The sequence below is a fragment of the Elaeis guineensis genome, chromosome 9, assembly GCF_000442705.2.
Source record: "Elaeis guineensis isolate ETL-2024a chromosome 9, EG11, whole genome shotgun sequence".
Lineage (NCBI taxonomy): Eukaryota > Viridiplantae > Streptophyta > Magnoliopsida > Arecales > Arecaceae > Elaeis > Elaeis guineensis.
In genome coordinates this window covers 19,457,993-19,530,081 of record NC_026001.2, presented here as the reverse complement: position 1 = coordinate 19,530,081, position 72,089 = coordinate 19,457,993, and the positions used below count along the sequence as shown (strand labels likewise).

At 36.8% G+C, this 72,089-nt stretch overlaps 1 protein-coding gene across 1 annotated transcript; it reads right to left on the bottom strand.

Annotated features, from left to right (window-relative positions):
* Positions 1–29,085: 29,085 nt before the first annotated feature.
* LOC105051362 (M phase phosphoprotein 10) lies at positions 29,086–43,628 on the bottom strand. Its single transcript, XM_010931755.4, has 13 exons — positions 42,908–43,628; positions 41,708–41,763; positions 40,880–41,021; positions 40,669–40,779; positions 40,383–40,520; positions 35,650–35,718; positions 35,506–35,547; positions 35,307–35,375; positions 31,933–32,004; positions 31,794–31,847; positions 31,573–31,714; positions 29,730–29,780; positions 29,086–29,645 (listed from the first exon to the last, which is right to left on the bottom strand). The coding sequence occupies exons 1-13, from the start codon at positions 43,583–43,585 to the stop codon at positions 29,629–29,631; spliced, it is 1,641 nt and encodes a 546-aa protein (XP_010930057.1). The 5' UTR covers positions 43,586–43,628; the 3' UTR covers positions 29,086–29,628.
* Positions 43,629–72,089: the final 28,461 nt, after the last annotated feature.

Below are 72,089 nucleotides of genomic sequence, written 5' to 3'. Positions count from 1 at the left end.
CATCTTTAATCTCAATAGAACTACAAATATCTTAATATGATCCTTGATCAGACAAAGTTAGTTGACCACTGATCCGGACTATAGGATGTGACTACCATTCATCATGCCTCACTTGATTATTCATATTCTTTCTGATTATTAGACTTAATTATATATAAAGGTATAGTTGTTGCAATAAAATGTCCAACAATGGGATTCTATATATGATCTATGAATTGAAGATTCTGAAAAGAAATTTATGAAATTATATGGATTTGTTGGAATGCATGTGAGGTAAGCAATGTTACATCTTTTTTATATTTATCAATAAATTATAAAATATTTTTTATATTATACATGATTTATGAATTCGATGCATTGTATTTTGAATTACTGAATATGTACTTTTTCGATATGTCAAATGATTTATGATTGATCATACTGATTTTAATATGGATTATATTAATTGAATTTGATGTTGCCTAATTTATGACTTTTCAAATTGGAATATAAAAAAGTATTTTAATTTTAGATAGATTTTAACTCACAATCTAACTATGTTTCAAACCCTACCGTGAGGGTTAAATACTGATACTTTGATATCCTGCCAATAGAAGTTGTGTGATGGTACTTTGATATCCTATTAGTGGGAGTTGTGCACTGATTTTTCGATACCCTGTCAATGGAGATTATGCACTGGCATTTTGATATTCTTCCAGTGAGGGTTATACGTTGGTATTTCAATATCTTGCCAGTGAAGATTATGTATTGATATTTTTGATACTCTACCAATGGAGATTGTGCATTGGTACATTGATTTAGTTTATACCTATCGAGGTGAATTGGATATTTTGAAAGAATTTGATTTATGAATGACAATAAATTTGAAAATAAATTTTTAGAAAGATTGAATTTGCATAGATTTTATTTGATTAGTGTTGTATATTTTGAATTGATGTACCTTGTATGTCTAATTTCAGTATATTATTATTACTGAATTTATCTAGCTAAAGTATCATTGCTTATTGAGTTGTCTTGCTTATTACTCTATATTTTACTATTTCTACATATTCAGAAGATCGTTTTCAGATTACAATCTCGAGTTAGGGGTGTGACAACTATTACAGTATCAGAGTAATTAATATAGTATAAGAGTATAAGTGGATAAATTATGATACATAGAATCAGACTTGAGTGTAGGTGATAGGTATTAGGGATATTGGGATGACAACTTATATTGATTATGACATAACTTAGAAACTTAGATCGATTTGACACAAGTGTATTAATAGATTTAAATCAGAGTACGCAGTAGAAGCATAGTGGTCTGAATTATTTTAGGCTAAGTCAAAATAAGAATTTAGTTTCAGGGATATTGTAATGAAAGACTTGATCATGAAATTAGATGATGATTATGACTTGAGATATAAGTAATGTTAATTATTAAAGATTTTGGTAGAAAAAATTTCAAGGATGAAATTTTTTTTTAGGAGGGGAGAATATGATACCCCCAAAAACTGCACAACTCCTAAAGCATGGAAAAAAAAAAGAAAAGAAAGAAACTTTTTGGAAGTGATGGAAAGAAGAGTTGATCCATGTTTCCCCTTCTCTCTCCTCAGTCTCTCTCCCCTCTCCTAAGTTAAATAGATGTTTAGTTCATTGGATAGCTTTTTTTCTAAAAAAAAAAGGAGCGGGTACCACCCACATGCGTGAACACCGGCTGTGCCCTCTCTAATTTCTGGAGACTTCCATAAACCCATAGAACCCAACCTCCACCAAGGTTACCTAAAATTCCAAAAAAAAGCGAAAAAAAAGGGCTCCAGCCCTCTCTTCTCTTCCTTCCCCCAGATGATATATCTATCTAAGATATTCCTTCAAAGGATGGATGTCAGAAGGGTGGCCAGTAGGAATGAGAATCATATCAATCTTATCATAAATGGATCAGATCTACGTGGATTGGATAAAAAAAAAATCAAATCTAAATTTAATTTATTTATTAAATAGAGTAGGATTTGAAATCTAAATCTATACTATTTAATAACTAGATTATCTCATCCGACCGACTTAACCTATTTAAATTAAATGATCTGACCAGATTAGACCAACCAATTAGTTTAACCTATTGGTTTAACCTTAATTAATAAATAGTTTGGAACCAAATTGTTTGATCTTATATCCACAAATAGATTAAACCAACAAAGATCATATCAGCACAACCATATATAGCAAAACAATGGCTTGAAAAGATGTAGCAAATTAGCATTACTTATGACAAAATTAAACATAAGGAACAATAGATTATCAACATTCAAATTAGAAGCATTTTTAACTGCAAATATTCTAAAAACTTGCAATCAAGAGAAAAGAAAAAAGATCTTAAACAGATGAGACTCATCGAAGATGGTGTTGGTGACTTGGTTCTTGGCGGCATCACCGATGAGCTACTCATTGTTGGTGAAGGTGATGTAAGATGGATTGGTGCAGTTCCCTTAGTTGTTAGCAATGATCTCCATCTGATCGTGTTGCCACATGCCAATTAATGCTTGAGCAGGTCATCTTGAGATTGATCCTGCTTGTAGGAACTTCACCCTTGTCTGCCACGGATCTTTTCAAAGAATCAACAAAGAAAGTAAAGAAGGAATGACACACAAAAAACTTTGGAAGAAGAAGTAGCCACTGAGAGAGTGAGAGAAGGGCCACTGGCTTGGAGATGGGAGAGATTTGAAGCTTCTATTGCTGCAAGAGGTGAATGGAGATGGCCATGCAACTCTAGAGAGACCGAGAGGCTAGAGAGGAAGGGACTCGGTCCATCGGTCGGTGTAAGCGGCCAAAATCAAGAGGAAGAAGAAACCCTAAATTGCAAAACCTTAAATCACGATGGGTATCATTGATGTGGAAAAGAGCATGCCAAGGCTATATATCTAATGGTTGATGGAAGGCCATGCCTGGCTTTTGTTTTACTACTTTGTTGCCATCATAAGGTGCCATTCCCTAATCGCGATTCATGATTGTGGATGCTAGATGCTGATTTTAAATTTTAACTCTAATAGGTTTAAACCATTCAAGTAAGAAATGGGTATCTTATCCAATCCTGTTTAATAAACGAATTAAATGATTTAAACAAATCAGAAGGTCGGACCTGATCCAACCTGAATAATTAGATGGGTTAAATGAGTTGATCTATTTATAATTCAAATTTATTCAGCCCAAATCTAAACTTGCTTAAGACGGATCGGACAAGAGTTGAGTTGATGGGTCAGATCTCATTTTACTAGCTTTAGTGGTAAACCTTTTTGTCCTTTACCATGCAAGGGTGGTGCTAAGTGGGATCTTCCTCCGGAATCACCGCCTCAATGACATCCATTTCGGTGAGATCCATTCATCGTGACTTATTTCATCATGTGCTCTCCCAATTTTTTTATTATCTTCTTTTTTTCTTCTCTGATTTATAGTGAAGTGGCCCTTTCTTGATTTTTTTTTCCTCTTCCGATCCATTTCCCCCAATCTTCTTTTTGATTTTTCCTATTGATGTTTCTTGTTTGGTACATTTCCCTTCCTGTTCTACATCTTTATATTTTTTCTCATGAAAAATGGATAGGCTTCAGATCCCTTCACTTTCCTTTTTTTTTCTTTTTATTTTTCACCTTCATACCATTTTTAGAACCTCCATCTATCCCCAAAAAAATGTGTGATCTAAGGCATAGGGAGGAACCAAACTCTAAGGGAAAGAGTTGACCTGAAATTTATTTTGTTTTTTGTTTATTTTCATCATCCAAAATTGCCCTTGAAGACTTTCTCTACTTTCTGTCCTCGGAAAGAAAAAATGCAGTTTAAAATAAAAAAGAAAAAACCTAAATACAGCTAGCAAAATTAGATATCTTGATGTTTAAAACATAACATTGCATTTTTTTGTTTAGAATTCAAAATCATCTTGCTAATCTTCTTTTCTTATCTTCACAGAAGTTGATGACTAAATTACACACACACACACACACAAGATATATATAAAAGATATTAGCCAACAAAATTAGATGTTCTCTAATTCAAAAAGTATATTTTTTTCTGTACAAAAAAAAAAAAAACTTTCATTGTTTTCCCTAACCTTAAACTAGTTTTTCTTGTTTGGACTAATAAATTTTCATTTCTTTAAGTAAAAAAATATATTATTTTATTTTCTCGAGGCACTCGGTAGTGGAAGATGTAGAATGAACAATGTGGGTCCCTTGGAACTGTGTTCCTTATTGGTCTTATTTTTCTTCTTTTCCCTACCCTCATTTTCCATGAAAAAGATGCCGGAATGGAATGTTACAGTTCTTGATATGGCTATATTCAAGAAAGCAACAACATAATATAAAATAAGAGAAGAAAATTAACTAAGATGGAGAATAATTAACTAAAGTTTTTTCTCGACTAAGTCCATGGTGCTTGCTTGAGGCCATAAAGCATCTTCTTAAGCTTGTACACCTTATCTTCCTTCGCTTCAACTTTGTACCCTTGAGGCTGCTTCACATAAACTTCATCATGAAAAATACTATTTAAAAATGTAGATTTAACATCAAACTGAAAAATCTTTCAACCGAACTATGCCACTAAAGCTAAAACTATTCTAATAGTATCAAAACACGCAACTAGAGCAAAAATTTCAGAAAAATCAATACCTTCGTGTTGCAGACAGCCTTTCACTATGATCCGCACCTTTAACTTCTAAGCAGATCCATCAGGTTTGAACTTGGTCTTGTAGATCCATTTTAGGCCAATTGCTTCTTTGTTCGAGGTTAAATATATAAGTTTCCAAGTCTAATTATGCTCCAGTGCAGCCATCTCTTCATCCATTGCTTTGCACCAATCTGACGATTTAGCTGCATCTTCGAATCCTTCAGGCTCAAGTGTTGAGCCAAATTGACATCTTTCCATCCTTTCATAAATCTTTCGAGCGACCTCACTTTTAACGGTGTTGTTTCTGATGAAGTAGTTGCCGAAGAATTGGGTGTGCTTTGTGGGCCGGACCTTCCCCTATTCTTTCTTCTTTACTTTCATCGAACCAACCATTGTCATCAGCCCTGCTCTGATTGTCGAGGGTGAAGCTATTGGGGTCCACAAGCATCATGGATTGTCGTTGAGGGTGATGCTATAAAAAATGGTTGGCCTAAGATCTTTCATCCCCCTATTTTCCACAAAGAAGAATAGAAAATGAGAGAAAGAGAAGAAAAAAAAAAAAAAAAAAGAAGAAAGGAAAGAAAGAAAAAAAGAAAAGAAAAAGAAAGAGATTTTCCCTTTCTTCCCTCTCTCTCTTTCCCTCTCTTCACTTAATTTCTTCCCTTAGTTTCTCACTCCACTTCTCTATCTATAAGTTTCTCTCTCTAATTTCTTTCTCTATAATTTTCTTTCTTCGTAGATTTCTCTCTCTAGATATCTTTTGGACTAGTGGATGGTTCAGATACCTAAGCAAATCTAAATCATGATTGACTTTAGGAGGGGGATCCCAGACTGCGTTGTGTGAGCAAAGGTCTCGAGATAATATCAGGCAACCACTTACCTAAATTTTTGTAATTTTTCACTTGGGACTTTCAATGTTTATAATTGATTTGATGGTATTGACTAGCTTTATAGGTGAGCAATTGTTGGAGCAAGATGGTATTAAGTTGAACACTTTGCCCTAAGTTTGTAGACGGAGGAGGAAGTCGATGTTCATTATACTTGGGTCCATCCTCAATAGAGATAAAGATTCTTTGACACAAACATCTACATGATTATGAAGAATTTTATTTATAATTGTATCTGTATGATTGTGTGTTTTATATATGTAGTAGCTCATTTATCATATGTTCATGGATTGATATTGCATGGTTCATGATTAATTGATGCTTAATTATAAATATTATGTTGAATAAAAAAAATAATAATTTAACATAATTAATAGGGTGTGGGGGCATCTAGGTTAGTCAGTCATGCAAAAAATATAGTATATATGCTAGATTAGCCTCAAGCTGGGGTATGGTATTATGTTTGGCCTGCCACAAGCTGAAGCATGATTATGACTAATCTAATATTAAAAATTAAATTATGACTTTAATAATATAGATGGGGTATGGATGATATTTAGACTGTAACATATATTTCATATCGTATGTGTAAAGATGACCAATAAGGAAAGTGAGATTAAAGTTAAAAGATAAAGAAATTCTTGCATCCTCACTGTGTGGGTTTCTTGAAGCTTAAATTTTAATTTGGCTTATATAGCACCTTTATAACTTTTGATTATACTTTTATGTGATGGATCAATGTTTGCTACTTTAGCATATTTTCGATGGTAATGGAATAATTAACCTTATGGGGCATGTCTAAGAAAGTGGTTGATTTGAAACCAATAAGTATGAGAATGAAAAGAAAGATAATTTAGATTACATTAATCTTATATATTAACCAGTTGACCAGTTATGTCTTTCTTTAAAAAGGTTAGACATAATTGTGAATGCATAAAGAGGCAAGAGGGGTTAACTACAGCTTTCAAGAACACTTAATCTGACATAACTAAATGTGTTTAGGGCACAGTAAGTCATGATATAATTTGAATTTAATCTTTGGTTTCTATAGCCACTATGTTTTCCTAACAGATACATAGTTAGCTTACAGGTGAGCTCACAGGTCACACAACCCATTTGCTAGTATGAAAGTTACCAAGATAATTTTTACCCATCGTGTGTGAGAGTGGAAGATGTTGAAAATTGGATGGGATCCATCGATGATAGGCGGGAAGTGTTTTTTTTTCTTGGGAGTTAAACAAAAATACCCAAAAGTTGCTTGCATGAGATATAAAAGGCCTCTCTCTAACGATAATAAAGCATGTGTGTCTCTCTTAACTCTCTCCCAAAAAAACCATCCAAGAATCTCTCTCAATCTTGATAAATTTAGCATTTGGATTGTGAAAATTGTGTATTTTTTAACTATATAATCACACTCGAGCCCCATGGAAGTATGTGGATTGATCGTGGTTAATTTAGGTCCAAACTTCAATAAAGAGATAATCCTAAAACTTGTTTCATTTTCATCATATAGTATTTATCATATCACTATAATTGTGCCCATAATTATATAATCAATCTCTTATAGAATTTCTATACGATGTATATCTTGCTCTTTTTTTTTTGATGAGGAGGTTCATTCAAACAATTCTTGTATAAATATAAACAAGAGAATCAAAAAACAAAAGATCTCGAAGTAGCCCAGGAATGACCCTCACCCCGATCTAAAGGACTTCTCTTGTATGCTCCGCTACATAGACTGCCACCTAGTTTGCTACAGTATTCATCTTTCGGAATAGATGCCTAATAACCAATACAGTGCATCCCTCTAGCAAAATCGAGACATCATGTAGTAAGAGATGAGTGGCTCCTTCTCGGTCGCAACACTATAACTAGATCACCACTGTAGCAGAGTCACCCTCAACAATGAGCTGGCCAGCCCCCAAGGTCCACTTGGCAAACACAATCCCTACCCAAGCCATGCAAAACCCCACACCAAGTATTGTGGGCTCAAATAAATGACTCCCCCCAATCGCCACTCGCCTAGAATCAGGCCCATCGATCATAAAACCTACCCCACTATACCTGTCTCTGACACTCCTATCGAAATTGACCTTTAAGCATGACAGAGGAGGGGGCTCCTAGGTAATGAATATCTGATGGTCGTTGCATGAGCAGAATGGGAGCTCTAGATCTCTAGGGGTTTAGATGTCACATCAATCAACTCCATTGCTATGGTCAAGCTCTCTCCAGAACAAATCTCATCGAACATCACCTGGATTCAAACATCAGGTTGTTCCTAGCAAGCCAAATGTGGAGGGCCATATAGGCCACATGGGTGCTAGCCACCCTGAGAGGGTCACCTCCAGTACTGTAGTCCCAAAACTCCAGAAAGGTCTAGGTCAGGTCTTCTGCCTAAATTATTTGCAGGTGCATCCTTGCCATGGACCAAACATATCTCGTCTTCAGACATCGGAATAGAATATGCTCTAGGGTCTCCTCATCCAAGTCGCAACAAGGGCAAGCCGACTGAATATCTATGCGTCGAGCTCATAGAAGAGATCTGATCGGAAGCCAGTCCTAAGCCACCTTCTAGAGGAGTAGGCTCACCTTTGGATGCATCCCGATCCTCCAGACTGATCCAACATCTCTATGCCTAGACTCCCTTTCGTAAAATTGGTAGAGATCAACCGTCATAACCCTCAGAGTATAGGAATGTCTCCCAATCTTGATATCCAGTCTGCTGTGAATGGAAATCGCAAGCGACGATACCCACTCCTCTAGCTTCTCCCCAAATAGATAGGACACAGCTGCCCGATTCTACCCCCTACCATCCACAAGAAGAAGATCAGCAATTCTTATGGAGTCAATCATCTTAAAACTGATAAAGGTCAGCAATTGGCTCAAGGATAGATTTTCAATTCATAGATCATGTAGGATGCTCATAGAGTGACCCTCCCTCACTAGCCATCTCATCTGGTGGATCACATCAAGGGCATGGGCATAGTTCTCCTTTCATAGAAAAAAGGCACTACGGTTGGACGGGATCTCTCCACTAGTAGGCCATGTTCTATACGTAGTTGTCATGATCATACTCTATAAGAAATTAGGGCTAAGCAAAATCTAGGCAATATGCCTCACAATCAGGGCCTCCTTCTTTATAGCTAAGGATTGGATGCCCAGACCACCATCCCTCAGAGGCTGACATACCATGTCTCATACTAATAAATGGACACTACCCCCACCTCCTGAGCAAGACCCCCATAAAAAATTCTGAAAGAGCTACTCCAGCTTCACCACTAGAGATTTGGAGAGTATCATATTCGAGAGTAGGTAAATAGGCATGAAACTAAGAACAAACTCACTAGGATGACCCACCCCATCATATGGATAGTGCACGAGCCTACCAACCCTTCAATCACTCTCAGATCATCCGATCCATATCCACACACTTAGCTCTCCTCAGCCTATGTCTGGTGGCAAGAACTCCTGAGTATTGCAGAGTCCCAATATTCTCTCCAATCTTGAGTGTGTCCATGACTGCAAGCTACAACTTAGTTGGCGCCCTCAGACTGAACACAATTCCAGACTTAAGGAGATTCATCTTCTGACATGAACTGCACAGTAATCCTCCAAAATCCTTCAAAAGCTAGCTACATTCGAGGCAAAAGCCTAGCCCATCAGTAGATAGTCATCTGCAAAGAGAAGATGCGAGATCAGCTGGGCACTTGAGACCAATACATAAGGATCTAAGGTCAATCTGTGGGCCACAGCATAAATGGCTCACGAGAGAGCATCAGCACAAATAATGAAGATAGGGACAGGAGACAATCTTACTGCAACCTGATTCTGGAGCAGAAGAAGTCTGACAGCATCCTATTGATCAGAATGGCAAAAGAAGGATCGTGCACACAAGCCATAATCCAGCTAATCCATCTAGGGTAAAAGTCGAAGTCTGATAAGGCCCTCTCGAGAAAAATCCAAGTCATGTGATCATAGGTTTGCTCCATATCGAGCTTGATCACCATGAGATTGCAATAGGGAGTAGTTTGTCGAAGATCATACATGAACTTCTGAGCAATGAGAATATTATCAAAGATGTTATGCCCACCAACAAACACCCCCTACTTCAGATAGATCAGTCGAGGAAGAATGGACTTTATCCTGCACACCATCAGTTTAACACAGATCTTATGTAGGGTGGTGCATAAACTGATCGATCCGAAGTGTCCAGACTCTGATGCATCCTATCTCTTTGGAACAAAGACAGTGAAGATCTGCTTTCACACCCCAGGCATCTGGTCGGTAGCAAAAAACTCTTGTACCATCATGACAACCTTGGACCAAATAAGGGGCTAGTATCTCCTATAGAAAAGTGGGGAAAAGTCATTAGATCCTAGGGCTTTGTCCTCAGACATAGTCTAGAGGGCTCTCCACACCTCCTCCTCAGACATTGTCTCCACCAGACCCCTATTCTCCTCCTTCATGACCACCTCATCGGGAAGGAGGGGAGTAGTCCAGTCCCCTCCCAGTGGCATCATCTAGTAAGATCTGAAAAACTGCACGACCTCTTGTCTGATCTTCTCATCCATGGTCAACCACTATCCCATAGTACCCTTGATCATCTTGATTCAATTTCTGTGTTGTCAGATGATGGTAGACTGGTAGAAAAATCTCATATTCCAATCCCCCTCCTTGATCCATTGCACTCTAGACTTCTGCCTCCATAAAGTCTCCTACTAGCGTAAGAGAGAGTGATGTGTGGATAATAAATCTAGAAGGTCAACTAGCTCCACCTCCAAAAGCCTACCCTCGCGATCCTCATGCTCCTGGAGCTTTGAGATAGAGGCCTCTACAATCTCAAACCTCCTAAAGATGTCGCCCACCTCAACCCTATTCCACCTCAGCAAATGCCTCCTCGTCAACCCCAGTCTCCTGGTCATCCAATACCTGGCATCATTCCAAACCAGCAATCTCTAAATCTCTCTAATAATTTGTCAGGATTTGGGTTAAGAGAGCCAAAACTTCTCAAACTAGAATGGGCTTTGGTGAGAGGAGAGATTGAAGACCACCAACAATGAATAATGATCAGAGACAATCCTTGAAAGATGATGCACAAGATAGATAGGATGATGCTAGATCCAACTAGTCATGGAGAGAATCTTATTAATCCTCTCCCACACCCTAGCAGCACCCAGACAGTTGTTGCATCAAGTAAATCTCGATCCCACAAAATTGAGATTCATAAGATCGATAGATAGGATAAAGTTTCGAAACTCTCTAGATCCCACAACCTCCACAAAGGCCCTGCCTCTCCTTTTATCCTTAAGACTGATGGTACAGTTGAAGTCACTAACCATAACTGCAAGAATCCTTGATCAATTAGGCTAGCTACCTCCTACCACAATATCTTCCTTTCTCTATACTTAGTAATGGCATATACATTAGATAAGAGCTAAATAAAACTATTCATTTTAGTAATAACAATAACCACTTATTGAGTACAGTGGTGGAACACATCCACTGAAGCAACCCCAACCCACCAAACAACAATGATTCCTCCCAACAGACCCTAGGACTGGACTACATAAAACCCTAGTAGGCCAGGAAGTGATGACGAGCATGGGCCAAATTGGGCCCCGACAATCTGATATCCATCAAAATACTAAGTTCTGGGTTGTTGGAGTACGATCTCGGCTCCTCCCATGGATCTTGGGTGTAGCGGAACCAGCAACGAATAAATCTGGAGACTTCTGGACTCGATCTAAGGCCCTTGACGAAATCAGTCTGGTTGCTGTCTTCTTTATCAGCCTTTCATTCTAGATGAAGAACGCCTCTAAGATCACCTTTAAAAAATTCAAGATCTGGTACCCAACCAGACCAGGCCTGGATCGAGGTCTTCCAATTTGTAGATCTTGAATCGGGGTATTCTAGATAGGGAAGAAGATAGATAGAACCAGACCTTGCAGATCTGTCCTGCTGCAGCCTTTCCTGTAGATCTGTTGATGGAGATCTCATCCGCACCTCAAACGACCTCAGATCAACTCCAGATCTGAGAGAAACTTGTACCAATCTCTTCGCAAGAGATTTCAGATCCTGGACCTAATATTTGGGCAGCTGCAAGAGAGGGAGAAGAGAGAGAGTTGGCGGCACAAAGGGGGAGGGGTTAGCGCCTCCCCTTGTTTCCTGCCTTTTTGGGACCTGGCGCAAGAAACCCTAGGGTTTCTTGCTCCTGGGGCATGGAGAATAGTTGGAGAAGGGAGAGAGAGACTTGGGAGAAAGAGTTTTGTATTTCTTGGCTTAATCAAACCTATACAATGCATGTATATATAAACACAAGGTCAAGTGACCCAAACCCAAAACTCCCTTGACCAACTCTATGAGAGATTAGGTTAACCCAAGCCCATGTACACCCTTGACTCGACCTAATCTCACCTATCCTGGGCCCAGACCTGGCCCATAAAGAGTTGGTCCCTTGAGGCCCACATAATCTAGACCTCAAGAACCCGAAAGGCCCACAGTATTTCAACCTAGGGCCTAACTAGCCCTAGAGCCTCCATGAAGCCCTCATGAATGATGGATCTTGGCCTTAGCCTTGGTCTCCTGGGCCTTGGGCACACCACCTGGATCACAACAATCTCCACCTTGGTGTCCCAAGGCCTCAACCAGCTCCACTCTGTCCATTAGTCGAATCAGCTCAACACATCTCTGAAAGCTTCCCGTGAAAGTACCTTCGTAAGTGCATCAGCTGGGTTCTCCTTGGTGTGTACCTTTACCAGCTCCACCTCGCCATCCTCCACAAGCTCCCTGATCTGATGATACCGAATGTCGATGTGCTTTATCCTTGCATGATAGACTGAGTTCTGTGCTAGTAGAAGTGCAATCTGACTGTCACAGTGCACTCTAATGGCCTCCTGAGTAAGGCCCATCTCCGTCAACAAATCCTTCAGCCAAATTGCCTCCTTAGCTGCTTTTGTCAGCCCGATATATTCCGCCTCTGTAGTGGATAGGGTCGTGATAGGCTGCAGACTCGATCTTCAAGAAATAGGACCTCCATACAGGCTAAAGATGAAGCCTGTCGTAGACCTCTGGGTATCCACATCTCCACCGAAGTCTGCATCTACATAACTGCCAATCAGCCCCTGAGCCTCTCTGGACATGTCAGAGTATCCCACTGCACCTCCTCGCTGTCCATAGCAGATGCCAACTCCAACTGAACCTATCAGGTATCTGAATATCCACTTCAGAGCTCTCCAGTGCTCTCTGTCAGGCTGCACCATGAACCTGCTAACCTGACTCACTGCATGAGCGATGTCTGGCCTACAACAGACCATCGCATACATCAAGCTCCCAACTCCTAAAGCATAAGGGACCGTCTCCATCTCCTGAGCCTCCACCTCAGTCTGTGGTGCCATGGTCTTCGAGAGTCTGAAGTGACCGGCAAGTGGCAGCTTCGTCGGCTTTGCTCCCTTCATTCCGAACCTCTCTAAGACCTTCTGTATGTAGCCTCCCTGAGATAGATGCAACACCCTTCGGGCTCGGTCTCTGAAAATCTCCATGCCTAGGATCTTCCTTGCAGGGCCCAAATCTTTCATCTCAAACTTTTGAGATAAGGATGTCTTCAGATCCTGCACAACCTTCCTACTCTTGCATGCTATAAGCATGTCATCCACATACAAGAGTAGGAACACCTTAGAACCATCCTCAAGAGACTGAACATAAACACAGGGATCAAACTCGCACCTGAAAGTCCAATGCTGCGCACATAGGAGTCGAACCGCTTATACCATTGCCTCGACGACTGCTTCAGCCCGTACAGTGACTTCTGCAACAAACAAACCTTTCCCTCTGATCTTGGATCCCTGAAACTGGATGGCTGCTCTCTGTAAATCCTCTCCTCCAAATGCCCATGGAGGAATGCCATCTTGACATCCATCTGCTCCAGCTCTAAATCCTGAGCTGCTATAATGCTCAGCAACACTCTGATGGAAGTATGTCTGACGACGGGAGAGAAGACCTCGCTGAAGTCGATGCCTTCCTTCTGGGAGTATCCCTTGACCACTAACCTCACCTTGAATCTAATACCTCCCTGCTCTGAAGACCCTTCCTTGCAACTATAGATCCATTTGCAGCCAATGGGCCTCTTCCCCTGTGGCAACTGCACCAATCGCCATGTCTGATTCTGGTGGAGAGACTGCATCTCCTCGGACATCGCCTGGACCCACCGCTCTCTGTCCTGGCTCTCAATAGCCTCCTGATATGTATATGGGTCTCCATTTGCTATCACCAGGACATATGACAGTGTCTCCTCGAAGCCATATCGGTCTGGTTGCCTGATGGTCCTCTTGGGCTTGTGTAGGGCAACACCGATATCAGTCCTCGGTCTAGCTCGCTCCTGCTGGACCTCTTCGCCTCGATCATCTATTCGAGTTCTCTCCACCTGTGGAGACACCTTAGGTAGGTTCTCCACCTGAATGTCATGTCCTCTAGTAGTACCTGCAAGAGGCAAAATCAAAGAGGTTAGCTATCCAGCAGCGTCCTGCTGGACCTCCTCCTGCTCCTGCTGCTCACCTCCGTAGGACTGACTCCTCATCAGAAGTCACATCCCGACTAATGATGACCTTCTTTTCTAAGGGATCCCACAGCCTATATCCCTTAACTCCTCGCGGATAGCCTAGAAACACCGTCTTGCATGATCTGACGTCTAGCTTGCTCCGCTCACCAGCTCCAATGTGCACATAGGCCGTGCACCCAAATACCCGTAGATGGCCCAGCCCAACTATCCTCCCAGACCACACCTCCTCTGGAAGCCTGCCATCCAACCTGGTGTGAGGTGATCGATTGACCAAATAACCCACTGCGTCAACTGTGTCAACCCAGAACTCCTTTGGAAGCCCTGCCTGCAGCCTCATGTATCGTGCCTTTTCCAGAAGTATTCTGTTCATCCTTTCGGCCACCCCATTCTGCTATGGAGTCCCCTTAACTGAGAAGTGTCTCCTGATCCCACACTCCTCACAGTAATTCTGAAACTCTCTGCTGGTGTACTCCCCATCATTGTCTGACCTCAGACACTTCACGCTCCTCCCCTGCTCCTTCTCCACCTCAGCTCTCCAGATTTTGAACTTGGTGAAGACCTCAGACTTCTCTCTCATGAAGTAAATCCAGAGTTTTCTTGAGAAATCATCAATCAGGATCATGAAGTATCTGGCCCCATTCCTAGCTGAAATTGGGGCTGGTCCCCACACATCCATGTGTACTAACTCCAGAGGGGCTGCACTGCGGGTTGTACTGATATTGAACTGAACTCTCCTCTGCTTTTCCATCTGGCAAGGCTCACAGATCTCCCCTGTAGCACCATCCTCCAGATCAGAGATGAGTCCTCTCCTGCTCAACTCCCTCAGCCCCTTGTCACCCATGTGGCCTAGGCGGTAGTGCCACATCCTGTAAGCCTCCTGTTGGTCCTGTGCTGCAACTGCTGCATCAGACTCTCCGGTCACCACAAATCCCTCCATGCGATAGAGATTATTGTCCAACCTCCTGCCTCTCATCACCACCATAGCTCCATTGGAGATGTTTAATACTTCGCTTCTAGCCCTACTGCTGAAGCTGTATCCACTACGCTCCAAGTAGCCTAGTGACACCAGATTCTTTTCCAGCTCCGAGACGTGCTTTACATTTGTCAATGTCCTCACAATCTCATCAAACATCCTCATCCTGACTGTCCCTATCCCAGTCATCTTGCAAGGATGATTGTCGCCTAAAGTCACTGATCCCTCATCTGTCTTGGTGTATGTCGCAAACCAAGACCTGTGTGGTGTGTAGTGATGTGAGCACGCAGAGTCTAGTATCCACTCCTCTGTATAATGCCTGTGACCATCTGATACCATAAGTAGATCATCCTCCACCTGCTGCCCAGCAACTGCACTCACTGATTCTGAGCCACTTTTTTCTCCCTTCTTGCTCTTCCATAGTGGACATTCTCGCTTGAAGTGCCCGAACTCGTTGCACTTGAAGCATTTCATCTCTTTCTTTTTCTTCCTGGACTTGGACCGCCCCCTGGACTTGCTTCTGCCTCTGCCTCTACCTGTCCGCTCCCCTACTGCCAAACCCTCTTGGGAAGCCCGATCTCTGGTCAACTTTTTTCTTTGCTCATTAGACCTCAGCACCGAGACCATGTCCTCATATTTCAGAGTCTCCTTGCCGTAGAGCAGTGTAGTCACCAAAGAGTCATATGATCCTGGCAGCGAACACAAAAGCAACAGGAATTTGTCCTCCTCATCTAGCTTCACCCCGATATTCATCAACTCCGTGCACAACTGGTCGAACCTCTGAATGTGGCCAATCACATCAGATCCCTCCTGCATCTAAAGACTGTACAACCTCTTCTTCAGCATTAGCTTGTTGCACATATTCTTTCCCATATACATGGTGTGCAACTTCGACCAAAGGCCCTTCGGGGTCTTTTCTTCCAGCATTGAATACAATGCCGCATCCACCAAACATCCTTTGATCACCGAGCATGCTTTCTTCTCCAACGATGCCCACTGTCTATATGTCATTCCCTCAGGCTTCTCATCCAAAGCCTGATCCAGATCTGCTTGCACCAGAAGATCCTCCACCCAGATTTTTCACATGAAAAAAATTTTGTTGCCATCAAACTTCTCGAAATTGACCTTCATATTGCTGCCCATGACTGGATCCAAGCCAAACAAGCAATATAAAATCAAGAAGTGTAGAATATACCTTGATGGTACCTTGCTGAAAATTTTCAGCACTTGGGATCTTCAACTTCTCGTGCTTGGAACCGCTTCCTCACCACCGTGGCTCTGATACCAACTATTGGAGCATGATCTCGGCTCCTCCCATGAACCTTGGGTGTAGCAGAACCAGCAACGAACAAATCTGGAGACTTCTGGACTCAATCTAAGGCCCTTGACGAAATCAGCCTGGTTGCTGTCTTCTTCGTCAGCCTTTCGTTCCAGATGAAGAACGCCTCTAAGATCACCTCTAAAAAATTCAAGATCTGGTACCTGACCAGATCAGGCCTGGATCGAGGTCTTTCAATTTGTAGATCTTGAATCGGGATATTCTAGGTAGAGAAAAAGGTAGATAGAATCTGACATTGTAGATCTGTCCTACTGCAGCCTTTTCTGTAGATCTGTTGATGGAGATCTCACCCGTGCCTCAAACGACCTCAGATCAACTCCAGATCTGAGAGAAACTTGTATCAATCTTTTCGCAAGAGATTTCATGTCTTGGACCTGATATTTGGGTGGCTGCAAGAGAGGGAGAAGAGAGAGAGTTGGCGGCACAAAGGGGGAGGGGCTAGCACCTCCCCTGTTTCCTACCTTTTTGGGACCTGGCGGCAAGAAACCCTAGGGTTTCTTGCTCCTGGGGCATGGAGAATAGCTGGAGAGAGAGGGAGAAGAGAGAGAGAGACTTGAAAGAAAGAGTTTTTATTCCTTGGCTTAATCAAACTTATACAATGCATGTATATATAAACACAGGGTCAAGTGATCCAAACCCAAAACTCCCTTGACCAACTCTATGGGAGATTAGGTTAACCTAAGCCCATGTATACCCATGACTCGATCTAATCTCACCTATCCTAGACCCAGACCTGGCCCATAAAGAGTTGGTCCCTTGAGGCCCACATAACCTAGACCTCAAGAACCCGAAAGGCCCACAGCCTTTCAACCTAGGGCCCAACTAGTCCTAGAGCCTCCATGAAGCCCTCATGAATGATGGACCTTGGCCTTAGTCTTGGTCCCCTGGGCCTTGGGCACACCACTTGGATCACAACATGGGTTGTATTGCTGCATAAGTCTTCTAAAAGTGGAGTGAAAGGATAGCTTCCCGACTTCTCGAACATTCTAGATAAGCATCATCATGGATGCAAGTGATGGGAAGTAGGTAAGCCTAGGGTAGAGCCCTCCGAAGTAGCACCATGATCTCCAACATTTCTACAATCTCCATTCCTGCCCTCTTAGGCCCCCACAGCCAACAAGGCCATTTTAAGACGGCCTATAACCTCCTTGTGGCCCATGTGAGCTCCTTCCACTGAAGCCCTTGCTTCACCCAAACCAACGTTCCCATCTGCTCACTTCGTTGCCATCAAGAAGAGAGCATTGATAGTCGAAGGTGGCTCTGGCTCCCTGACCACTCCATCCTATGCCTCATTCCCCCTCCTTGATGTCCACCTGCCTGTCGATAGTGTCCCCTCCATGCATGATGGGGGAGGATGGCCGGCCATCATCTTGCTTCCCATCCCAAGGTCATCGATGAAACCATTCCTAGTTAGCAAGGGCCACTCGTGGTGAAGGCTGGACCGATCACCATCCATCAAACGTGCTCGGAGACAACGTGGGCATTGTGGCTGTGCCCTCCCCCTAGCCTTGGGTTCTTCGAGCGGGCTTACCTCTAGCTCATCTGCCAAGCCCACGTCACCAACCCAAGTTAGGGTGGGGTTAGTGGCCTGAGTTGGGCTCCTAGCCCATTTCAGGGAGAGCCTAGCCGCCTCCAACATTTATTGATCCTTTGGGCCTAGGCTCTCCACTTGGCCCACTTCTATGGCATCCTAACCTAGAACCAACTATCTAAGTTTATCTGCATCAACTTGGCTAGCACTTGACTCCTTGATTTCTCCAACGAGCATCATTGGGCTACCTTGGTCAGCTTTTGCCAACCATCGGAGTCCGATGGTGACCCCATATTGACCCCGACAATGATTTTGATGATCATAAAATATTAAAGTATAAAATTAGATTAAAATCTTTCAAGTATCTTAAAGGATGTTTTTATAGAGAGAAAGCACTAATGAAAAAGATTGAAATAATTTGAGCCAAGAAAATTTAGGTTTGGAGTCAAGACACTCAAGAAAAATCATCTTAAAAAAATCGAGTTGACTCATTTTGGATCCGAGCCGACTCCAGCACAAACTAGCCTTTGGCACATGGGACTGGCACACATTCGAGCTGACTCTGATTTGATCCGAGCCGGTTCTCTCAGTGAGATAGAAAGCTATTTTTATAATTTTCAGATCCAAGCCAGCTTGAACACAATCCAAGCTGACTCTCTCAGAGTGACAGAAAGCCAGATTTTTGAAATCCAAAATTGAGTCACCTTGAAACACAATGGAGCTGACTCGAATAGAAACCGAGCCAACTCGAAATTATTTTGAGCTAGTTCAAATGCTTCTGATAGGCATAATGGCTATTTCTCATCTCTAATGATAAAAAATAGCTAGTTTTGGCTTCAAATCACTTAAAACTTGAAGAAAATTAAGTGGAAATATAAGAGAAGCAAGAGAACAAAAAGAAGAATATTATTCAAGTGAGAAAGTTAGCTTTTGAGCATTCATTATCCTTCAAGAGAGTTCAACCACTTCCAACCAATTTCTCTTGACCTTTTTGAGAGGTACATTCAAGAAAAAGTAAAAGTATTCAATGCAAGCAATTAAAGCTTCTTCAAGAAAGCTCCAATGATAACAAATCAATCGGATAAAGGGTTTTTATTATTGTACAAATTTTTATTTTTGAAATTTCTGTAACAAGTTTCAAAAGGACTAAAATTTGAAGAAAAGGTTGATCCAAACTTTGAATTGGATTGGAAGTCTTGGGATAAGGTTTGTAAAGATTTTGGTTGGTTGATCTGAAAAAAATTAATTGGATTGTTTGTGATCCCGGTGAAAACAAACCTACTGTATTCTGCTGGAATATAGTGAAATTCTCAAGGGATCACTTGGAGAATAGATGCAGATACTTGAAGTGCACTGAACCACTATAAAACTTATTGTATTTGTATGTGCTTTAAATTTATCTCTCTTATATTTAGTTTCACTTGAATTCATTGCACATACTTGTTTAAAATTTTAATAACCTAATTTAACCACCCCTCTTGGGTTGTCTAACTGGACAACAAGTAGTATCAAAGCTTGATTCTCAGTTAGAATTTGATCTAATGATTAGGAGTAAAGATCATGGCAACTCAACTAGGAGGTTCACTTGCCGAGGGGCAATCGACTAATAGGTCACCCCTTTCAATGGTTCCAAATATACTTATTGGAAGGCTCACATGCAAATCTTTATTCAAGCTCTTGATTATGATATATGGAGTATCATAATTAATGGGCCACATACACCCACTATTGTAGTCGATAGCATTGCTTCACCTAAACCTGAAAAGGTTTGGATGAAGTAGACAAAAGGCTAGTCAGATTAAATGCCAAGGTTATGAATGTGTTGTATTATGTCTTGGATGCAAATAAGTTTAACCAAATTTTCATATGCAATTCAGCAAAAAAAATTTGGGATAGACTTGAAGTGATGCATGAAGGCATAAATCAAGTAAAGAAATCAAAAATTAATATGCTTATACATCAATATAAATCTTTCAAAATAGAACCTAATGAATCTATCACTGAAATGTTCAAACGATTCAGTGATATTATTAAGGGACTTAAAAGCTTTGGTAGGGCTTATTCTAACAGTAATTTGATGAAAAAAATTTTAGATTTTTGCCAAAATCTTGAGAAGCAAAGATAACTGCCATTCAAGAGGTAAAGGACTTGAACAAGTTGCCAGAAAAAGAGTTGATTAGGACCCTAATGACTCATGAACTTGCCATGAAGTAGCATAATGAGGAGGAAGACCGTAAGAAGAAGACAATCGCTCTCAAATTTGCTGCAGGTGATGAAGATGATGAAGAGTCATTTGAAGATGATGAAGATATAGCCTTAATCACTAAAAAATTCAAGAAGTTCGTGAGAAGAAGAAGACAATAGTTCAAAAACTGACCAATGGCTAAAGGAAAATCAAGCAAGGACAAATACAAGGAAAAGGAGGAGCCAGTTTGCTACGAGTACAAAAAGTCGGGATATTTTAGAGCTGAATGTCCAACATTGAAGAAAACCTTCAAAAGAATCAAGAAAAAGACAATGTCACTACTTGGAGTGATAGTGATGATTCTATCTCAGAAGGAGAGGATCAAGATGTTGTGAACTTATGCTCAATGGCACAAGATAAAGAGATAACCCCTGAACTGTCCTTAGATTTTACTTTTGAGAAACTCCAAGATGCATTTCATGAGTTAATTGATGAACTCAGAAAAAATGGTATAAAGAACAAAGATCTGAAAAATAAAAACACTTCATTAACCAAAGAGAAAGAAGAAGCATTACAAAACAACAAAATATTATTAGAAAAAAATCAAGTTCTGAAAAAATGAAGTAAAAAGATGAAAACCTTTAGTTGACAAATTCATATGTAGTTCTAAAAACTTATAAATGATCTTGAATAGTCAAAAAAGAGTTTATGGTAAAGTCGGAATTGACTACAAAATAAAGAATAAACAAAAGATGTTAAAAAACTTTTTTACTAAGCCTTCATTCTCACACACTAGCTCTCACATTACTTGTTCAGCTATGGTAACAGAGGACACAAAGCATATTCTTATAACTCTAAAAAATTTGATAGAAAAATAGTCAAGAAGATTTGGATTCCAAAAAGAACCATGATTAGCAATCCTAAACGATCCAAGAAAATTTGGATACCTAAAATAGCTATATAATTATTTTATAGGAATGTCTTACAGCCAATGGAGCTAAAAGAATATGATATTTGGATAGTGACTGTTCAAGACATATGATGAATGATAAGAATCAATTCATGATCCTAGAAAGAAAAGAAGGAAGAGTGGTAACCTATGGCAACAATGACAAAGGAAAGAACATTGGAATTGATAAAATCTGTATCACTCTTTCTATCTTTATTGAAAATATATTGTTAGTAGATAGTTTAAAACATAACTTATTTAGCATAAGCCAATTGCGTGATAAAAAATTTAAAGTAATTTTTGAATCATCCTTGTGCATAGTCTCTAGTCCCTTTGTTGAAAGTATCAAGTTCATTAAACATAGGTGTGGCAATGTCTACATGATTAATCTTGATAAGATAGCCATGCAGAATGATCAATGCCTTATTACTATGGATGCTAAAATTAAAGAGACCAACTGACTATGATATCGTAGATTAGGACATACAAGCATGAATACTTTATCAAAATTAATTGCAAGAGACTTAGTTAAAGGTTTATTCCAATTAAATTTTGAAAAAGATTGTATTTGTGATGTATGCCAATATGAAAAATAAACTAGGAGGAGTTTTAAATTCAAACATAGTTTCAACTACTAGACCACTTGAATTGATTTACATGGACTTATTTGAACCCACTAGGACCACAAGCCTAGGAAGAAAGAAATATGGACTTATGATCATAGATGATTTCTCATGTTTTACTTGGATTTTATTTTTGGCATATAAAGATGAAATCTTTGTTGCTTTTTTAAAATTTTATTGTAAAATTTTAAATGAAAAGAATTTAAGTATAGTTTGCATTTATAGTGATTATAGCACTGAATTTGAAAATCAAAATTTTAAAAATTTTTGCAACACACATAGCATTGAACATAATTTTTCGGTACCAAGAACATCCCAATAAAATGGAGTAGTTGAAAAAAAAAAAGGATCCTAGAAGAAATGGCATGAACTATGTTATGTAAAGGATATTTTTCAAAATATTTCTAAGCTAAAGCCATTAATACTGCTTGCTACATTTTGAATGGAGTTTTAATTTATCCAATTTTAAAAAAAATCTTATGAGCTTTGAAAAGATAGAAAATCAAATATTAGCTACTTTTATATCTTTGGATGTCATTGTTTTGTATTAAATAATAGGAAAGATAACTTAGATAAATTTGATACCAAATCGAATGAGGATATCTTTTTAGGATACTCCACATCCAGCAAGGTATATGAAATCTTTAACAAATGGATATTGGTTGTTGAAAAATCTATACATATTATGTTTGATGAAGCTAACAATTCTTCCTCGAGAAAAGAAGATACTGATGATGATATAGATTTCTTAGATAATGGAATAAAGAAACTCAACTTGAAGGAGAAACTAAGTCAAGATGGAGGAGAAGAATCAAAAGATGATGAAATAAGTACTGAATCTTGAGAAAAGTATGAACAAAGAGCATGAAGATCTACTTAAGGAGTGGAGGTATGCTCACAACCATCCAAAAGATCTCATAATTGATGAACCTTCACAAGGGACAAAGACTAGAGCCTCTCTTAGAAACGCTGATGATTATTTGTCTTTTATCTCTTAAATTGAATCAAAATACATAAAAGAAGTTGAAAATGATTCAAATTGGATGCTTGCTATGCAAGAAAAATTGAATCAATTTAAGAGAAATAATGTTTGGACTTTAGTGAGTAGACCATGAGATCATCCAATAATTAGCACCAAATAGGTATTTAGAAATAAATTAGATGGATATGGTAATGTAATCAGAAATAAAGCTAGATTAGTTGCTAAAGGTACATCTAAAAAAAAATAGATTTTGATGAAATATATGCACTAGTTGCTAGATTAGAAGCTATTAGATTGTTACTTGCATTTACTTATTATATAAATTTAAATTATATCAAATAGATATTAAAAATATATTTTTAAATTATTATATTGCTGAAAAAAATTTTATAGAGCAACCCCGTGGATTTAAAAATCATGCTTTTTTGAATTATATTTTTAAACTCAATAAGGCATTGTATGGACTAAAACAAGCACCTAAGGTATGGTATGATAGGTTAAGTAAATTTTTGCTTGGGAATAAATTTACTAGATGTAGTGTAGACACAACTTTATTTTTGAAAAGAAAAGAAAAAGATTTATTCATAGTTCAAATTTATGTAGATGACATTATTTTTGGAGCTACTAATGAGAATCTTTAATAAGAGTTTGCTGAGCTAATATAGGATGAATTTGAAATGAGTATGATGGGAGAGTTAATCTTCTTCTTTGGACTTCAAATTAAACAAACAAAGGAAAAAATTTTCATTAACCAAACCAAATACATCCATGAAATATTAAAAAAATTTGAGAAAGAGAATGCAAAGAAAATTGGTACTCCCATAAGCCCATCATGCAGATTGGATAAAGATGAAAATGATAAAAGCATAGATCAAAAGCTCTATCGAGGTATGATCAGAACTCTACTTTACCTTACTACATATAGACCTGATATATTATTCAGTGTTTGCATATGTGCTAGATTTCAGATAAATTCTAAAGAATCTCACTTGCTATTAGTTAAAAGAATAATAAGATGCATAGTTGATACACACAATTTAGGACTTTGATATTCAAAACATTCATCAATCAACTTAATTGGGTATACAGATGCTGATTATGGAGATGTAGAATTAATAAAAAAAGTACCAGTGAAATATGTCAATTTTTTGGATCGAATTTAATCTCTTAGTTTAGCAAAAAGCAAAACTCAATTGTACTGTCCATGGTCAAGGCCAAGCATGTTGCAACAGAGAGTTGCTATGCTCAAATTTTTTGGATTAAGCAGCAACTTAAGGACTATGGTATTGAACATATCAAAATTTCAATCAAATATGACAACACCAGTGCAATAACTTAACTAAAAATCTAATTCAGCACTCTAGGATAAAATATATTGAAATAAGATATTATTTTATTAGAGATCATATTCAAAATAATGATATTATGCTTGAATTTGTTAGTACTGAAAATTAATTAACTGATATCTTTATCAAACTCTTAGTGAGGATAGATTTAGCATGATTAGAGGAGAACTAGGTGTATGTAATCCTTTCTAATTGAAATTTTTGCCCCTAAACCCTTTAATCTTCTTGAACATTCCTTTCTTCTATTAAGAATCTTCATTGCAATCAATAACTCAAATTATCACAAGGTTAAATTTGGTGAAAATCAATTTTTTTTATTTTGGTATAGGGCCCGAGTCGACTTAGATGAAACCCCCGAGCCAGCTCGACGATCGGGTCCATGCCTTTTAAGTCAATTTTTGAAACTTCTATTCATTCTTAGTCTCATTTCTTTCGAGCCTGCTTGCCCTAAAACTCCCATAACTCATCTCCTAACCCCATTCAACCCCTCCTATTACTAATCTGCCTTGATTTCTTGAGAGATTTGAGCATTATGGCCCCAAAAACTCGATCTGTCATTGCTAGGAGTAGAGGGTCAGAATCTTCTCAGAAACAGGAAAAACTCCGAGAAGGCCTAGTGCATTAGTATCCCTAGCAATCTATCTTTTTAATATATTTAGCCCTCATGCATTTTGAATATAATCAATTCTTGAAATCACATTTTGACAAATCAATAAAAATCTAATCCTTTTTAGAAATTGAATACATTTGATGATGTTATTTGTTTGATTTCTATGCTTATTTATTTGATTCAATATGTGCTTGATTTATAAAATTAAGAGGAAGAAAAATGTAAAGCTTATTTTTTTGAAATTAATTAAATGTGCATAATTTGGAAGAAAATGAAGGAGTATCAAGATAAATGAATCAATAGAGGGAGATAACGTTATGAAAACTTAAAGAAAAAATTACTTTGGAACTTAATGAAAATAAAAATTATTGATGATTATTTGCACACTCTTGTTGCTTTGATTATTTTTGAAAAATTATTATTACTTGATTTCGTTATTCATACTTTACATGATTTGATTATATCAACCTTTTGATAATTAATTAGCATCTAAAAAAATTTATTTTGCATCAATTGATCATCTCTTGAAAAATAAACATGAAAAATATTTTTCATAATTTATATCAAGCTAAATTTGAAATATGAATTCTTATTTTATTCGAGTAATGAATCTGAAAATTGATCTTCTTTGATCTTTAAGTGATATCAAACTTTTAAGAAAATCATGATTTGGTCCGAATTTCAGTTGAATTGGTATTAAGCAAACCTTTCAAAAGAGTTATTATTTAGATTGGTTTTTAAGATAATTAGTATAAAGAAGATTATTTTCACAATTGGTATCAAGAATGATTTCTCTTAAAAAACTTTTCACACTTGGTATCAATGATTTCACTCTTGCCTTATGCCTTATTTGTTCATCTTTTGGTAAAAGAATTGAATACTTGATCTCAAATCTATTTTATATTGACGTATTCTTAATATGATATTATTTGAGACAACTTATACCATTTCTGAACTTAATGGAGTAATGCCTCTTAAAGTGAAGAACGAGAGTTTTTAAAAAAGTAAAACATATCTTAAGTATGTATTTGATGCTCAAAATCTTTAATATTGAAAATCTTTATCTCTATTAGACTCTTGAAACTCAAAGTAATTTTTAGCTAAATTTTAGAATTTATTTTAATGCATCCATATAATTCAAAAAAGGAGAGATGTATTTCAAAACTGAATTTACAAAAGGAAGAAATATGTTTTGAAATACATATATTAAATCTGAATTTTCTGCAAGATTTCAAAAAAGAAAAGAATGTCTTGCCTCAAATCTAATTTTGTATAGCTAATATGATATCATTTGAGACAAATTCAAAAATTTTATATTTTTTTGAACTTAATTGAGTGATATTTTTTAGAAAAAGAAAGAGATGCTCTTATTGAAAAATAAAATATCTCTTTATGATTTATTTTCAATGATTTATTGGTATCAATTCAAAGTGATTTATCATTTTGACCTAAATTTAATTGATTTATCCTTTTCGATCAAAAACTTTCATAATTGATATTATAATTTTCATAATTGGTATCAGAAAATATACCATTGCTTTATACTCTATTGCTTTATCTCTTGGCAAAAAGAAAAGAATATTTTGTCTCAAGTTTGTTTTCACTTTAATTCACTTATAATTTGATATCATTTGAAACTATCTACGAAAACTGATATTTTTTTTGAATTTAAATTGATTGATACTTATTAAAGAAAAAAAATAAATTTTTTAAACATCTCTCATATTTGATTTTGATACTATATTCTTTGTTTTGAAAAGCTCTATCCTTCTTGAATCTTTGAAGCTGAAGTAGTTTTTTACTAAATTTAAAAATTTATTTAATATATCTATTTTATTCAAAAAAGAGAGAAATATATTTTAAAACTATATTATTCAAGAGAGGAGAAGTGCTTTTAAATCTTTATTGTTCCAAAAAGGAGGAAGAAATTCAATTTGAATTTGCTGTTAACTTTCAAAAAGAGGAAACAAATCATCAAATCTTAATTTGAAAGTTAGATTTAAGTTAAATTTGAAAAATGGGAGAAGTGTTTTTGATTATGTTTTGGTTAAACAAAAAAAATGAATGTTGTAAAATCTAAATTTGATAATTTTTGGATTCAATTTGCTTGATTTTGATGATTTTTTCTAAGTCTTTCTCTTGGACTTTTTGATACTGTCAAAAAAGAGAAGAAGATTATGTTGAGTATATGCTTGAATTGCTCGAGTTAATCACATGCTTAAAATGCTCAAAATGTTCATTTATTTGAATTGAGACATTCATTTGAAAATAAGTATATGTTGAATTATGCATTGATTCTTGAAATCTAAATTTAAGATAAATTGAAATATTTATGAAGTATATATTTGCAAGTGTTTACTTTTACTTTATGATTCATATTAATAAATTAATTGAAACATATTATATTTTTTTCTGCACATATACTCAAAGTTTTGCCATTGTCAAAAAAGAGATGATTGTTGACCCTATGATTGATTTTGATGATTGCCAAACTTTGAATAACTATGATACTAATCATATGTTTCAAGAGTACTGGATGTAAGATTTCTAAAATATTCACAATAAAGAAATCATCCTTAGAGAAAATCCTCTCAGGATGCCTAGCCAATGCACTTAAAAGAACAAGTTCTCACACGTTTGAATGGCTTATCATGAAGAAAATGAAATTGAAAGAAATAAATATCATTTTCAAATATTTGGGCCAAAAAATTCATGTTTGAAAAGTCAAAATATGAAAAAAATAAAGTTAAAAAGTTTTGAGTTGACTCCAAGAGAAGTTGATTCGACTCTAGCATAAATTCAGTTTTTAGCGCAGACCTTGAGTTGACTCAAGCAAACCTCGAACTGACTCAAGCACATAGATTGTCACTGACATGACCTCGAACCGACTCAAGCTCGAGTCGACTCAAGAACTGCCGAGTTGACTCAAAGGTCCATGACAGTATTAATGACTAATTTTTTGTATTATTTCAACGGCTAGTTTTTAGCTCCAATGGATAATCCAAGTCTCCCAATGGCCAAAACTCCTTTTCTAGCTAACTCCAAAACTATTAAATACTAAAAAAATATTTGGGGAGCAAGATTAAAGAGATTAAAAAAGAAAAAAATATTTTTTTGAGTGAACATCATTGAATACATTTGAAAAGAGAAAAAAGATAGAGATTTGTGCATAAAATTCAGCAAACTTTCAACATCAATCTTCTCCATCATCAACCATATCCTTTCAAGCATCAAAGAAAAAAAGTCAAGTCTCAAAAGTGCAACTCTTCATCGATTTTCTTCGAGCTAAAAGAGTTTTATTTTTTCATTTTCTTTTGTGTTGAAATTCTGCATCTTGTATTTTTTATTTTTTTACAAATTTTTTTGAGATAAAAGAAACTTAGGGTTAGATCCATCCAAGTCCGGAATTGGATATTGTAAGTTTAAATTGGTAAGCCCGTAAAACCAATTGGATTGATTGTGATTTCAAAAAACAACTGGTGTATAGATTTTGATTGGTGATCCTAAAAAACTGAGTTTGCTTGTAATCCCAGAGAAAACAAAAAAGCTGTAATTGGAGAGATTATAATAAAATTTTCAAGAGACTTTTGGAGAGTGGACATAGATGCGAGATTGCCCCGAACCACTATAAATTTCTTCGTATTTGTGTTATGCCTTCATATGCTTACTTGATTTGTATTTTATTTCTTGCTTAGCATTTTTTTAATTCTTGTATAGCTTATTTTATCTCTTATTTTACTATTGCATATTACTTTCAATTCATAACCACTTAAGTTAGATTAATTTAAAACACTTAATCATTTAGATTTTAAATTTGATAGAAATTTTTAAAAGAACCCAATTCATCCTTTTTGGATTGCTACAACATAAATGACTGAATCTATATTATTTGAAAATCTTCATATATAAATGTTATAGTTACTGTTTCTCTAAGGCTACGGCAGATAATTGACCACACTCACAAACTATGTATTATTGGGGAGAAAGATGAAAGGATAAAAATCACACCATGGTAATTATAAAGGCAAGCATATATAAAATTAACAAATAGGGTAGGAGAGGCACCTTGATTTGAGTTGAAGTGGTTAAAAAAAAAAAAAAAGCAGAGAGGGAAGACCACCCAAAGTAACATGGATGGGGTTTGTAAGGTAGGATGTGGAGAAACATAGTATAACATTAGAAATACCCCTAAATAAGAATATTTGGTTCATAAAACAGACTCCAAGAAGTTGCTAACTGGTCATGGATATGATAGAGATTTTAGGACCCAAACAACACCAACAGACCCAGGCTCAGCAGAAGGCGCATGGCTAATGCGTAGTTTACTTTGCAGGCAGTGTTGTGTCATCCCGAAAGGAAGGTTACGAAGTCGATTATGTGCATTAGTTTCGTATCAGCCCCACTCGAGGCTCGTAGGACCGTCAGAAATAAAGGTAAATGTTGTCCTCAAAGTGGACATTCAACAACTTACTTGCGTAATAATCATACATTCTGTAAGTATAATCATGCACAAGTTACTATCAGATCGACAAAGGTATACAAAGTGTTTATTCACTTGGGGCCTACTTGAAACAGGATTCTTCATGCTCCAAAAATATTCAAAATTTTATATTATAAATCTATGAATCAGAAGTCATGATCTTGAACATCTTCAGGAAACAAAACTGCAAGTATGCTGAGAGTAGAAGAATAAATTGCGGCTGTTTTTTTTTTTGTTCTTCCTTGGAAGGCTTGCGAGCAAAAGGCACAAGGTAGCTGATGACTTGGCCTCTTCTTTGGGCAAACTCCGTATCTCTCCAAGCACATTTGACAATAAATACAAACTCATGCCTCAACTCTTGACACGGACAGGCATTGATTTGCTGTGTTTACGAGGTGGAGGCTCTGAAGGCGTCCTGATTGCAAGCTTTTTAAAAGAAGGCCTGGACGGCCTAAAGCACAATAATGCAACATAGTGCAGTCATTAATCAATCCTATGTTTCTAATGAGGTTTGTTTCCCAGAGGTGTCACGGCTCATGAATCTTGCTTGCCTGCATTTTGTTTTAAAAGATATCTCAGGTGAAACCGAATGAATGTATAAAAGAGATTGCTGGTGGCACTATGGACATTCTTACCACTGGGATGACTGGGGTCTACACTTTGACGTGCTCTTTTAGTCATCTCAGCTGCCAGAATGCAGAATGTTAGTGTGATAAAACAATGGATATCAGCTGAAATTATGTAGATGATGTAAACATTATAATAATAAAATATAATGTCAAGGAAGATCACCCCTTCTGCTAATTTCATATAAAGAAGCAAATTCAATGTAAATACCAGCCATCCATTCTGGCTCTAAAGACTCATAGACACAAATAGCGCCCCTATAGATAGAGGCTTCACATGACTTTAAATGATTTCTCATAATCAATCTTGCCTGCTGCTGCGATGAAGGCTTTTCTTGCTTTTGAGAAGGTCAGAGATTCTGTTCTGAACCCTAAGTTCTGTTGTGAACCCTATGTATGCTCTCAGAGTGGTAACTGATAGAATTTTTTTTCAAATCTGAGTGGCTCGCATACAGCAAGGATTTATGACCTCTCATGTATTTCGATTTTAAAACAATAGAATTTGTAAGAATTCTTCGTTTTTTTAATAAAGTAGATTTGTAATAATAAAAATAGGTTTCATCCACTGAAAGTGCAGCAAACCTACCCTCTTATATTACTTACCACCTGTATCTCAAGAAACGAAAACAAAAAATGACAATCATTTTTAAACCTAATTGCACACGGCTAAGTTTGACCCATTAGCTGCCAGTAATTGCAGGTTTGGTTCATCAAAACCTGAACATAAAAACTCTACAACCCAAAATCCCGAACAGTTTGACCATCTAAAGTGCCAGGTTGGATTAGGTTTGATTTGTTTAGATCAATAAAGGGGAAAAGTTTTCTTTCCTCTCACATAAGGAGAGACAATCATGGAGACATAGGTGGAGGCAACTAGATATCATGGTAGTCCAGATGGCTGGATCTTGTCAGGGAAAAAGGAAGCTGGATCTAGCATGGATGGAACCAGAGGTGATTGGATATCACAGGGCCACCAAATCCCATGGGCTTGATGGTAAGGTGGCTGGATCTTGAGGGGACAAATGTGCCAGCAGATGTTGAGAGATAAATCAAGACCTTTTCCTCTTTTTTTACTGGTATGGCTATAGGATCTGAAATAATATTGAGGGGAGGGGGGGGGAATAAGGGGGGCGAAGAGAGAGAGAAGGGAAGAGACAAAATAACGATAGACTTCCGAAGGGAAGTGGGCGGAGGGAGGCACAAAAAAGATGGTCCATGGTTGGTGAAGAGCAGCGGAAACGTGGGTGTGTTGGCTGGTTGAGCCACAGCCAAGCCACGGTTGAAATGGGAACCCATGACTTAGATGCCACAGTGGCTTGGTCCAGCTCAAATGGTTTAGAATACCACAACTATATTAAAAGCCAATTGAATAGAATATGTACACATGTATCTATGTAAGTATGATATCACTGATCACTTTTCCACCTCATAATACTTCTAGTTAACTGTGAAATAACAAAATATAGCATGTGCTTGCAAGCACATGAAAGCTTAGTTTAGCACAACTAAATTAGCATACAGGGTAAAACAAATCAACAGATATATAAGTCCAAACAAATTCAAAAATCTCCCACACTAAATCTTAGGTTACAAATGCATGAATTGAATACATAGGAATTTCCCCATGCTGTCATCGATTTGAACTAGAATAATCAATTCTGATGCTTGCAAGTTTACAAAAGCTGTAATATAAAGCAATCTTACAGAGTACACAATATAGCTCGTTTTCTGAAATAATATAGGCCTAGTATGCAATACAGCTATATCAAAGGTTGATATGGTTAGTAGAAAGTTCAAAATGCATGTAAAGAAACATGTAGAAAGGGAAGGGTTAGAAGTGGAAACAAAGTACCTTTGAATTTTCTTTTCTTGTTAGCTCTCCTTCTCTTTCGGTCCGCTTGTGTTAGCTCTACCTCTTCCTTGATGTCACCTTTTCCTTCAAATATTTCTTCAGGAGCAAGCATGGCCGCATCTGAGACTGCCAAAGGTGCAATCTGCAATAGGCATTCATTTTCTTTTCATTCCATTCAATTTCAAGTTTATTGGTTTTTACAATTCCAGAAGTTTAAATACCTCTTCCATTGCTAGAGCAGGCACATTTGCTTGTACAGACATGTCCTCAATAACCTGTAAAGGAAGTGCATCATATCCATTGAGATTAAACTTTGAAATTCTACAAATTATATCAAAACAAACTTGATAGTTTGCTTACCGGTTTTGGGGCAAAGTTAAAATGTGACAGTGCGTCCAACTTCAAACAAAGCTTCTTAAATAGAATACTTGCCTAAGAAAGAAAAGATAAATAATGTGAGGCAACTTTTACTTGATCAGAATAAAGAAGAATAATCTGTATTGCATTCATTTTTTTCCCTTCACATCAATCAGCAACTTACATTCATATATACGAGGGATAAGATTTTATCCAGTTACAACAACTTATACATACAGATGCAAAATGCCGTAAGAAACTTGCAAGGCTGTCATACAGTCCTTGAAAACAAAAATAAGTACACAAAGGTATTCCATGAACATTAAATAAATTCAAAGATACAGAATTTACAATAACTCAGCTTTCGTGAAAATTTAGTACATGTATTACTTCCAAATCGGATGTGGGCTTGAAGCAATTGGTATAAGCAGGAAATAGAACAGGTCAAGTACTCTAAAATAAGAGAAATATTATTCAGTTAATAAACAACCCCATATCTAAAGCCACAATTCAAATGAAATATTGCCACAATTCAGTTAATAAACACCAAAATTTGACAGTTGTCATTATGTTACATACTGGTGCAATCTATAAAAAGCCTTGGACGGTAGAGCCAGTTCACCCAAAGCTTTATCGCAGCCCATAAATCCAGATCTAGAAAAGCCTATGATCAGGATTTATTCTGGCTTCAATATTAAACTTTTTAGTTTCATATGTAGTTATTTATAAATTCAGATTTCATTAAAAAATGTAATAAAAGTGAGGACTCAAAATCAGATTTTTCTCATTTTGTTTCCCTTGATATGATTTGATTTGTATTTCATTATTTTTTATTTTATAGAGGTTGAGCCTTGGCATGGTAGTAAGGCTGCTCCATCACGACCTAGAGGTCACAGGTTCGAAATATGAAAACCACCTCTCCACATGTGGGGGTAAGGCTATGGAACGTTTTAAATCCTGTGAGATGGGACTATCTCGATTTTCCCATAAAACCAGATGTGCCGCCGTCCTGCCCCGTCCCGACACTTGGAATAGAAGATATCCCAAAACATCCTTACCGAAACGCTGGGACGCCAACGGGATGGCCCTATCCCGATATATGAGATGCTACCTCGTCCCGATGACCCGCGGGATATCCTGCTGGGACCTGAATGCTTGAGGCTATGCACATCTGACTCTCCACAAACCCCCCAATGGCAGGAGCCTCATATACTAGGCCATCCTTTTTTGTATTTCTTTATTTTTATCTAATACATGCAAAGCCTGTACAAGCCGTAGTGGGAGTAAATTAGTGATGCCACCAATACCATAATAATGGCGCAAGTCTGGTTGGTCATAAGTTATGTGGCTTTGGTTTAGGATAAAGAAAAAAAACAGAGAAATGATAGGAGGAGAAAAGAGAAAAAATAAATAAGGAACATCAGCCCTATACATTTGATCTCTTTTCTTACCTTTTGCCCATCTCCTACAATCTCTTCTTCCTCCTCTCTTATATCTCTCTCCTTCATACTCTTACCTTGTTTTTAAGTTTACCATCTGTTGTTACTCATCACTGATTTTAACAAAAAACTAAGATAACTCTAGATTTGATGTTGCACCCATCTCCCAATGTCCCACGGGATGTCCCGCTAGGATCTGAATCCTTGAGGCTATGCACATCTGACTCTCCACAAACCCCTCAATGGCAAGAGCCTCATATACTAGGCCATCCTTTTTTGTATTTCTTTATTTTTATCTAATATATACAAGCCTGTACAAGCCATAGTGGGAGTAAATTAGAGATGCCAATACCATAAAAATGGTGCAAGTCTGGTTGGTCATAAGTTATGTGGCTTTGGTTTAGGATAAAGAAAAGGCAACAAAGAAATGATAGGAAAAAAGAGAAAAAATAAATAAGGGACATCAGCCCTATACATTCGATCTCTTTTCTTACCTTTTGCCCGTCTCCTACAAAATCACTTCTTCCTCCTCTCTTATATCTCTCTCCTTCATACTCTTATCTTGTTTTTAATTTTACTACCTATTGTTACTCGTCACTAATTTTAACAAAAAAAACTAAGATAACTCTAGATTTGATGTTGCACCTATCAAGGTTTTTTTGTCCTGACGGGATGGAGGACACTCCAGCCATCCTATCCCATTCCTGTGAGAAAATGAGACTGGGATGGGCTCGAGACTTCGCAACCCATCCTTGCAGGGAGAGAAGAAAAAAGAGGAAAGAAGCAAATAAAAGAAAGATGAAGAAAAGAAAAAAATAAAAGGAAAAAAGAAAAAAATGAAAAAAAAAAGAAGGGAGAAGAAAAAGAAAAGAAAAGAAAGGAAAGTAGAGAAAAAGAAAAGAAAAGAAAAAAAGAGAAAAAGAAAGAAAGAAAGAAAAGAAGAAGAGAAAGATGGAGGATATCCATTAGGATGCATGATCGTGACTGCTGTCAGGCTAAAATGGGACAGCGAGGCGTCCCATTCTATGAAAAAATCAGGACACCTTTGTCCCATGGGATCTAAAACTTGGGCACCCACAACTAAAACCTTCAAAAGGTCCTCTCTTCACCTAGAACCACATTATGTTCAGACTGGATGTTTGAATTTTATAGATGGATAGATAGATAGATACACATACACACATATCATAATCCTTTTATTTCCCCCATCTTATCTTATTACAGGAAGTTCGAGTTTACCAAAGACATCATGCTATAAGACCTTTAGCAACAAAAGAATTCTTCACTAACATCCAGAGAGGTGAAAAACTATTAAGATTGAAGCCTGCATTCTTACTTTGAACATACAAGGGTCAATATAACCAATGCCAAAAGTAGTTTATGTATTTTCATTCAGCCCTAGAAATGATCCAAAACACTAAACAAAGGACAAGATATCGCAATGAAGCCAAACCAAAGTTTGTTCCACCTATATGACTTCGATTTTATGGATCAAAGTACCGGAAAAGTATTTAGGATGCTATACAATTGTCACTTGACCAGGCTTTAAGGTTGGTGCCAAATTTTAGCCACTGAAATGTAGTGCTACAGTGGACCATACAATCAATGTTAGATGGTCACTTGCTGGTAGAAAGACCAAACTTACAGGTTACGCAATTTATGCACATGCAACCAAGTAAATACCTGGCAAAAATACCTTAATTTTGGCAAATATCACAATGAAGAAGAAAGACGGGAATGTTTAATGCAGGAACTGCAATATCCTTGTGGCACCAATTTAGAAGCCAAAGATCCAAAACATAAACAGCTCTATTACCCTAATTATAGCAAAAATAGGAAATCCTAGGGTATGCTTACAGCTCTTTTAGAGATCCACAAAAAAAAGTCACCAGTATATTTTGAAAAAGAACACTGATAAATGATCAATTAAAATCATACCTCCTTCTTCTGTTCATCCGAAACCGAAAGAGGCTGAGGAGCTAGACCTGTCTTCTGTGCATACTCTTCCTGTATACGGTCATGAAAATACCAATAAATATCGTGCATACTCTAATCATTTGTGTTTGTCAAATGTTGCAATCCATATTCTCAGTTCTGATGCAGTGAAAGAAAATGTGAAATATCAAAAGCTACGAACCTCATATATTTCAGCAAGACCCTTCTTGCTCTTATTTTCATCCTGTTGATATACATATAAAATGTTCAGTAAAACAGCTCAAAACTTGCAAAGACAAAACAAGGTATCATTTTCCTTCATGCTTTCAGTCAAATCACTTCATACCAGTTCTTTGTATTCTTTTGGTGCTTTAGATGGTAAAACAGGAGCTCTTTGAACATCATCAAAATGTCCCTGTACAAAACCATAGAAGAATATAACTGACTTAGAAAAGATATAAGAAGAAAAGACAAATACTGCCCTACCAAAATGGCTTCCATCTCAAGATTGAAAACTAATTAGATGGCAAATAATGTTGATGCAATCACCCAAACATTAGAGTTAGTTATATCTGCTGGCTTTTTTCAGTTTCAAAATTGTCACCTTTTACTCCCATGAAGGATGATAATTAGCAAAAGCAATTAGGATGGTGAACTCAAGCAAAGAAGTAAATGCATTACTTTAAGTACTCCTTTCTCTAAACAAAGGGAAAAGAGGTGGTTTCATAAAAAATAATAAAAAAAAGGGTAGTGGCTGCAAGCAAATGTTGTTTTATATGTGGCGATTCATCTTTGCATGTAACTGGTTGATTGAATAACACTGGGTGATGAGTATTTGCTATGCAACAGTTCTTGGAGAAAATTTTTGACTAGGAAGGTGAGAGGGCCGCAAGAGAAAGCAAGATACCCTTATTGGAATTTAAAGGACAGAATAGATTGTTTTACAATGGATGATGGGGTATTCAGGGCCAAAGAATTTCCTGCTGCTACCAATATAATATTCATGGGCTAAAGAATTTCCTGCTGCTACCAATATAACATTCATTGCTATTTGGTGATAAATAAACCACATGTGCCTCTTTTGATCTTGGCAATATTTCATAAAACGGACTCTCCATAGATCCCCAGTGACCAATCCTCACATAAATAGCTAAGGATTAAATAAGTCCAACATTGGTTCCTTCGGACATGTCAATTGGACAAATACATCGATAGTAGCTAGGATGAATATCTCGTATATGAAAACTAGCAGTTTGCCCCATCAATCCTCCAGGACCCAAATAACTCAATTTTCACCCATGGACAATTTGTCTCAATGGATTAATTCAATCAAAAAACTTAAAATAACAGGTGCAAGCCAAAAAATGATTCATAAGTGGTTGTTAATGAAGTTGAAGTTAACAAATTTTGAGGAGTCTGCATTAACTTGTGCTTGATTGCTCCACATATTATTCCTCAAACTACATGTTCTAAATGAAAAGGAGTCAATCTGAATTGATCCCATAGGCCATAATAGGTCTGCTACAGACTGAATTCCAAAAATGGTACAAATGAATCAAATCGTCAAGCGTACCCATTCCAAATTTCATTCCGATTAAATGATCCACAGCAGCCAATACATCTTGTGGTAACAAAAAAGTATTGTTCTGGTTTCATTCAGAAAAAGAAGAGATATGACAACAAAAAAAAAAAAAAAAAAAAAGAATGAATATCAATGGTTCCAATGTTCCTAATCATATGTAAACTGTTTAGTGTCACATCAGCATGACAATGCAGAAAAGCTACGCCAACATTTATAAAAGAAGAAGAAGAAGGGGAAGGCTGGCATGGAAGCTTATTTAATGTCACCATTCTCACCAACACACATCATCCGGTTGACCCATTAGGCCAAAAACCCACCAAATCCATGCCAAGCCCACCATCTCCTATATATTGAAACAAGTAAAGAGAACCCTTTGAATCAACTATTCCATGTGGAAAACAAAACAAGCTGCTCCTATATTTTCCCTCCCTGCACATAGCAAATTTTGTCAAACATACATTTATGGATTTCCATTACCATCCGATGAATACCAATTGCCATCCATTCCTTCTCTAATAACCACCTCAAAATGAAGCTAAACATTTGTTCCTCCTCCTAGCACCTCAGGGATTCCCTTCTAGTAGCCATCTGTACTTTATAAGAACATCATAGGTGAGGGTTTCTACCAAGACAGCCAATCAGAACTAGGTTTATAAAAGACCCATGATTTCCAAATCAATTTTATCACATAAGTCGGTGATCATTAGTAAAAATGGCCAATTAGAAAACCTAATGAAACTAAGTGCAGGGTGTTTAATTTCTGAGTTCTACCAGTGAGAAAGGATTTGCAATCATGGATAGGTTGGCCACTGCAACTATAACTTGGTGAGGCGAGGCCAAGAGGTAGACCCCCTATATTACTCAGGTGCTTAGGCAGCTGCCTAGGAGGAAAGCCCAAGCTTTTATTGTAAATATCTTTAATCATGTGTATAGATAAGCATGTGCACATGCACACACATATATACTCTTTCTTCACTAATACTGGCATCATGAAACCTATTTTTTATACTTAAGAAGTTCAAAGACCAAAAAACACAAGAAGAGAGCAGCAGCAGCATTGCTGCCATTATGATAGCCAGAAGGATTCAGAACAGAGCCAACAAACTAGCAAGAAGCAAGAGGAGGAAGGTGGGAAGCAACACCCAGCAGAACTGCAAAGCCACCAACAACCATCAAGGTGGAGGAGCAGAAGGAGAGTAGGAAGCAATAGCCAGCAGACTGCAAGGCCACCGACAACCATCAAGGTGGAGGAGGAGGAGAAGGCAAGCAGAACAAAAGGGAAAAATTGGGGAAAAAAGGAAAAGAATGGCCATATGAAGAACAGGTAGAAATAGAAGACAATGAGAAAGAAAAATTAGAGAGGAGATGAAGAAGATTAAGTTTGATCTAGGGAATAAAAAAGGAAAAAAAATACACAAACTTGGCACTACTGCTGGCCAGTGCAGGTTGTTGTTGCTACTCATGGCTACTAGCTGACCTACCAGTAGTCCTCGATCAGCACACTAGTTGCTACAGGCTGGTAGTTGCCTTTACTGCCCTTTGTCCTTTCCCATATGGGGTTCGAGTAGGGGAAAAAAACAGGAAAAGAAAACATTAATGCATTGTGTTTAAGCTAGAACAGCGTAGGCAGATAGGCAAATTAAGCACCTAGGCGACCACCTAGGTACCTAGGTGGCCACTTTTGACAACATTCTACGTCACAAATTCAAGTACTTTTTACTTCTTCCAAAGGATAAGGCAGCTCTAAATCACAAATTCGATACTTCAATCACTAGCTAATTACAACACCCTATATTAAGGACCTTTTTTAACTTGGTTGACTGTGAAAATACTCAAAAAATCAGCAAAATTGTGATTCTATATGAATATTATTTGGACTGAGCCTTTTTTTTTTTTTTTTGGTAATCACAATATCAATTTCTCCCAAATCTCACATGCTTACTATGAAGATAAGACATATTAAGCATTGCCAACTCTCCAACACCCATCTGTACGACCAGATAATATCCAAGTTGGCTTGCTAGCAAATCTTCCCTTCTCCATTGTATCTAATCAGAAACTACTCCTTGAAAAGATTTCTTTTATTATCAATCAAACTCCCAAACAACTAAAATCACCTGCTCTACTACAGGTCCATGTATCTCAATTGTCTCACCCCTGACAACTCTTCTATGGTTTCTAGTAGTCTCCTACCAACTGGACTACATGGTTTTGAACAACCTAATAACATGCTAAGGGGTAACCTTCTCTAAACCACACACATTCATGAACTCTCTTTCAATAGTGGGTGCAGTGTTTCTGAAGCTCAAGCATACCAGCTCAACATTGTGACAAAATGAATTATTCTTACTCAAGTTGTTGCTGTAACATGCCAATACCTGCTGTATTTCTTGCTTATGAGCCATATTTATATGTTTTATGTTATTGGGCCTTTATTTGAACCCAAATAAGCCCAGATCTATGAAGCATGACATAGGTATGAGACATCGATTCCATACAAATAATGCAAATACAACAAATCAGGAAAAAAAAATGGCATACAACACCGCTAGGATATGAAGACAAATACTTATGTAAAAAAACCCAAGCATAATAGACTATCAACTTATCATAGTCCATGCATGATATGATAGCATCAGCTTCATCAAACTCACCATTCAGTCATTACTTAATTCCATAATTCCAGTCCAAGATTTGTAGTATCAGTGTATATCACCCCGTACTAGGCATACCATACCTGTATTGGTACAGAATCAACACTCAGTGCGGGGGAGGGGGGAACATACTGAGTATCAATACGCCAAACCGACCCTGTACTAAGTAAACTGATACCATACCAACATAGTATCGATACAAGATCTGGTATAGAGATTGCGACTCTTGCTCCAATACATACTTCATTCTCTAATATCAGCATCATACTCTAAAATTAATCATCTTCCCATTAAAGAGTTAACATTCATTTTAGAAAGGAAAAACAAGAAAGTCCTTCCCTTCAAAGGTATTAGGGAAGTATCCAGTGCACTATTTTCAAAAAAGGGGCAGTAAATGTGAATATCATATGTGTGTCCTAGAAAGTATCTAATGATATCAGTATCTGCACAACATATTCAATAAGGACATAGCATGCAATTTTAACTATCTATGCTTTCCTGGCCTCGAGCTTTAATAATCATAAAATACTACCAGAAACAACAATGTTACATTTTCTGGTTGAATTAGAAATCTGGTTGCATTATATACTAAGAGAGAAGCTTTAAATAGATTTCACACTTAATGCCTTTGTTTTCTATCATATTTTCCAAATCCATGCAGGTTAAAGCAAATCTTCTAAAACTAGTAAACAGGAAGCATAGATGTTTGGTTGCAAGCTTATCTTTCTCAATCCCATCACCATGAGATGTAAGCAAGCTATAAATTTAGCAAATATGGTATTAGTGTTAAGAAGAAGCAAGTATGCTGAGGCAATGCCATGTAGGAACTGCTGGCAGGATTACCTCCATAATCCTTTTTCTGATCAGATCTTCAAGGGTTGCTGTGACTTCTTCCGTTATTACTGGAGCAGGTCTCACATTATGCTCAAAATCTAGGTCCACCTCAAGTGCACTGTTCATAGGCCTTTTGGCAGCAGTAACCTAACACAGAACCAAGAACAGTTAACCAAAGTAGCACTTCATAAATGACAAAAAATTATCAATTCATTTGAATCCTCAGAGGTATAGCAAGTGATTATTGATTGCTTAATTAAGCTACATAATTTATTAAACAAAATTAATTGAGTACCTCTCCCTGCATTGTCCATGACTTGGGTTCCAAATTTGCTTTCTCCATTTGCTCTATTTTAGAGCGAATTTGCTGTAGCTCTTTCTCGTGAGTGGAAAGATTATTTTTATTCTGTAGAAGGGGAAAAGTAAGAAATGTTGCTATGACAAGGTCGCTTCTAAATAATTCTGAGATAACTGGTCTGTTGGATTAACCAGATTAGAGAATATACCAGAGTATCAATATTTTCATCATCCATTTTCTGGTCTTCTGACCCACCAGATAAGTCATCTTCATCTGAATCTTCTCTCTTTCTGCCACCATCTTTCTTGTTTAATCCTCTTTTCTTCTTACCTCCAAAAAAATCTTCATATCTAGAAAAACCCTCTTTTCATATTAACAAGAAGTAGACAAAAGCATTTTTTAATATGAATAAAAGTTTCGATAGAAGTGCTGATTTAACCATTGAAATTAAGCAGTGCTAGTACAATAGACCATACCAAAAGATTGTGTTAGTGGACCCTTCAGTACATGCCAGACAGAGTGCTCATGTTGATGCAATATGAGAACAGGGATAACATTTAGGTGTGGTTTCAGAAAGCAGAATTCTTTGAAATTAGAAAAATTTGGGCACTTGGCAAATAGGACGAAGTCCACAAGTAACGGTCACCCAGCATATTTGACTGCTTTGTTCGTTACATAAAGCAATGTTCTTTTATAGAAATTTTACCTTAAGATAAATATTGGAATGAGACATTAATGGGTACATATCTATAGATTGAGATATAGTGAAGTTCTTGAAAATAATTCCTAAAATGACACTGAAACACATGATTAAATTGTGATTTATGATAATAGATGCAGCCATCATTTTACATTGAGAAACAACAAGTTCCTAAAAAGGAACTATTGAAATATATGGTGGGCAAATATACTAAGTAAGCAGGATTTGTCAGAATAGATGCATGATACCAATAATAGACTGGGACATAACCAAGGCAAGAAAACAATTATTCAAGAATAACATACAATGAAATGGAATTCATGATGGAAGACACACCTTGCATTTTCATATAAGTCTGTTTCTTCATCGCCATCTTCATCAAAATCTCCCAACTAAAAATAAGATAATCAATATTAAAAAAAGAAAATAGATAAAAAAAATACATCATGTATATATATAAATGCATGTGTTGTATAAAATTTTTATGAGCATGGTATTTCACCAAGTAAGAAAACCATTTTTGATACATGAGAGACTAAGCTTATATGATAAGTGTTATACTAAGAGGAAAGAGACTAGATGTACATATGTAATCATATCACATTCTTCCACAATAAGTGGACAAGGCTTGAAGGCTAAGAAGAATATATGGGGATTCTCCTCCCTTTCTTCATGAAAGAAATCAGACATCACTTAACATTCCACGTAAAAGGCAGAGGCACTTCATTCTAATGTCAAATCTCTAACTCAAATATGGAGACAATTTCATGCATGGCTCTCACAAAGGCTGGTTGATAATGCAATTGGAGTTGCCCTCCATACATATTTGATTTCTTTAGATTACACCTACAACTAAAAGCATAATAATCAGTCTCTTAAGAACAGGAAAACAGTTCCCAGAACAATCAACATATTGCTCCAAAACCCATTAAGTCAGATTTAATATTTCAATGTGCCATCGATCAAAAAAATATAAAAAAGGCAAATAAATAATCAAAGCAACCGAACTAACATTCTATAGTAACAAAAACCTCTACCAAAAACCCTAACCAGCACAGAGAACTTATCAGATGAATCCACTATATTGATAAGCTAGAACTCTTTTGACGTTTATTGCAAACCAATTAAAGTTTCTCCAAAGAAAGCAAATCCAGCACAATCTATAAAGCATAATCATACCCCTAATTGCTACACCCATGCCTTCGTATCAAAAAGGACAAGGAAAGCCCAGCCAGCTTCGTTTCATAGAGAAGAAGCAAGGAATTAAACCTGACATCATTCTTCGTTGCATTACCTATCTTCTACTAATTAACAAACAAAATATTACAATTATAATATACACTTTGCTTCTTGGGCACCCTGAACACTATCCTAACCAAAATACTAGCTGCTAGTTACATATTCCTGTAAAAAGCTACTAGTTACATATATCTGTAAAAAAAAAAAAAAAAACCCTTTTCCTTCAAAAGACCAGAATAAATATAACCAAAGCACAAAACTTTAAATAATTGAAGCCAGGAAGAAAGAAAATCTGACCTCCAAATCAGCCTCATCTGCATCCTCCTCATTCTCCTCCTCTTCTTCTTCCTCATCTCCCTCTTCTTCTTCCTCATCCCTCTTTTGTTTTCTTTTTCTCCTTTCCGGTTGCCAATACTCCTCTTCCTCGTTCTTCTCCAAATATTCCTCCAACTCCTTTATCTTAAGAAAACGATCCTCCACCCCTTGCCCCTTCCCTTCCCCTTCTTCTTCTTCGTCCTCCTCCTCTTCCCGTCCGTCTTCCTCCTCCTCCTCCGCCGCAACCGCGTCTTCTTCCTCCTCATCTTCCTCCCCATCGTCATCCTCCTCCTCCTCTTCACCTTCCTCTCCATGTCCTCCCTTCACCGCCTCCGCCGCCGCCTTTCCTCCGGCGAGCAGAAGCACTTCGGGAGGTTCCCTCTCCAGCCTCCTCACCTCGCGTCGCAGAGTGGAGACGAGGGGGCGGGAGAGAAGGTCGATCTGGTACCAGATCTGTTCGGCGTCAAAGCCATCATCGGCGATGAGCCGATCGACGGGGGCTTTGGGGCAGAAGGGGAGGAGCGCGGAGTAGAGGTGGCGGGCGGCGGCGCGGGCGACCTGGGAGAGCTCCGTTGATGGTGAGAGGTATAGAGGCGGGTCCGCCGCCTTCAGCCGCTCCAGCGCCTCCTCTCCTCTCTTTTCGTCCTCCACTGCTGCCATCTCTCTCCTTCTCCGTCGCCGCTTCCCTGCTCGGCTATTTGTGGTAGCTTTGTAAAACCTAATTAAACTTCGTGACGTCGCCATGCGCTGCAGACTTGGCCAACGGGCCGGGCCGGGCCCGTCCCGGGCACAGGAAGGCCCAGAAATAAATGGGCCGGGCCAGGCCCGGCCCGTTTAGTAAATATCCTTCCAGGCCCGGCCCAAGGCCCAAATTTATAGGCCCGGCCCGGGGCGCATCTAGGCTAGTGCGGGCCTGGGCCGTGCTAAGCCCGTCAGACCCATTTTTATTTTTTATTTAATATTAATTTTTTTAAAAAATAAGATTTTTAACTTTTAAGATTAATGTTTAATTTGTAGGTTCACCTTGGGAATTTGTAGATTCATCAAAATCTCTCCATACCTTACTAGTTTTCTTCTTAGTTCTACATACTTGAGCACTAGTGGTTTCTTCAAGAGTGTTCGTCTCCTCATTGAGGGTCATACTAGGGTTGTTATCATAATAAGAATCCATTTATGTTAATAAAAAGAAGTAAAAATAAAAAGATTATGTTGAGAACAATGTACTCTTCACCAAAGATAAAAAATGAGAGAGCTTGGTAGTCGATGCTAGTAGCTCGGTCCTTCAACCTTAAGAGAATTCAAACACGCTTGAGCAAAATTGATTGTGAGCAAGTAAATAAGAAAAGCTTGTAGAGAGAAGAAGATTGAGAGTAAAAAAAGATTGAGAGAATGGATTGAATTTGGTGTAGTGGAAATGGTGAGAATAAATCTTTATTTATAGTTGTTAGAAATTATCATACTTCCTTAAATATCTTCACAAACTAATCATTTATGACCGTTGATAGGGGGTATATTGGTCTTTTAAAAAAAAAATTATCAAAAAATTATGTAAATTACCAAATGACCTTTCTACCTTCAAATATAGCCATTATATGGCTGTTGGGAGAATAAAAGTGATGTTCTCTTGAAATTTTACTATTTAAAATCAAAAAAAAAATGCCCGTTATGTTACCGTTACGGGCCTAGATAGGCCGGTAACATCTCTAATCATGCCGGGCCCGACAGGTCGGGCTGAGCTCGGCCCGTTGTGGGCGGCCAAGGCCCGGCCCGCCATGGGTGGCCCATCGTGCCAGCTTGGCCCAGCCCGCCATGGGCGGCCCATTGTGCCGGGCCGAGCATGGACCGTGGGTTGGGCAGGGCCTAGTCTTTATTGGGTTTGTGCCAGGCTCGGGTCTGGGCTCGCGAACCCCAAACCCAGCCCGGCCCATTATTGTTCCCGGCCCAGCCCGCTTTGGGTCAGTGCCGGGCCACCCCCGTTGACCATCTCTAGCATGCGAACTCAATCGGCTATTTGTGTTTGGGTTGCATTTTCCATGCGAAAGGATGATTCATTTTTCTTTTTTTGCGAGATGGGCCGTGCGATAGCTGTTCGGATATGTGAAATAAATTTATTTTTCATGAGAGCCGATTTCTATTCAATTCAATTTATAATTAAAATTTATTATTAAATTAATATTATATTTAATTAAAAAATTTATAAATTAGAGACATGTAGTATACTATTCTAAAGTGATTTCCAACCCTTACATGCGATCAAGCTTGAGAAGTCCACTTTAAAATACAATCGGAGACCTCCCTTGAGAACACTACTGTGGAAAGAATGACTAAACTTCAACACAACAGTAAAGAAATTGATCAAAAAGAACTTGAAAGAAGAGAATTTAGGCGTATAAAAGAAAGGAGTGGAATAGGAAAGAACATGTTGGTCCGGCATCTTTCAACTCTTATCAAGAACCTAATTTGTAGGTCCAAGAACTAGCTATTTGGGCTAATCCAATAATCAAAAATATTAAACACATATTTAATTGATTAATGGATAGAAAATCAATGGACAAAACATTAATTGGATGATTAACATTAAGCAAGGTTAAGATACGGTATTTATCCCCAAACAAATAAAAAAATAGTAATAATCATTAAAAAATAAATAGAGAAAAAAATAAAATGTGAGCTCCACCACATCATTGTGCAATTATGCACATGCTAGCCGAGCCAGGCCATGTGCGTGTGTAATATGGTCCAAAACTTCTAAACTTTTGATAAAGCCCAAAAAAAAAATTTCAATATAAATCTTTTCTTCAGTTTTCTCCTATCTAGTATAGGACTAAACAAACAAAAAGTTAAGAATTGGTTGGGAGAAACTTTGAGTTTTTCGATTCCCTCCAAAACATCATCTCTCTCAAAATACAAAATTTTCAAAATAATTAAAATTTAAAATTTGAATAATATAAAATAATTTTTTGCTTGGCATATATATTGTGTAATAGGTAAAATATCTTCATGACTTAACTTCACTTAGTATTAATAGTATCAATCTGAAGGAAATGGAGTAAATCATATCTTGAACTATTTTTTTTTGACGTAGATTCTTCTATTACACGTAATATAGAAGCTTATGTCGTTGGTTTGCACATTAATGGCCATGTGCAGGTATCTTGATTATTTTATGAAAGTTTCTATAGATTGTCTATATCTCTAACAATGGTCAAGTATGAATACTTCACATAGGTAAGCCTCTTTAGGGATATATATAGAGTCATTTTGAGGAATATCCCTTGGATCTCATTCAGAGATAATTTTTTTCTAATCACTACATATGAGGACTTATCATTATAGAGATAGGTTGGAGTTTATGACTCCTATATCAGATAAATTATATATGTTTTTTGACCAACCAATCAGCTTGTTATTACCAAATTAAACTTTCTTCAAGAAATCTCCTATCATAGAGGTTGGATTCTTACTGTTGGAATATTCTTTATAGGCTAAGACCCATCTCCCTTGATGACTCTAGGATCTAGTCATGTTTAAGCCTTTTATAAGGCAATCTGTAAGATTAATATTAGTTGTAACATGATTCAAAAAAATAATTTGAAATTTCTCTTTTCTTTTTATAGATGTTTGTTTTAGTTTAATATGTTTATTTATTTTAGTATTCACAGTTTCTTTTTACAAAAATCTATTGCAGCTCTTAAATCATGGTTAATAGGTATGGAAGGAATATAAGACGATACTAAAAGAATTTCTAATAGAAGTTATTTTCGCTATTCAGCTTCAGAACAGGTAGAATCAAAGATAACAAGTTTTATTTCTATAGTATTTCTAGCTAAAATGGTTTATTTGGAAGATTACCAATAAACAATACTTTCATCAAGAAGCAAACTTTTCTTTGTTATTACTTCTTTTTTGTGCACTAAATCTCTAACTTGATTGTTCGGCTATGCGGGGCGAATGGCTGTTCAGCATTTGGCTCACATCAGTTTGGAACTCGTGTCAGAGTAGTTGGCCTCGGGTCATGTGGCGTGTCATACTCCACACCAACTTCAGTATGCACTCTGCCTTCTGCGAGTATGACACTGGCATTATCTTTTGAATTTTGGGGTATTTTTTACTCCACCAATCAACACGTTTCTCCTTCTAGAAGACCGCACGATCATTTAATGCTACAATCCCAAAATGGCCTTTTATCGAAAGGGGTGCCTGAAGTGCCTTTTTTCCTAGAAGGCAAAGTTTTTCTAAGGCCACTGGATATATGCCATCTCGTACTTGGAATGGGAGTCGAAGGGTTGCTGTTCTTTTTGAACCATCTATAAATAGAGAGGGAAGTCCTGGCCCATTATTAAGACCTACTTCCACTCTTAGTGAGGATCCTGGAAAGAATGTTACTGATGCAGTCCCTCGTCAGTGAAATAGTGGTCGCCTATGCTCGCCATGGAATAGAAGAGTTCTCTCCCACTATCTGGCGGTTTGTAAAGTCTCCAAGGCTAGGCGTGAGAGATGTTGGTAGGTATCACTGCTGCAGTTATGAGGTTATGATCGTGGTAGACTACTAAGATTCTAACTATTCCAATATCGGGCTGCTGACGTTCCAACCATTCCAACATGAAGCGAAATTCGTTGAGATGAGGCAACCCATGTTAGCTGTCGGTTCTGGTGAGTAGCTTGTGGTAGGTCAGGGAGCCTTTTCTACATCAGATCCTTTTAAAGGCGATGGACCTTTCAGTAGTGCCGCACCTCCCTTAAGATATCTTACTTGGGCTTTCCATTAAGGAATATTCCGGAGATAGGTAAGTCGATTGGACTCATTCCATCTCCCATATCCCTTGGCTTTGCCCGATAGGGATGTGTCTTCAAAGGCATGTGTGGGGGCCTACCCCCTCTCCAATATTTTTGTACTTTAAGTCCATATGTCCTATAGTTGATTCCTTGAGTCGAAGTCTTGTAATTTTTGATTTTTGAAGGAATAAAGAAAATTTTGTTTCAACTTCTCTTTATTTTGCCATAGATGAATGCTTCTGGGATGTAATGTTGCGATCCGAGGGGTTGCCTTTTCTCAGACCTCTTGTCCTTCTGCTTTGGTTGGCTTCTTCTGAGAACTTACCTCTTTTGGGTTGGCGAGAAGCTTGTGAAGGCTCGATGGTATGAAGTTTGCAATGGAAATTTTTTTCTCCTTTGAGCTTTTGGACTTGGAGGAGAGGACCCTTAATTGTTCAAGGCTTCCACTCTCCCTTGAGCTTTTAGACCTAGAGGGGGGACCTTGTAGTCAGTTGAGGTCGATGTCCTATCTCCCCTTTGGGCTTGGTGGGCTCAGAGGAGAAGGTCTCTGGAGACTCAGTTATCCTTTGCTTGAGATCCTGAGAAGTGCTTGGGCTAGAGTTGAAGTACATTGCGATCTCCTAAGCTTGGGGAAGACAAATATGGTGGCATGGCCTAAGGCATGGATCTCTCTTAGAGGTTTTTCAAGATTCTTCAATCGATATAGGTTTACTCTTATCTGAGGCTCGAAGTCTTCCACCTTTAGAGATAGGACAGTCGAGACTTTCAAGTGTGGTGACCCGATCTATGGCGTGTTAACTCACCCAGGGCTTCCAGAAGGCACAGTGGCCTAGCTTGAGGAATGGAGCTCTCTCAGGGCTTCTCGAAGTTCTTCAATTGGTATGGGCTTACTCTTATCTAAGGCTCGAAGTTTTCCTCCATAGGAGGCGGGACGGTCGAGACTTTCGGGCATAGTGACTTGGCCTAGGGCATGTTAGCTCACCTAGAACTTTCAGGAGGTGTGGTGGCTTGGCCTAAGGCATGGAGCTCTCTCAGGGCATTTTTCAGGTCTTTTAGTTAGTGTGGGCTTGCTCGTCTGAGACTCAAAGCCTTCCACTTTTAGAGGCAGGACAGTCAAGACTTTGGTCTTGGTGATCCGGCTTGGAGTATGTTAGCTCATCTAGGGCTTCCAAGGGCATGTTGGCCTGGCCTGACTTGAGATTTTACTACTTCGAACTATTTCATTTGACAATATTTCTTTTGACATAGAAAAATTGGAGTTTTATTGCCAAATCAGCTTTTACAAGATACTCTTTACTGATAGTAAAGTTGAAGATTGGCAGAATTCTAGGTTCGGATAGAGGTGTCCCATCCAACTACTCTAGATGGTAGGTCCGAGGCATATTGCCTCAGTAATACGGTACAGTCCTTCCTAATTAGGCAAAAGCTTTTCTTGTTCAATGGGTTGGCTAACTTCAATTCTTTTGAGTACCAGGTCTCTGGGTCAGAAGTGCTTCTCCTTCACTCTAGAGTTATAGTAATGAGCAACACATTGATGATATGCCATCATTCAAACTCATACCTTCTCCTAAACTTCCTCCAGAAGATCTAGGTCTGCCTACAAATCTTTTAAATTCTTCTATGCATGGAAGGTCTCTACCCGATACCAGGATAGGCCTATATCCATAGGGATGACTGTCTTAGTTTTGAAAAGTGAGGTTGAATGACATTTCACTCATCGGATGCTGATGCTTAGTGTGATAGGCCCTAAGAATACTGTGCAGTTTGTCTACCCAGGGTCTTTTGGCCTTATCCAGCTGAGTCTTCAAACCTTGAAGGATGGTCTGATTGGTTACTTCAGCTTCTCCATTAGTCTGGGGGTGCCCAATGGAGGTGAAGTGGTAGTTAATGTGAAGCTCTTGACAAAACTTATGGAAGGAGGCATCATCGAACTACCAACCATTATCGGTTATGATGATCTGAGGTAGACCAAAGCGATAGATGATGTTTCTCTAAGTGAAATCACTAGCATTCTTCTCAATGATTCAGAGGAGTGGTTCGGCTTCAACCCACTTGGCGAAGTAGTTGATTGTCACTATGAGAAATTTTTTTTATCTGATGGCTGGTGGGAAAAGATCAAGGATATCCATCTCTCACTGAATGAACGATCAAAGAGAGTCGATTGAAGAGAGGAGAGCCATTGGCAGATGTTGAATACTTGAGTGTCATTGGCACTTGTTGCAACACTTCACAAACTCGATGGCATTCTCATAGATACTGGACCAATAGTACCCTTGCCATAGAACCTTATATGCTAAGGCCCTACCTCCTAGGTGATTGCTGTAGATGCCTTTGTGGATCTCTCATAAGGCATATTTTGCCTGAGAGGGTCAGAGATAGTAGAGGAGGGGTATAGAGTATGATTGTCTGTAGAGCTTCCTCTTAGACATCAAGTATCGTGCGCACTTGATTCGAATCCTTCAAGCTTCAACTTGATCTTCTAATAGCAACCCCTCTAGCAAGTATCTGATTGGTGGGTCTATTTAGTTGGGCTCATGGTCTACTTATGTCACTTGGATTGGCTCATCCTTGATGCTAGGCTTTTTGAGGGTTTTCAGATAGGTTGGCTTCTGAATGTTGGCACACTCTGAGGTTGCTAGTTTTGATAGTAGATCCATTTGTTTACCATCCTAGGTGTCTACAAAATTTTGAATTTATCGAAGGCAAGGATGATTTCTCATAACTTCCATAGGTATTTCTCCATGGAAGGCTCCTTAGCCTCGTATTCTCTATGAATTTAGCTGGCCACCAGTTGAGAGTCACTGAATGCTTGGAGCTGTGGGACTTCAAGCTCCTGGGCAAGTCTCAACCTGGCCAAGTGCACTTTGTACTCCATCTCATTGTTTGAAATTTTAAAGTTGAAATGGAGAGCTTACTCCACCACAATATCGTCGGAACTGGTGAGAATTAATCCAGCTTTGATGCCTCTGATGTTGGATTATCCATCGATGTGTAGCATCTACGGGACCTCAAGTGCTAAGGTGGAGGATTTCGATGGGCACTCATATTCTTCAAGAAGTGTATACTCCACAAGAAAATCAGTCAGAACCTGAATCTTAATTGATGGTCGGGGTCGATAATGAATGTCGAACTCTCTGAGATCTATGGCCCACTTGGTCAATCTCTTCGAGATATCAAACTTCTATAGGACTTGCCTCAGGGGTTGATCGATCAGTATGGTGATGGAGTATGCCAGAAAGTAGAGTCGGAGCCTTCACGTCGAGATCACCAAGGCATAGATAATTTTCTCCATCTTGGGGTATCTAATCTCTGTATCTTTGAGCATTGTACTTGTGTAGTAGATACACTACTATAAAATGGGGCTACAGTAGCGATTGAAAATCACTGTCGTAGTTAAAAAAATTGCTACTATAGTCTACGGCTTATTGAAAAATAGGCAATTCAAAGCATATATATATATATATATATATATATATATTATAATAAAAATAGTTGATTAAACTATTTAATCTTCTACACAAACTTTAGATTAGATATAAACTATCTTTTTAAGGATTTATGATATGAAAATATTGCACAAACAAATCTGATCCGAAAGAAAACACTGCATCGATCGTATCGATGCCCTAAATTAGGTCTAATGCTTAGATCTGATCCGATAAGTTCAGAATTTATTATCTGATTATGGATCGATGATCATCGCTACTGATGGATATGGTAGGAGGTCCTTCTTGATGTCGAGTAGCCACACAGCGTGTCTAGTCTTTACAGGTAATCCACTCGAAGCCCCAAGCAGATCGTCCTTCTCAAGAGTGCTAGCTTGCGACGAAGGATCTGGATGGCTGATGAAAACTCCTTTCTTTAAATCAAATGGATACCTCTAGATCAGAAGAAAGAGCTTTTCAAGGAGGAGATGGTGTGGTGGAAGAAAAATAAAATTCTTTTTATTTTTCTCTCTCACAAAATAGGAACTAGGAAACCCTAGAACCTCCACCCTAGATCTCATGCCCCAAAGAGGATCTTCTTCCTCTTTTTCTCACACACGGACACCCACCCCTCTTTCTCAAATCTCTTATGCCCTCTCTAGGAATTTCTCACACCAAATCTGAAGTTATTTGGTGCACAAAAACTAGCCCTTCTTAAAGGTGGCATCCCATGTAGTGTTTGGATAATCTGGTTCAGCTTCAAAACAGCTTTTGATCTTATCATGAATTCAAATCAAATTTGAATTTTATTTTAAATAAAATTTAATCCACACATAAGAGACTTAGAAAAAAGAGTGATATAACTTAGATTGGCACAAAAAACATCACACAAAAATTTGTTTGCGTGTGAGAAAGAAGGCTGGTCGGTGGCAATGAAGAGTCCCACAAAATTTAGACTCTTGGTTTAAGCTTGATTTCAAATCAATTCAAAGTTAAACTTAAACTAACCAAATTTTGATACAAAGAGGATTAGAAGAAGGCATCACACACCTTCTGGACACAAAAAATTCCATGTGAAAACCAATTTCACATGTGGAGAAAAATAGGGCATAGTGAAAGGTGGCGCATGGGGTGTTCTTGTTCCACTTAAATTCGAGTTTACATTCATTTCTAATTAGATTCTTAATCCAACTAAATTAGGTTAGACCCAATTAGATTATCTAATATAATTAGATAATAAATAGTCTCGATTAAATTCTAATCAAATTAAAAATTAATCAAGCTCAAATCAGGAATCAAACACCCTTAGCGATTAGGTCATCTCATAACCTAATCGGATCAAACTAAATTGAATTCTATTCAATTAGATTTAATTCAAACTTTAATGCTCAATCAAATTGAGTTAATTAGTAATCTATTCACTAATCAATCCTCCTATAATTCATTAATAATTAGCGAATTAAGTTATTGTAACTTTTGTACAAGATTAATCATCAATCGAATTGACGATTAAATCTTAGAATGATTCTCAATCGTTAATCAGTCATATAATCAGTCAGAAATTTTTTTTGAGTGTAGTCCTATAGGTTTGAACCTAAATCGGTAGCACAAAAATAACTTCATGAACTAGTCGATGTAATCATCTTGCAATAGGATCCGGCGTTCGGATAGGTCAAAAGATTGGAAAGCATCATTCATGAACCTATTAGTATATGGTTACCATATAATTCATCCCTTTGACCTTAATGCTCAAGATAACTTAGAGTTTAACTGTCAAACCTAAATTAGTCAACCACATTGTGATTCAACTTTTTAAATCCATCACATAGATTATCCTAGTCAAGATTTTACTAAATTGAAACACACTGATGCATTAACTCTTACTTATTCAGAGGGGTCAATTCTATCTTAACTCACATACTGGCTTCGTAAATATTTAACTGTATTTAAAAATCTTTCATTGCTAAATTAAAAATTCAGGTAGTCTGACATTAAAGCATAGTGAGTTGTTTGCAAGTCACCATGGTGATCTCAGATCGGAGGGACATTTATACTCATATCTTTCTTGAGCTACTATTGACAGCAAAGTATCCAGCAATTGGTCATGTTCAATAAGATGTACTCCTACATCTCACTTGTATGTCATATCAGTGTCTTCACACCACTTGGTTATGAGGACAACCAACGCATATGACACATAACGATCTACATTCGATAAACGCTGTCATCCTAGTAATAGCGTATCATTTGATCATGAATTTATTTTAAGGACTAAATGATATATCTTCCTGTATCGATCAGGATAGTCCTAAAAACTTCATCACAATAATTGAATTTTATTAAGAAGATGTACACTACTTTGTGATGAAAAAGTCAAATAATAATTTTATTAATTTATCAATTCATATACATTTATACTTTTTAGCACAACCGTCAATAGACTGATGATTAACTTTGGAATATAATTTTTAATAATATTCACTTGGCCTAAAGTCAATCAGTACAGTATCGTATATCCATCTTCAGTTTATGGTCTTCGAACTTCTTAATACTGATGTTGGAAAATGTAAGCAATTTCATGCATGTATTTCGAAATTTTTTTGAAAAAATTACAGTGAAAAATAACTAGATTAATCAAATTAATCTAATATATATATAATTTAATCATCAAATCAATCTACTCTAGATCTATGATATGATATGTTGCATATAAAATCTAAAAAATACTAAAGATAAAATCAACATGCATGTATGTGAGTAGTAGATCATATCTACTTCTAATTTGAGTTCAGAACTCAATATCTAAGCATGGATCGATGATCTTTACTACTGAGAGACATGGTAGAGAGGATTCTTGTTGGTTGCTTCAGCCGCATATGCATCCGGTCTCTATGAAAAATCCACTCGAAGCTCTGATCTGATCAGTCTTTTCGAGAGTGCTAGCTTGCACGAAGACCTTCTTATTGACTGATTTGGATCTTTTTTTAAAATTTTTAAAATTTTTTCAGAGGTTGAAGATACATTTATAGAGAAGATGAAGAGGTAAAAGAAAGATGGAGAAGAAAATATTTTTTTTCTAATTTATTTTTTCTTCTCAAACCCTTAGGACCAAAAACCTGATATTCAGGTTTTTGCGCACACCCCAAGAGAGAGGACCATCCTCTCTATTTTTCACGCTATGAATCATGTCCAAACTTTTTTTACATGAAGATCTCTCTGGTATCTTACACACTCAAAAGAAACCACAAAAGCCCCTTTCATAGGCATGTAAGGAGGTGGGGTGAAGAGTCTTAGTGATCCTGGACTCTTATAGGATTCTGCCTCCTTTCACAATTCTACAACTCAAAATATACCAAAAAAATATGGGACATCCCTTTCTATATTTTTTTATGATAAATCAATTCTCTAACTAATCTTTCATAAAAAATTTCCTTAAAATATCATACATATAAGGAGAAAAAATTTTATTGGTGTGGAGAGGTTGATCTGGATGAGAACAGATTCTCCTGATAAGGAATATTTTGAAATCTAATTTCAAAATTTTTATTTTATTAAAACCAAATCAAATTTGGTTGTGAGATAGAGAAGGAAAAGAAAACTTTGATGTAAAAAAATCTTGGATAAAACAATTTTGTGTGTGGAGATATATTGCATGCAAACTGGGTTGGCGCGGGGAGAAGAGTCCTAATCTAATATGGACTCTAAGTTTCCTTATTTGAATCCAAACCAAATCACATCTGGTTTAGCCCAAATAAAATATATAAAATCTAATTTAATTAGATTTATAAATTTTTAATCAAATTTTAATCAAATTAAAAATTGATTGAACCAAAATTCTGATCAAATCAGAGATAATTCTCCTTTAGCGATTAAGTCATCTCATAACCTAATCGGGTTAGACCTAATTGAATCTAATTTAATTAAATTTTATTTAATCCTCTTTGCTCAATCAAATTAAGCTAATCATCAATTTAATTATTAATTAATTTTTTATTAATTCACTAATACTTGGTGAATTTATTTATTATAATTTTTGTATAAGGTTAACCATCAATCGAATTGATGGTTAAGCCCTTGAACGATTCTCAATCGTTGATCAGCCACATGATCACTCAAAAATTTTTTTTGAGTATGACCCCATAGGTTCAAACCTAAGCTGATAGCACAAGAATACTTTTCTGAACCAATCGATGTAACTATCTAGCAATGATGATGAAGGAACCAGATCTAGGGTTTCATGGTTAGATCTTGTAACTTTTTTCAGATCAGACAGTGGAAGACTAAAATAAATCAAAATTTATCTTATAAAACTAGAGAATTTTTGAATTTAAGATCTTATTACATGATTATTACATGGTATTAAATCAAAAATTAAAATATAAAGAGCAAGAACTTCATGTTGATCATATCAACATATTTCTATACTACATCTAATGTATGTAAAATATAATAGATCAGATTTATTACCTTGCAAGTTAGACGTTCTAACTTTGTTGATCTGGACTTGAGGATAATGTTGCGAGCTGTATATACGTCCGGCCTCTAAGAGTCATCCACACGAGCCCACGAATCACGATCAGAAGTCTTGGTCTAGAAAATCAGCATAGTATGCTAGTACTGTGCTGATCCTTCTTTGATGGTCGATCAGATGCCTCCTTCTTCTTGATTTGGACTCTTCTAAAAATAAAAAATAGGAGGAGTTTTAGATATGAGATACTCTCAGAAAACTTACAGATGGAGGAAGGGAAGATGTGAACTCAGCAACCCTAGAAGAAGATCCTCTTCTTCTTCTCTTTGCTCTCACCCAAATACTTAGTTTTGTGTCTATTATATCTCCATGCTCCAACACTCTTTCTTCCTAATTTTTACATGCCCCAAAGGTCTCTCAATGCTCTATAATCTACAAAAATCTCAAGAAGAAATTCATCTTAAATAAAGAGATAAGAAGAATCCTTGTCTAGGTCAAATACCTAGTTAAGGAAAATCCAAACAAGGTAAGACAAATGGTGCCCAACTCTTGGGCGCTCCCTCCTTTTTTTGCCATGGACCACCAGCAAAGGGTGCATAATATATGCCATAAAATCCATAAAAATTTCAAAAAAAAATTAGATAAAATCAATACCATAAAGAAAGAGTTTTGGTTTCCTAAAATTCTATCTCATAGAATTTGAAATCCAAACTAATTCTTACTTTGACTTGGTCCACAACTACATTCCATGCAAGAGAGAAAGAGTGAAAAGCTTTGGGCATGCGAGAAGGCCTGGGAGAGAAGGTTTTGTCACACAAAATAAGAGAGAGTAGGTGTGGGGGGCTAAGGTGGTGCAAGGTGGAATCCTAGTCTTACTAGGATTCAATCTATGACTTGTTCAAATTTGATTTCTCAAACCAAATCAAATCAAAATTAAATCAACCCAATTAAAATAGATCTTAATCTAATTAAAAATTTAATTTAATCAGATTAAATTAGATTTAAATCTGATTTAATTTTTTAATCGAATTAGAAATTAGGTTGACCCAAGTCCAAATTGAACTAGGACTAGTTTTTTCTTGCACTTGGCTTATCCAATAAACCAATTGAACTTGATCTAATCAAGTTCAAATTAAATCTAATTAAATTATATTCAATTAAATTTAATCTCAACCCATTGGCTTAATCAAATTAAGCCAATTAGCAATCAAATTGCTAATCGATCCTCCTGCAATACTTGCACTAGGTTAAATGTCAATCATATTGATCATTTAACCCTAGAACGATTCTTAATCATTGATCAACCATCCGATCGGATCGTGAACTCTAATGTATGTGACCTTATAGGTTCAAACCTAAGTTGGTAGCACAAGGATAAATTTTTATACCAATCAAAGTGACCATGTAGCAATGATATCCGACAACCGGATAGGTCGAATGTGTAGAACAACATCCTTAGAACCCATGCGAATATAGTTTTCATATAATTCATCCCCTTGATCAAAATGCTCATAGGATACCTCAGAGTTCAACTGTCAACTCTGATCAGGTTGTCCACATTGTATTTCAAAATATCAAATCCATCTGATGAATTATCCTGGCCAAGGTTTTGCTAAATTGAAATACAGCGACTTATTTTTCTCTAACTCTTGGAGTGGTCAATCCCATCTCGATCATACTCTGACTTCGTAAGTACTTGACTGTGCCCAGAAGCCTTCTATCATTGAATTAAAAATTTAGTTAGTCTAGTACCAAAGCACAGTAAGTTGCTTGCAAGTCATTGAGGTGATCTCAGGTCTAAGGGACACTTATACCTATATCCCATCAGAGACATTCTCGACAGTAGAATGCTCTGGAGTTGGTCACGTTCAATGATGATGTATCCTTACATCTCACCTGTATGCCATACCAGTGTCTCCACACTCTTTGGTTAAGAAGACAACCAACCCATATGGCCTCCAGCGACCTATGCTCAATAGAAGCTGTCGTCCTTATTAACAGCCCATCATTTGATCGTGAACAGTTTTAAGGACTAATCGATAAATTCTCTCTTTATCGAACCTAAATAGTCCTAAAGACTTCATCACAACAACGGAGTTCATTAGAAGATAAAAACTTATAATGAAAATACCAAAAATATATTTTATTTATTAATAAATCAATTACAATACAAGGTTGCTCAACCGTCAATAGATTGACGATTGACTTTTGAGACATATTTTTCAATAACTCTCATTTGTCCTAAAGTCACTCGACATAGTATCTAATACCCATCTTCAACTTGTGGTTGTCGAACTTCTTTATCATCAAGGCTTTAGTGAAGGGATCGGTCAGATTCTCCTTTCCGTCGATCTTCTGAAGGTCGACGTCACCTCGATCCATGATCTTTCAGATTAGGTGGAAGCAACGCAAAATGTGCTTCGTCCGCTGATGTGCTTTAAGTTCCTTCGCCTAAGCTATGGCACTAGTGCTGTCGCAGTAGAGCAGGATTGGACTATTGAGGGAGGGTGCTACTCTAAGCTCGGTGATGAATTTTCTCAGTCACACAGCTTTCTTCACGACATCCGATGCTGTGATGTACTCCACCTCACAAACAGAGTTTGCCACAGTATGCTGCTTGGACTCTTCCAGCAGATGGCTCCACCATTCAGAATAAAGATATAACCCGACATACTTTTGCTGTCATTATGGTCAGATTGAAAGCTGAAGTCTGTGAACTCCACAAGTTTCAGATCTGACTCACCATAAACCAACCATTGGTCCTTAGTATTTTTCAAATACTTAAGGATGGCTTTAACCACTTTCTAGTGATTTTCTCCAGGATCAGATTGGTATCTACTCACTACTTATAGTGAGTATGCCACATCTGGTCTTGTACATGTCATGGCGTACATGATAGATCCCACGACTGAAGCATATAGAACTCTACTCATACGCTTTCTCTCTCTTCAAGAGTTGTCGGACAATCCTTCTTAAAGAAAAAAATTCCATGGCCTATCGATAGATAGCCCTTCTTAAATTCTCCATGCTGAACCTCTTCAACACAGTGTCTATGTATGTGGACTGGAATAACCCAAGCATCCTTTTAGATCTATCCTTATAGATCTTCATCCCTAGGATGTAGGATGCTTCACCCAAGTCCTTCATGGAGAACTGCGATGACAACCAAATTTTTATTCCTTGTAGTGCGGAGATGTCATTTCTGATTAAGAGAATGTCATCCACGTACAAGACAAGAAATATCATAACTGGACCATTTACCTATTTATAAATGCAGGGCTCTTCTCCATTCTTAACGAAGCCATACATTTTGATCACTTTATCAAAATGCATGTTCTAACTTCGAGAAGCTTGCTTCAATCCATAAATGGATCTCTGAAGCTTGCACACCTTGAACTCATCTGTGGATGTAAACCCCTTAGTTTGTATCATATACACCTCTTAGGTCAGCTCTCCATTCAGAAAAGCTGTCTTTACATCTATCTGTCAGATCTCATAATCCAGATGAGCAACTGTTGCTAGCATTATCTGAATGGATTTGAGCATTACCATAGGAGAGAACGTCTCGTTATAGTCAATACCATAATGTTGATGATATCCTTTGGCAATCAGACGGGCTTTATAGGTCTCCACCTTTCCGTCTATGCCCCTCTTCCTTTTGAAGATCCATTACATCCAATGGGTTTAACTCCTTTAGATGGGTCAACCAATGTCCATACATCGTTGACCTTCATGGACTCCATTTCGAATTTCATGGCTTCAAGCTATTTTTTGGAATCAGATCTCTATATTGCATCCATATAGGTGATAGGATCCTTATCGTTCTCATCGAGTTCGATGGGATCACCATCCCGAATAAAAAAACTGTAGTATCTGTCTGACTGATGCGGTACTCTACCGGATCGCCTTAATGGTGCAGGTACATTGGGCTCTGGATCTGATCTAATCAAATTTGACTCAGATTCAGCTATTGATGTCAGTCCTTCTACCTGTTGAACTTCATCAAGTTCAACCTTAGAGGCAACGGTTCTTCCACCAAGGAACTCCTTTTCTAAAAAGGTTGCCTTAAGGCTGACGAGCACCTTTTGTTCATCAGCATGGTAGAAAAAAATATCATTTTATCTCTTTGGGGTATCCTATAAATATGTATTTGTCAGACCTAAGTCCAAGTTTATCTGTAACTAACCGTTTGACATAAGTCGGGCACCCCCAGACCCTAAGATGTGAAAGTGCTGGCTTACACCCTGTCCATATCTCATATGGAGTCTTAATTACAGACTTACTTGGAACCTTATTTAACAGATAACAGATCGATTCGAGTACATATCCTCAGAAGGATATCGACAAGCTGGCAAAACCCATCATGGATCGGATCATGTCTAACAAAGTCCGATTTCTCTTTCCAGACACACCATTATGCTGTGGTGTTCCTAGAGGAGTCCACTGGGAGAGAATCTTATTCTCTCTTAGATATGTGAAAAAATCATCAGAAAGGTATTTCCCTCCTCGATCAGATCGAAGAGTTTTAATACTCTTTCCAGTTTATTTTTTTACTTCACTTTGGAATTGTTTAAATATTTCAAATGAATCCAACTTATGTTTCATCAGATAGATATATCCATATCTGGATAGATCATCCGTGAGAGTGATGAAGTAGAAATATCCACCTCTAGCACTTGTGCTCATGGGCCCTCATACATTAGTATGTACTAAGCCCAAGAGCTCAGTAGTTCTCTCACCTTTTTCAGTAAAAGGTGACTTGGTCATTTTACCAAGAAGACATGACTCACAGGTTGGAAGTAATTCACAATCACTGACTTCGAGGATTTCCTCTTGAGTCAACCTGTTTATTCTGTTCTTGTTTATATGACCTAGCCTACAGTGTCATAAGTAGATATCTGATACACTATCTAATCTAGGGTGCTTGCCTATAAAATAGACTACGTTAACAGGTTGTGATAACATATACACACCATTGTTTATATGTCCACAAAAAATAGTAACACCATTCATAATGATATTATAAACTTATTTTTTTATTGAAATGTTATAATCATATTTTTGGCCAGAAGGCCTACAGAAATAATATTTAAAAAGAAACTGGGACAGAAATGATAATCATTAAGAATAATGGTATGGAACTCAAATACAAGTTTCAAATTTCTAATGCTAGAACTGAAACTGGTCTTCCATCTCCAATGTTCAGGAACCTCTCATCTTGCTTGAATTTTCTACTGACCTGCAACCCCTGCAACGAATTGCAAATATGGTAAGGGCTATCGGTATCTAATATCCAGTCAGTTATATCACAAATAGAGAAATTGCAAGAAGTTATCATATAAATACCTTGCCCAGCAACAGCTTGCTTATTTCTCTGTCTGTTTGGATCTAGGGAGGCAATGTACTGAGGACAGTTCCTCTTCTAATGCCCCCGCTTCTTGCAAAAGAAGCATTCAGCTTGACTCTTATCGGGCTTGATCTTTCCAGTCTGGTCCTGCACTGATGTCCCTGCCTGAACTTATACCTTCTTCACTTTCTTCTTCTTGTTCTTCTTCCCTTTCTCAAAGGGTCGAGAACCAGAAAACGAACCTCCCATTAAGTTCGCCGACTCCTTGTGGAGTTGGTGATCCTTCTCAAAGTTCTGAAGTAACCCCAGTAATCTGTGGTAGTTTACTTCAGGCTTTGTCATTCTATAATGAGTGAAGAATGGGAGATAAGACTTCGACAGCGAGTTCAGTATTGCATCTTTCCCAAGCTGCTCATGCAAGGGAAAGCCGAGCTGGCTCAAACGCTCCATCAGCTTGATCATGTACAATATATGATCAGTGACAGAGGCAGCATCCTGTATTTTGATGTTGAAGATGGCACAACTAGTTTTGTGCCTCTCCGCATTATCGGATGTGCCAAAGGCATCCTCCAACACTTGAAGCATGTCCTTTGGCTGAGCCGTCTCAAATCTGTGACTGAACTCGTTGCTCATGGCAGCCAGCATGATGCAGCGCACATGGTCCGATCACTGAGCTACTTCTGATAAGTGTCTTTGACTGTTCCACATGCATTGACAGTTGGCTCTTCAGGTACAGGATCCGTTATCACATATAGAATCCGTTCATGCTCCAGGACTATCTTCAACTTTCAGTACCAGCTACCGAAGTTGGATCCCACCAAATTTTTATTGTCCAACAATGATCGAAGCGATAGAGAAGTGGCCATATCCGTACAAAAAAAAATCATAACCTAATTAATAATTGATTCATTAAACCTAAAGATTTAAACTTTAATCAAAAGATTTCTTTCACTATTTTATTCGAATTGGTAGCCTCTACCTCAAATTTGAGGAATTACTCTAATTCCTTAGTGGGTACTAGAATCCACTTAGACTGCGCACAAACTCAACTTTGGTTAGCCAATCCATGTACATCTAAGGGTAGGTTCATAACCAATTATTTCTCTAAATAATTTTTAGTAATTTTAATTTTATCGCAATCCCTAATCAGTAGGCTTTGGCCTCCACTGAAAAGGTCTGGTTAGGTCCAACTATTAATATGACTATACTTGACCCATCTAGCCAATGAATGATTAGGCCCAATTTTGGTTGGCTAACTTAACCATCATTTAAAAAGATGCAGTCAAGAAATCATATTATGAATGACAATTCCATCAGTCGATAAGCACCAGGCCTTTGGGCCTCCAATGATTATCCAACTGATGGACACATTATCATCCACTTAATGAGAGTGTATGATCTAGTATCACCATAACTATTTTATTTTAAGGACCTAATAGTTTTAAAAAATTTAATTGATTTAGAGAAGGAGGTCAGATGAATCAGCTTATCATGATCCTCCCACTGGCTTCACCAAGTCAGCTTAAGGGAGACCATTAAAAGGGCTGGTCTAGGAGCACCTAAATCAGTCACACTGATATACCTAACTGACATGGGTCAGTTTGAATAGTCAAGTGATCCGATCAAAATATAATTTTACCAAGAGGCCAGGTAAGTTCTATCGATGGGAGGGTCTGCTAAAGCTTGCCTTAGACACCATCAGAAATGATCAGGTAAGCGGGCTGTCAATTAAAAACCACTGGTCTGGTTTATCTTAGTCACCAATTGGTTTAATTAGTTTCGATTAGACAACCTAACAGTTCATGCTCGACTGCTTAGCCAAGAATCAAGTCCACTTGATTCTCGTTAAAGACATAGACTTGACCAACTGTAACTATTGTAATTGATCTTGAGAATTCTTGACCTAATCTAAGACAACAATTGATTAGATTTAGTCAATTCTCTAATTAAGTCTATCTTTAATCTAACCTTAGGTCTAACCCAATTAATGGACCTAATTTTTACTAACCCATTAACCCAATGTGTTATGGTTTGTGTCTTAGGTTCTTCAATTCACAATCCCAGAACTTAATCAAACAACTTCTTAATTCTCAATTAAGTTTTGGGCTGAGAGTTGGGATTCGGCTTTTCGAAAATAATTTTCATGTTTGTAAAATATTTTTACAATATGGTTCTACCAACCAAGTTGCATGTTTGATTCATAATCAAAATGCAAGTGAAATAAGCATGAAACTACTTTAGATCTAATCTAAACAGGTTCATGTAATTGAAATAATTTCAATTTTAAACTGCATAAATTTTTCAAACAAATATATGATAGTTCTTTTACGCAGAAATTATTAACAAAGAGATTTTATTTTAGATTTAAATATTTTTAAATTCAATAAATTATAAATTTAATCTAGATCATATCTGACAAATTTATGATTAAAGATAGATATGTACGAACTAAGACAACCTTTGTACTGTAAGGGATAAACCTTATCGCAGGACAACCTACAGTTCATGATTGATCTAAAAATTTTAATTTTAGATTTAATAATCAGATTATAAATTAGATCTAATCTAAGAAATAATCTAAGCATGTATAAATAATCATGTAATAAACAACCTAGGCTCTGATACCAATTGAAGAAACCAGATCTAGGGTTTCAGGATTAGATCTTGAAATTTTTTTCAGATCAGGCAACAGAAGACTAAAATAAATCAAAATTTATCTTATAAAATTAGAAAATTCCTAGATCTAAGATTCTATTACATGATTATTATATGGTATTAAATCAAAAATTAAAATATAAAGAGCAAGAACTACATGTTGATATATCAACATATTTCTATACTACATCTAATGTATGTAAAATATAATAGATCAGATCTATTACCTTGCAAGTTAGACGTTCTAACTTTGCTGATCCGAGATTGAGAATGATGTTGTAAGCCACACATACGTCCGACCTCTAGAAGTCATCCACATGAGCTCACGAATCACGATCAGAAGTCCTGGTTCAGAAAATCAGCATAGTATGCTATACTGTGCTGATCCTTCTTCGATGGTCGATCAGATGCCTCCTTCTTCTTGATTTGGACTCTTCCAAAGATGAGAAGTAGGAGAAAGAGTTTTAGATGTGAGACACTCTCAGAAAACTCATAGATGGAGGAAGGAAAGAGGTGAACTCAGCAACCCTAGAAAAAGACCCTCTTCTTCTTCTCTTTGCTCTCACCCAGATACTTAGTTTTGTGTCTATTATATCTTCACACCCCAATACTCTTTCTCCCTAATTTTTACATGCCCCAAAGGTCTCTCAATGATCTATAATCCACAAAAATCTCAAGTAAAAATTCATCTTAAATAAAGAGATATGAAGAATTCTTGTCTAGGTCAATTACCCAGTCAAGGAAAATCCAAACAGGACAAGACAAGTGGTGCCCAACTCTTGGGCACCCCCTCCTTCTTTCTCTGTAATAGACCACCAGAAAAGAGTGCACAATATGTGCCATAAAAGCTACAAAATTTTTAAAAAAAATTTAGATAAAATCAGTGCCATAAGGAAAGAGTTTTGGTTTCCTAAAATTCTATCTCATAGAATTTGAAATCCAAACTAATTCCTACTTTGACTTGATCCACAACCATATTTCATGTAAGAGAGAAAGAGTGGAAAGCTTTGGACATGCGTGAAGGCCTGGGAGAGAAGGTTTTATTGCACAAAATAAGAGAGAGTGGGCGTGGGGGGTTAACGTGGTACAAGGTGGAATCCTAGTCTTACTAGGATTCAATCTATGACTTATTCAAATTTAGTTTCTCAAACCAAATCAAACCAAAATCAAATCAACCCAATTAAAATAAATTTTAATCTAATTAAGAATCTAATTTAATTAGACTAAATTAAATTTAAATCTAATTTAATTTTTTAATCAAATTAAAAATTAGGTTGACCCAAGTCCTAATTGAATTAGGACTAGTTTTTCCTTGCACTTGGTTTATCCAATAAACCAATTGAACTTGATCCAATCAAGCCCAAACCAAATCTAATTAAATTATATTTAATTAAACTTAATCTCAGCCTATTATCTTAATCAAATTAAGTCAATTAGCAATCAAATTACTAATCGATCCTCCTGCAACACTTGCACTAGGTTAAATGTCAATCGTATTGATCGTTTAACCCCAGAATGATTCTTAATTATTGATCAACCATCCGATCAGATCATAAACTCTAATGTATGTAACCTCATAGGTCTGAACCTAAGTTGATAGCATAGAAATAAATTTTTGTACCAATCAAAGTGACCATCTAGCAATGGTATCCGACGGTCGGATAGGTCGAATGTGTAGAACAACATCCTTAGAACCCATGCGGATATAGTTTCCATATAATTCATCCCCTTGACCAAAATGCTCATAAGATACCTCAGAGTTCAACTGTCAACTCTGATCAGGTTGTCCACATTGTATTTTAAAATATTAAATCTATCTGATGATTACTTTGACCAAGGTTTTGCTAAATTGAAATATAGCGACTCATTCTTCTCCAACTCTTGGAGTGGTCAATCCCATCTCGATCATACTCTGACTTCGCAAGTACTTGACTGTGTCTAGAAGCCTTCTATCACTGAATTAGAAATTCAGTTAGTCCAGTACCAAAACATAGTGAGTTGCTTGCAAGTCACTGAGGCGATCTCAGGTCTAAGGGACACTTATACCTATATTCCATCAGAGACATTCTTGATAGCAGAATACTCTAGAGTTGGTCATGTTCCATGATGATGTATCTTTACATCTCACCTATATGCTATACCAGTGTCTCCACACTCTTTGGTTAAGAGAACAACCAACCCATATGGCCTACAGCGACCTATGCTCGATAGAAGCTGTCGTTCTTATTAATAGCCTATCATTTGGTCGTGAACAGTTTTAAGGACTAATCGATAAATCCTCTCTTTATCGAACCTAAATAGTCCTAAGGACTTCATCACAACAACGAAGTTCATTAGAAGATGAAAACTTATGATGAAAATATCAAAAATATATTTTATTTATTAACAAATCAATTACAATACAAGGTTGCTCAACCGTCAACAGGTTGACAATTGGCTTTTGAGATATATTTTCCAACCGATGTCCAGATAGGTCGAATGAAGGTGTAGCAACATTCAAGAACCTATTGACGTATGGTTATCGTATAATTCATCCCTTTGATCCTAATGCTCGAGGATGACCTAGGATTTAACTGTCAATCCGAGATAAATTATTCATATTATATTTCAATCTTTTTTAAATCCATCACATGGATTATCCAGGCTCAGATTTTGCTAAATTGAAATACACTGATGCATATCTCCTACTAATTTGAAGGGGTCAATCCCATCTTGACTCACGCACTTACTTGGCAAGTACTTAACTGCACCCAAAAATTTTTCATCATTGAATTAGCAACTTAATTAGTCCGACATCAAAGTACAGTGAGTTGCTTGCAAGTCACCGTGATGATCTTAGGTCGAAGGGACCCTTATACCCATACCTTTTGTGAGTTATCCTTGATAGCAGAGTACTCCATAGTTGATCACATTTAGTAACGATATACTACTACATCTCATCTGCATATCATACCAGTATCTCTATACCATTTAATTACAAGGACAATCAATGCATATGGCACACAACGACCTACACTTGATATCACTATCGTCCTAGTAATAGCGTATCGTTTGGTCGCGAATCAGTTTAAGGACTTTATCACAACATAGAAGTTCATTAGAAGATATATTCTTGTGATGAAAAATATCAAATAACTTTTATTATTTATCAATTTATATACATTTATAATTAGCGCAATCATCAAACGATTGACTTTAGGACATAATTTCCAACAACTTTCACTTGGACTAAAGCCAATCAGCATAGTATCATATATCCATCTTTGATTTATTATCTCAGAATTCCTAGATACTGAGGTTTTAGTAAATGGGTTGGTCAAATTTTTTTTTCTGTCAATCTTTTAAAGTTCGACGTCACTTTAATAGATTTTTCGAATAAGGTGATAGCAATACAAAATGCCTAGTAAGCTAATAGGACTTTGGCTCCTTAGCACGAGCTATTGCTCTGATGCTGTATAATACAGCAGAACTATCATCGGAAGGTGCCATTTCTAGCTTATCAGTAAACTTATACAATTGCATAGCTTCCTTATAAGCATCGAATGTTGCAATGCATTCTGCCTCACAATTTGAATTTGGCTATATTTTTTTGCTTTGAATCTTTTCAGTAGATTGCTCCATTATTTAAGATAAGGATGTATTCTGACATATTTTTGCTATTATTATATCCAACTGAAAATTAAAATCATACTCTACATGTTTTATGTCAGATTCTCCATAATCGAGTCATCGATCACTCTCAAAAACTTAAGGATGACTTTTCAGTGATTCTCATCGGATCTTGCAAGTATCCACTCACTATCCTAGCGAGTATACTATATTCGATCTCATACATGGTATAATGATAGAATAAATTTTACTTATAAACATCCTATGTATGTTGGACTGGAAAAACTTAAGCAGCCTCTTAGATCTATCTCTATAGATCTTCATCTCTAGGATGAGAGATACTTTTTTCAAATCCTTTATGAAGAACTATGATAATAGTGAAACCTTTATTTCTTGTTATGTAAAGAATGTCATTTCCGATTAAGAGAATTTTATTCACATACAATACAAGAAATAGACTCATAGAACTATTAACCTATTTATGTTTGCAGGGTTCTTCTTCGTTCTTAACAAAGTCATGCGTTTGATCACTTATCAAAATACATATTCTAACTCTGAAATATTTAACATTATTATAAGAGAAAATATCTTATTATGGTCAATATCATAATGTTGACAATATCTTTAGACAATCAGACAAGCTTTGTAGGTCTCTATCTTCTCGTCTGCGCTATTCTGATCCTATTGAAGATCCACTTACACTCTGTAGGCATTACCCCTTCGAGTGGATCAATGAGTGTCCATGTACCGTTGACCTTCATGGACTCCATTTCGGATCTATGGCTCTAAGCTATTAATCGGAGTCGAATCTCTGTATGGCATCTATGTAGGTGATCAAATCTTTGTTGTTCTCATCAAATTCAATAGGATCATATCCTAGATCTAGAAACTGAAGTCTCTATTCGACGGATGCGGTACTTTACCAGATCTCTTTAATGGTGCCTCTACAATGGGTTCCGAGTTTGATCTGATCAAATTCGATTATATGGGTTTATTAGATTGTGTCAGTTCTTCTACCTGTTGAACTTCATAAGTTTTACATTAAAGGCATCAATACATTCATCAAGATACTCTTTTTCTGAAAGAAATACTGAACAACTCTTGTTCTTTAGCATGGTAGAAGTTATATCTCCTAGATTCTTTGGTTACCCTATAAAATAATATATATAGGATCGAAATCCAAGCTAATCGATCTATAAATGTTTGACATAAAACAAACACTCCCATACCCTAAGGTAAGAAAGTATCACCTTATGTCTAGTCCATATCTCATATGAAGTCACTGCGATTGATTAATTTGAAATCTGGTTCAGAACATAACAAGCAGTTTTAAGAGCATAATCCTAAATAGAGACTGATAGACTTGGAAACTCCATCATGAATTGAACTATGTTTAATAAAGTCGATTCCAATAAAAGAGAATCCTTATTCTCTTCTAGATATATCAAAAATTCACCGAAAAGGCATTCTCCTCTTTGGTCTAACTGAAGAGTTTCAATGCTCTTTCCAGTTCGTTTCTCTATCTTATTATGAAATTATTTGAACACTTCAAATAATCCAAATTTATAGCAAACATATTCTTAGATCCAATACATCAGTATATATCAGATTCAAAACATATTGGCTGGTTCATCTTTTTCAGCAAAAGATGACTTGGTCATCTTACTAAAGAGATAGGATTAACAAGTTGACAATGATTCATAATCATTGACTTCAAGAATTATCTTTTGTTGATCTTATTTTTGTTTAATGACCGAGCTTAAATTGCCAAAGATAGATATTTGTGACATTATCTACTTTAGGATTTATTTGTTGTGTACATTACACTAACAGGCTATGACTATTCATAAATATTATTTTTAGTTATCCACATGATTTTAATATCATTCATAATAAAATCATAAAATCATTAGACAATAGTGACAATCACTAAAATGATATTATTAGAATTGAAAATAAGCTCGATGATTCTTAAAATCAGGACTGGAATATGACTTCCAACTCTAATGTTCAGAAATCTCTTGTAGCTTTCAATCTTTCTACTAATCTGAAATCGTTGCAACAATTTGTATGGACTTTCGATATCGAATATCTAAATAGTAGTGTCACAGATAGAAAAATCATAAGGTGTTATCATATAAGTACCTTATTCAGTAATTTTTTGCTGATTTCTCTTTCTTTGCTTGTTCGGATCAAAGGACTCTGTCAGACTAGATTAATCTTAGACTCTTTTATCAGTTCGGGCTCATTAGCCCAAGCACGACTCTTTTGCATCTTTTTTTTCTTTTTCTTTCTCAAAGAATTATTACTCCACTGAAAATACATCTTCAAAGGTACAAAAAAAACTCCTTCAATATTTGAAAGATTTTCTCCCACTAAGTATCATCAAATTTATAACTAAATTCATATTTTTTGCTCCTCTCAAAAACACCACATGGTGATTTGATCATGTGGTCACTTCTGATAAGTGTCTTTAATCGCATCACATGTGTTGGATGTGGAAACTTCAGGTGCTGGATTCATAATCATATGTACGATCCATTCATGCTCTAGAACTATTCGTAACTTTCAATACCAATTATCAAAGTTGGATCCTATAAATCAATCACTGTCAAACAGTGAATGGAGCAACATACATCTAGCCATAACTGAAAGAAAAATACAAGATCTCTATGTTTATGAGTTGATTGAGTCTAAAGACTTAGACTTTAGTCTAAAGATTCTCTCACTATTTTAGTTGAATTGATAGCCTCTACCTCTAATCCAAAGAATTACCTTAATTTTTTTGTGGGTACTAAAATCCACACAGACTGCATACAAGCTCGAGGATGGCTCGGTTAACTCAGATACATCTATGGATAGGTTCTCAATCAATTATTTTTTTAAATAATTTTTAATAATTAATTTTATTTCAGATTTTATTTTAGTAGGTGATGGGCATCTACTGAAAGTTTTGATTAGGTCAAACCATTAACATGAACCTACTCAGTATTTTTAACTAATGAATGATCAGATCTGAGGATAGCTCAGTCAACCCAACCATCATCAGATAGTACAATAGAGTCATCATTTAGAGAGAACACCTGACAGATGGCACCTGCAATGTCAATCAAAAATAATAGACCCATTATCATTCACCTTAATGGAAGGATATGATCTAGTTATCCCCATAACTAGCTCATTTTACGAACCTAATAATTTAGAGAATTTAAGAATCAATTTAGAGAAGAGATGAGAAGAGATCAACCAGTAAACCACAATCCTCCCACTGATTTCACTAAGTCATTGAATTGGATCAGGGTCATACTAGTTGAAATGGTATCTATATCTATCACACTGATTAACCTTAATGGCATAGGTCAACTCGAATCATTTAGCGATCTAATCAAGACATAATTCATCAAATTGGTCAGATAAATGAGATCTGTGGGAGGGTCTATTAAGCTTGTCTTAGATACCATCGAAATGATCAGGTAAGTCGCTTCCAATTAAAAGCCATCGGTTGAAATGCAAAACTTATCTTAGACACCAATTGATTAATTAATTTCGATTTGATCAATCTAATGATTCGGATTCAATCACTGAGTCACAATCAAGGTCTATTTGATCTAATCAAAGATATGAACTTGACCATCTACAACTATTATATTGGTTCTAGAAAAATTTTAATTTAACCTAATTTAATATTTGGTTAGATTTAATCAATTTTTCTAGTTAATCCATTAACTCCTTGATTCTAATCTTAGGTCTAACTCAATTAAAAGGACCTTATTTGAGCTAATCCATGCCTCCATATTTTATGCGAATGATATTAGATCTTTAATTCATAATTCTAGATCTAATCGATTTTACACTTAATTCTCAATTAAGTACAGCATCAACATGGGTTTAGGTTATGGTTTGAAATAATTTCAACCTTTTATTTTATAGATAATTTATTATAAATATTATGTAAAAATTTTTTATTCTGAAACTAGGTCGACTCAATCAATATTGAGCCAGCTACACATAGAGACTGGGTCGACTCAGTTCAAAACTGGATCAGCTCAGTAATTGTGCGAGCACGATTCAAAGAGTTTCAGATCTAAAAATTCTTGCATAATACTAAAATAAAGTCAATCATAATATTTTTAGATCATATCTAAAATTTTTATGATTCAAGATTTTATTTTGTCATGATTAAAATAATTTTAATCATATAGATCAGATATCTTATTTTTCATATAATTTTGTATCATATACAACAAACCTAGGATTTCAAGATCTAAGATTTTGCAGAAAAATAAGTTCTTCCTTTCACGTTCTTCTTCATGGGATCTAATCACATGACACCCTTGCACATCATAAGAGCACCCCATCGAATGAAAAAAGAAGATTTTTAAACCCTTCTTGCTCCTATGATCGGATGGTCTGGTGATCAACCTAATCCAAGTACTTACTAATTGGATCATTTAATCTAATCACATATCATATATGTATGAATTTAGATCTAATCTAAATTACATTAGATCTGATTATAACTTTAGATCACATCTAAATTAGATCATAAATATCACATGCATGATATAAAATCAAATTTTATCAAGAATCAGCACAAATTAGGACAATCTGTTCACTGTAAGGGATAAATCCTACAGTAGGATAACCTTATATTAGTTTGTGTGATCAACCATTAATTAAATTTAAATCAAAATATCATATATCAGATCTAAATAAAATTAAAATTTAGATTTAATATGCACATGAATCATGTCATAATGAACCTAGGCTCTGATACCACTGTTGGAAAGTGTAGGCGATTTCATGCATGTATTTCAAATTTTTTTTGAAAAAATTATAGCGACAGATAACTAGATTAATTTAATTAATCTAACATATATATGA

Bases quoted from the DNA above. Each gene is read 5' to 3' on its own strand.
- LOC105051362 (XM_010931755.4), bottom strand. From the start codon at position 43,585: ATGGCAGCAGTGGAGGACGAAAAGAGAGGAGAGGAGGCGCTGGAGCGG. The intron at 40,780-40,879 runs GTATATTCTCTA...CCCCTTCTACAG, and splicing joins ATGAAAATATTGATACTCTG to AATAAAAATAATCTTTCCAC. The intron at 40,521-40,668 runs GTACTCAATTAA...GTTCTGTGTTAG, and splicing joins CATGGACAATGCAGGGAGAG to GTTACTGCTGCCAAAAGGCC.